The 72089-nt window shown below is 39.1% G+C and overlaps 3 protein-coding genes and 1 non-coding gene across 5 annotated transcripts; 2 read left to right on the top strand and 2 right to left on the bottom strand.

Annotated features, from left to right (window-relative positions):
• Positions 1-6322: 6322 nt before the first annotated feature.
• LOC147524515 (small nucleolar RNA R71) lies at positions 6323-6431 on the top strand. Its single transcript, XR_015206075.1, has one exon. It is a non-coding gene; the product is annotated as a small nucleolar RNA R71 (small nucleolar RNA).
• Positions 6432-19541: 13110 nt separating this feature from the next.
• Positions 19542-34653, bottom strand: ITPK1 (Inositol 1,3,4-trisphosphate 5/6-kinase family protein). Of its 2 annotated transcripts, none has more exons than XM_086603607.1 (2): positions 33231-34653; positions 19542-20022 (listed from the first exon to the last, which is right to left on the bottom strand). In XM_086603607.1, exon 1 carries the CDS (start codon positions 34511-34513, stop codon positions 33449-33451), a length of 1065 nt encoding a protein of 354 aa, XP_086459733.1. In that variant the 5' UTR covers positions 34514-34653; the 3' UTR covers positions 19542-20022; positions 33231-33448. The 2 variants fall into 2 exon arrangements, with proteins under 2 accessions (XP_086459733.1, XP_086459739.1); XM_086603613.1 differs by lacking the exon at positions 19542-20022 and adding an exon at positions 29239-29746.
• An 876-nt stretch (positions 34654-35529) lies between these two features.
• On the bottom strand, positions 35530-43027 carry LOC147524513 (putative membrane protein At4g09580). The gene is made up of 4 exons (XM_086603621.1): positions 42333-43027; positions 36851-37121; positions 36544-36714; positions 35530-36001 (listed from the first exon to the last, which is right to left on the bottom strand). Exons 1-4 carry the CDS (start codon positions 42554-42556, stop codon positions 35873-35875), a joined length of 795 nt encoding a protein of 264 aa, XP_086459747.1. The 5' UTR covers positions 42557-43027; the 3' UTR covers positions 35530-35872.
• Positions 43028-67525: 24498 nt separating this feature from the next.
• On the top strand, positions 67526-68098 carry LOC147524512 (uncharacterized). Its single transcript, XM_086575247.1, has one exon. It carries the CDS (start codon positions 67526-67528, stop codon positions 68096-68098), a length of 573 nt encoding a protein of 190 aa, XP_086431373.1.
• The last annotated feature ends 3991 nt before the right edge of the window (positions 68099-72089 follow it).

The following is a 72089-nucleotide window of genomic DNA, read 5'->3' as shown; positions in this document are numbered from 1 at the left end:
TCCCATTAGGTTTGGCACTTATGGAGACAAATATGACATTTTTGCCCTAGGCCTTTAACTGTAATTCCCAGTGACTCCTTTTTGACTTGTTTGACTTCTTTTCCCTCCAAATTTCACATTTAGGTTCTTTGATCTGCAAAAACTCAAATTGCATTATATTAGAATATTTCAATATAAAATGGATACTAACATACACATAATTGGGGTTATAAATCATTACTTTTGAGCACTTATCACAACCCCCAACTAGCATTTTGCTAGTCTCTTAGCAAATATGTGGTATACTAGAGAAGTGTTCAAAGCTAACAATACTAATTAAATAATAAACTAACTCACTTTCGCAGGCATCGCGGTTGCATTTACCATATGCAACAAGGCCTTAAACCTGTAAGTTGCCCTTAAAGGACGAGTTATAGCCTCGTGAGGGTTTTAAGTTGATATACCCACAAAATCAAAAGGTTACTACTTATCACACCCATGATCATAAAATATTAGGCTAAGGTTCTATTCATAAAGATAGAAAAGACTGACTAATCATCCTAACTAGAGCTTATTCATTTTTAACCATTTTGATTTCTTTCTCTTTTCCAAGCAACGTAATTTCTACCTCACTTTTGGATTAGTATTTTGACTTCAAATCTCACCATTTCATACACTCACAAGAAAATCTCTCTCAGATAAGTTTTCGATTTTACCTCCATATACAGGGAAATGAGTAAAAAGTAGAGCATCCCACATATTTAGTCAGAAAGACGAAAATTTTCAAATATATAAATTAAGTCTCATGAAAAGAATGTCAATCACATTTGAAGTGTCGGGTCCTTCACTTTAGCATCCTTTCACCTATTCTATACTTCATATCATACTTTAGTGATAACTCTGGGTATTAAAACAGGACTTAGGACAGGTTAACAAGAAAAAGGTAAAAAGGATTCAAAAATTTCTGAGAATATACTAAAGACTTTGTGCTTTTGACCTTCTTGGAAATTTTCTTCACTTGTAGACTGCAACACTTGAACTCTATCATTACTTTTGCTCAATTATTTATATTTCTTTTTTTTTTTTTTTTTTTTTTTTTTTTTTTTCTTTTTCTTTTTCTTTGAGCAAAAGGAATGATTTTCTTCATTTGACTTTGGTAAAATTTCCTTCAAAATCTTCTTCGTTCTAGCTTTCTCTTTAGTTCTTTAGAAATCCTCAGAAATATGGATAAGGCTAATAATATGGGATATACTCCTTATCTGGAGTTGGGTTTAAGATGATTGGTTTAAGAATAAAAGGTTTAATATATAAGGCTCAAAAGTGGTTAATATGATAATCCTACTAGGTGGGATAAAGGCTGATTGGTTCACTACTTGACTTATCAAGAGTATGATATTCGCTTTGAATAGACTACAAGACCTAATGGCTATCTCCCCAGTTGATGCCACCTCGTGATTGACCAAATCAAGAATAAATGAGACTACACAACGAATTTAAGCACAAAAAAATGGTTGAGTCAACTTGGACTCAGATTTACATAAAGACTCTCCAAGGAATTAAAATTGAAAGGCTCAAGTCTCACAGGTCAAGTCTCTGTACTAATCCTCTAGTTTGGTAGAAGTTTAAGTTGCTCTTTCATTTGAAATTCCTCTAGTGGTGTATTATATGAACTTACTTTAGACTAAGACTTTTATTAGTGAGATCTACTTCTAGTAATAGAAACTTAGTCTAAAAGTCTTACTAATCCTGGTCATGAGTTATAATTTCCTATTTCATTAGCCAGTTTAAACGATAAAAATATACTTTTCACCTAGAATCACCATAATTCACATATAAACTTTCCAAATATTGTAATTAAAATATTGCAAAATTTTAATTTTCACCCCCCTAACTAAATTAGGCATTGTCCTCAATGACTAAATAAAATAACTGAAAGCTTACCATAATTTAAATGATTAGAGAAGGAGGGATATTACCTTAAATGTGTGCAAAATTACATCAACTAAAATCTGTAGAATTTATATTCTTAACAAAACAAATAAGAGTGATAATTCATAAGGATCAATAATTACTACAACAACTAAATATTTGTCATGTGCTCAATCCGTAGAGTTATACGTCTCCAAAAAGGTGGAGAAAAGGTGCTAGAGTGGAATGAGTCATATGTACAAATGACACGACTGAAAAATAAAAATAAAAATTAAACAATAAATAATAATATTAATAATAATAATAATAAGTTAAATCAATAGTTTTATTGTTGCACGAAATACAAGATTTGTCTCTGCCTAAAAATAAAAGAGATAAAACCATAATAGACAATCAAGTACATGAGTGATCAAAAATAGTTATTAAGAAAATGCAGAACTATGAGCTGAGTCCAAATTTTTCTACCATAAAATCAGTTATGATAATAAGCTCAGATTCATTATCCCAATACAACTCCATTTTCCGAGGCCACTCGCCTTCTCATAATCAATTCGACAATCATAAAAACATCAAACAATATATCTTCGGGACATTTGTCACCCTTAGAATACAAAGAGGCAGTCCCAACCCGATTTTCACATTCTTGTTTAAAAATCCGTTCATGGCATTGTTATCAAACAATTCTCCATATGAGAGTTACGCCTTTGAATTTTTTCGTTCGGTCATCATGTCCAACTGTTTGCCAACTTGTCCTTGAGCTTATTATATATTGGCCAAACTTAAGAAAAGAACCAATACAGCACACCGAATCAGTGAAGGATGGTGAATCAGTCATTAAAGTTCAAAACTGGATCACAAAAGAGCGAACAAGTCCTTAAGGTTCAGGAACTTCATTCTCTCAAAATCCTCTCAAGCCTAAACAAATACCCATACTTCATCACATTATCGCCCTTTATTTCCTACAGTCTCCCGCCATACAACATTAAAAAGATAGAAACCCAAATTCAAATAGAGAATTTTGACAACCCGTAACCGAAGCTGAGCAGTGTATCTAGCAAAAATTTGAGCTGTTAATCGGAAAAGCAGGATGTCCAAAATACTGTTTGGAATTGTGGAATTCCAAAATATAGAATTAGAAACAATTGGGAACTGACCGGCGGTCAATCTTGCCAGTTAGCAAGTGCTGATAATGATAACTAGAGGTTGCAGCGCCTATTAATGGGTAGGGGTGAAGTGGTGATAATGATGAGGGAGTGGTGGATGCTATGTTATGAGGATAACTCATTGTGATAACGATGAGGGAGCTGTGAATGCAGTTGGAAGAAGGAGTGGTGGGTGCGGCTGGAAGAAGAAGAAGATCGGTCTTTTTTTTTGTTTGATTAGGCTTTTTTATAGTATTCAGGCCCATTTAATTGGATTGATACTTAGAGTAGGATTTGGTTCCGAAATACAAAAGTATTCTACCTCACTTGACCGAAACAGAGAGGAATTTCACCTCACTAGTTCACGCAGTGATACAGATGCATCGCATAACACTTCTAGGCTCAAATAAATTGAATTCTTATTCATAAAAAAAAAATCATATTCATAAACTATTGATAATATAAGAAAAAAAACAACTAAGCCCATGACAGCAGGAAATAAACTTATTACTACTACTTCTACCCTCTTTCTAATACTATACCATAACAACTAAAAACTAATCAATTCTCCATACTCTTGATGTTTAAAGCTCCTCCCCGAACCTTTTGTGTTGATGGGATAGAGAATACAGAGATGTAGAAAGTGTTGATGTAGTGAACGCAGGAGACGCTACAAAATATAGCTTTATAGGAAAACTTTTCAGAAGTGTTCCACGTCTCTACTAGTCATAATGTCATTGAAGCTGAAGCTTCTCGACACATTTGGGGCAGATTTCAACTCCTATCTTAACTCGAATTCCAAAATCTATCGCACTCTCCCTCTTTTGCTTTGCATGAATTGGGTTAGTTTTCCTGATTATATTGGAACTTCCCTAGTCCTCTATCATTGTTTGAATTGGATTTGGAGAAAGCTACTCATAGTTGGAATGGAAATATAAAAAGCTCAAGAATTCGTTGAGTTTTTTACTTTATACCTTCAACACAGGTTCAGGTACGCATTTATTTTCTCAGTTCGATTTCCTTGTCATGAGCTACTGATTAAACTATCTATTTAAACTACTTGGGTTTCCTCCCATAAGCACTACGTTTAATGTCGCCAGCCGACACAGAGGGGGGAAACTTAAGGTTACCCCCCTAACTAGCTTAGGAAATTAATTTTATAAATTTGTAGGTCTTTTATAGTCAGATTCCCTAGACTTAAACTTGTTTGTAATCAGATTTTTGCTCTTTTTATCTTCCTTCTTTTCCATGCGTGACCTATACATTTTAGTAGAGAGCGAGCCATCTTAATTAAATCTTTGATAAATCTACGATTAAAAGTAGCTTGACATAAAGATGCTCGAATGTCTTCTATTTTTGTATGAGGTTGACCAGTGTCTAACAATGTATTAATATGGTGTATAATATTATCCTTGTTATAATTCATGCCTAATTGTGAGACACATGATAAAAATGGATCTTTGTGGTGAGTGTTTCTAAAACTTTTATTAGCTATTGTGTGTACTATACATAGATCATCCATCTTTTCCATATCATCGTCAGGGTTTCTAAATAGTGTAAATATGTTTACATCTACTCTCATATTCCCGAAAGTGATAGACATGTTCCCATTCCTACAATTTATTAGAGCTTCTGCTGTTGCTAAGAATGGTCTACCCAAAATGATAGGAATTTGGTTTCTATTTGTAGGTAAAGTGTCAAGAACTATAAAATCAACGGGGTAATAAAAATCAGAGACCTTGATAATCACATCCTCTATTACCCCTTGTGGAATCTTAATAGACCTATCTGCTAATTGTAGTCTAACATTTGTTGGTTTCAAGTCCTTTAACCCTAGTTGTTTATAAACTGAGTAAGGTAACAAATTCACACTAGCACCTAAATCCAATAATGCTTGATCAGTGTAGTCCTCTCCTATTATACACGTAATTGTAGGACTACCGGGGTCCTTATGTTTTACTACGGCTTTGTTATGTAGAAAGGATGAACAACTTTGTGCAATAAAAGCGTCCTTAGGAATATTTGTTTTCTTCTTTACTAGGTCTTTTATAAATTTTGCATATGAAGGTATTTATTTAATTGCACTTAAAAAAGGAATATTGATATGTAGACTTTTAAAAATATTCATGATCTCATTATATTGTGCTTCCTTTTTGTTATCTTTTAACCTAGAGGGGAATGGTGCGGGTGGAATTTTTTCGGTTACCTGCTCTTTGGTTTTTTTAGTTTCAACTGTCTTTTCCTTATCTTTTGTTATAACAACTTCATCAGAATCAGGTATGTCAACTTTGTTATCTACTTTCTTTCCTGACCTAAGGGTAGATATTGAGTTAAGCTGCCTCGTGGGTCTTGGATGAAGGGGTGGTTTCAACTTGATAAACATTTCTACCTTTAGGGTTTTGTTCAGGTTAACTTGGTAGAGTTCCCTTGGAGTGCAATGCGCTAGACTAGCTAGTATTTGATTGAATTGTTGGCTCATCTGTTGAGTTATTTGTTGAGCCATAATATTAATTTTTGGTCAATTCTTTTGAATTCATTCTCGGTTTTGGTGGTTAAAGCTTTCATGGTTTCATCTATGGTGTTGGGTTGGGTTTGGTAATTAGCCATAGGATCAATAGCTAATTCTCTGTTCATGTTTGTTTGTTGTTGTTGTTGTTGTTGTTGTTGTGGATAATACTGTGGAGAAGGTACTACTGTGCCTCTATTATTCATGTATTGTTGCCTATTGTTCCCTTGATAACCACGAAAACCATATTGGTTTCTTTGTGGAGACATGTTCATCTCCATTGATAATTATTTCGTGGATCTTGGTTATAGTTATTACTAAAGTTATGGGCAACAAATCTTGGACAAATTAGTGTATCATGGTGCGTGGCTTAAAACAACTTTCACAAAATTGATTGGCACTCATTGCTTGTTGAGGTTGATTATTCATTAGAGGGTTTGAAGTAAATGAATCAAATTTCTTGTTTAAGTTTTCGATTCCTGTGGTTAAACTAGCAATGACACCTTCAAGTTTCTCATTGAGTTCGTTTTTAACCTCATACATACCTGGTTTACTAAAACTCATCCCCCATCTACCCGTGCCATGTCCTCATGGTCACTACTATAGGCCCAATCCTTAGAACTCTCGAGAGGAAAAGTTTTGCAAAAAGTGTAGGGTTTTCGGGGAGTAAGACTAGTAAATCTTCCTCCATTCATTGATTCAATTAACCGGACGGTTCATAGGTGAAAGACCTTTTATAAAGTAATGTACGATATTAAGTATGTCAAAACCATGATGTGGACAATGGACAAGTAAATCATTAAATCTATCCCATGTTATATGGAACTCTTCATTAGGTTTTCCTTTGAAGGTTGAAATAGCCAATTGCATGGCTTCAGTTTTACGTAAAGGGTAATATTGTTTCATAAACTTTTGTGATAGTTGCTCCCAAGTAGTTATAGAATTAGAGGGTAGGGATCTATACCAACGTAGTGTGGCATCCTCAAAAGTCAAAGGGAACAACCTTAATCTAGTCTCTTTAGGGGAGAGATGAGGTGCTTTAAAAATACTTAATATGCTCAAGAACTTACTCAGATGATTATACGGTTCTTCATTTGTTTTGCCATAGTATCTTGGCAACATATTAAGAATGGTGGGCTTAATATCATAGTTATTGTTATTGTCGGGTATCACTATGCAGTTCGGTGGTTGAACCACGATAGGTTGAAACAAGGTGCTAAGAGTTCTTTGATCAACCATGGCGGCTAATAGTACTCTCTCTGGTGTATCCTCTAAATCTACTAGTGGTGCATGTGTGTGTTTCAGATTCATACTCAGATCTTGAGTTCGATGGTGTGGTCTCCTCCAAAAACAGAATTGGAAGATTGTTACAAGAATTAGCTCTTTTGATTAAACGTTTACGAGGTGAATCACGAAACTAAGTTTTCATGCACTAGATAATAAAGCTATATAAAATAATCTAATATGCACTTAATTAACTAAATTATATTATTAAACTATATGATGCTAACTATTAATGCTAATTATGAAACAGCTAACAGGGGATTCACGGTGGAAGAGAAGCACTTACTGTTACAGCAAGCAAAACAAGCCCAAAAATTTTGAAATTTTTATAGAAGCTACCTGATACATCCAGAGAGTAGCCTGTAAAATTTCAGAGCAATCAGAGTTTGTTAAGTCCCTCTTCTGTACTGTTTAATCCTGCAGAGTCCAATGAAGAAGTTTTCTGCACACACTGTAAACAATCGATTGAATAAATAAGTAAAAGAGAACTAAAAATCACGAAATTTTTACTAGAGTCTCCTGCCGTGTCAGGGATGATCCTGTAAAAAGGTTGGATTATTTAGAGTTTTACAGATACTTCTTCTCGACTGTTCTTCCAGAGACCTTGGTCCTGAAAAGCTGTAGAAACACACTGAAAACAAGCAACTAGCTAAGTGGTCAAAACAAGTCAAACAATACTCAAATTTTTACTGCAAGCTCCTGACAAATCGAGGTTCCTCCTGTAAAAAATTTAAAAGTTTTGATAATGTACAAATAACTCTGCTCGACTGTTTTTACAGATGCTTGCGTCCTGAAAACTGAAAACGGGGTACTGCAAAGACGATGTTAGTTACCCAGGTAAGGCAAGTACTAAAAATTCGAAAAAAAATTCAATAAATTACCGATACTGTACAGATCAACTCTGTAAAATTTCAGAATTTTTTGAAATTTATAAATACGTTTTCTGTGTTGTTCTTTTATGTTAAACAAACACTAAACTTTATGAAAATACTTTCTACTATGCAAATCTAATTGAATTATGCTAAATTAATATAATTATGCTAAATATGCAATTTAAACTATATGAATTCCTAAATTAAAGTAAACTAAATTAAATATTATATCACCTAATCAATTTAGAGCGGGCAGCGGCACCATTGAAAAAGCACGCAACACGTTATTATTTATGTCGTTGTTTGTGTTACGTATCTTTTGCAAATCTTACTTAGCCTATTAAATATTGATTAGTATAGTGGTTAGGAAGGTATCAATCCTACTCTAAATAACTAAGTGATGATAATAGGAATTCCTAATCTAAGTTACTCTAATGGATGCAAGTAAAAGATGTGGCTAAGTAATAATTAATATATGGTTGATTTGATTTGAGATTTAAACTATGCATAAAATAAACTAATTTAAATATATGAATATGAATCAAGAGAGAGAATATCTTGGGAGAGATGAATCCACCAAAATCATAGAATTAGTCTAATAGATCTACCTATCATGTTTAATATAAATCACCAATAGAAACTCACCATACCTACAAACCTTATGCTCATAACCATGATGATAATATGTGGCTTTCAATGTGCTTTCTATCTTTCCATCAAATACTTCTTCAATCTCCAATGATATCTTCTATCTAACCAAATTGTGCTTTAAGTGGCATTCAATATACAACTCTAGGTGCCATGGAAAATCCACATGTGGCATTAACCATACAACTAATTGAGGTGCTATAAAGAATCCAATCATCACACTAGAACACTAAAAACTAAAAGAAAAGAATCTAGAAGAATCTAGGGTTTGTGTTATTTGGCTCTACACAATCATGAATTACTCTAAGACCTCCTAACCTCCACAGGAGCGTTAGATCAATGGACGAATAAGAAGAAACTCAATGAGGGATTTAAACTAAAATATGATAGAAGAAGAACTAAACTAAAACATACAAAAAAGGCTTCATCTCCCCTCCCAAGAGAAGGGAGATTAGCCCCTCATACTATGCTATGAACACAATATGAAAAGGAATAATCTTTATAGCTATTAATGGTGAAAAGGTCTGAACTTTCTTCTCTCTTAATTCTAGATCTAAGATGCAAACACTAAATTTCCTAGATGATGTAAACTGAGGTTTTTGTGCCTTATATATTGGCTTACATGCTCGTCTAGATAGAAATCCAAATTCTATATTTATTTGGTGTCAAACTCTCTGTAATCTTTCTAGAAGCAATCCTGGAAAAGTTAAATTCGGTTGGACCAATGTTGGACGTGTCCCACTTTTCCCTGCAGGCTATTTCCCAAGGTGCAACTTCTGACAGCTTTCAGTTTCCTAATTCTTGTGAAACTCTGACTTCTTTTCCATGTTGTTCTCATCTTCCTATGAAGTTGAAATTAAGGCTTTGAGATCAGATTGAAGACTCTTCTAACTCAATTATTATCCTCTTTTCGAGTCCCATTAGGTTTGTCACTTATGGAGACAAATATAACGTTTTTGCCCTAGGCCTTTAACTGTAATTCCCAGTGACTCCTTTTTTACTTGTTTGACCTCTTTTCCCTCCATATTTCACATTTAGGTTCTTTGACCTGCAAAAACTCAAATTGCATTATATTAGAATATTTAAATATAAAATGGAGACTAACATACACATAATTGGGGTTATAAATCATTACTTTTGAGCACTTATCAAAATACACCGGTGGCCCAAACTGATACAAAAAAGAAAGGTCATGGCCCAATTTGCTCAAAAAAAAAGTTCTTGGCCCAAATTGATAAAACCAGCAAAGTTCATGCTACAAAATGTCCATTTTTTCTAAAATAACTAAGGGAAAGTATAGATCCCTTACATACGAAGATTCTGAGCCAATAGATTATTCATTAGAGAAACTGGAGGTGCGGCGCGGGTCTGACAGGCGCGGGCGCAGAAAAGACTCGGGCGCGTGGTTGGCAGGTGCGGGCACGAAACAAACATGGGCGCGTGGCTGGCAGGCGCGGTGCGGGTTGATTTGCACCGTTTTGGCTCGTTTTTCTCCAGCAGTCTCCAGTGAACCGTCTCGTGCTATTCTCAAGGTCCGTTTGCTCAAAAGTGTATTAGAATTACACGAAAAAGAATCATCAGTAACGAAATAAAAGAAAAACTTGAAAAACTTGAAATTAAAATTTATAAGAAGAGTTCAAAGAGTGATTTCTTTCTCCATCTTCCTCCTTGTGCTTAGATCCATGACGGCGGTGCCATTTGAAGAGTTGAGAATAGTGGTGTGTTGGGTTTTGTTGTTCATCTTAAATCCTTTGTTTGGAGGAATGGTTGAAAAATCTATTTCTAAACTTTCTAGTCTTTCTTTTCTTTCTTGTTCTTGATGTTTTAATGGTGAAAACACTAATTATTTATCTTGAATGGGTTGAAGTCTTAAATAAACTATTGATTCAGTAGAAAACGATGTATGAAAATGGTTTTGATGAATATCTTGCTCACAAAGTTATACTCATTTGAACTTGTCAAATGAGTATGACTAGTGTTTTGGGGTTGAATAGAAGATTAGAAAAGTAATAAAAACTTTGTATTGATGACAAGATTGAAAACTTATATTTACGATAATAAGAACTTGATTTAACAACTAAAACTTCAAGAACATAAAAATGGAAAACAAGTAAATAACAAATTACACTATTAATTTAAAACATATTATCTACTCCTAATGACCAAAGATTAATTCTATGGTATGAAAAATAAAGCTACAAACCAATTGGTTTGGATCTTAAATACATTAGATAACTAATTCTCTACATCTCTTTGGTTTATATAGGACACCAATTAGATATTTGCCCCTTCTTGAGGATAAGATTAAGCTTTGTGGGCTTTTGACTTAAGCTCATCTAATTGAATTCTTGATTTGGCTTTAGGTCCTTAAGTCTTCAGTTTTTGGCTTTGAGTCCTTCAGAGTTGACTTAGACCGTTGACTTTTCCTTGGACTTTCCATAGCATCTTGAATCCTTATAAGAAGCGTCAATAATGTATATTTAGGTACTAGAATGCATCCTTTATGATAAATGGCATGTAACCTACAAAAGGTAGTAAAAGCCATAAGTTGTATGTTCATTGAGTATAAGAAAGGCATAATTGCAACCATGTAAAGGGAATAAAACGCACATTTGGGGACTGATCAACTATAGGTTGTGTAGTGATTACATTGAAAAAAAAATGAAATTGGTTAGTGATAAAGAAAAAATGGGGGAATTTCTCAAATGATTTCTACAAGTATACTTACAGTAGGCCAATCATATGAATTAGGCAGTGGCCTCACACCATGTTCATAAGCTCTTCTATATGCTTCCACAGTCAAGAAGTCATTACACATGTTGCATACCATCATTTCAAGTAAGACAAAAGATCAATAGAAAAAGACATGGACAAGAAAGCAATTATAGAGTTACCTGGCCAAGTTCAATCTTCTATAAGATATGATACACACAACATGGACGCAAGGAAATCATGTATGTTACCACCTCTCACATTCACAAGTGTGTTCAGGTATGTTAATTCAGGGAAGAATTAAAGAGCATTCAAAAGTTGCTACAAGGTAATCTACTTGATGCAATTTTATGCAACAGGGAGAAAGAGGCAAGAACTAGACTCTGTTTACATGGAGGAGGTAGACCACAAACAAAGGCTTGAATGTGAAAGGATGCAATATGGAGATATGTGTAATGCATATTTACATAATGCAATCAAAGAAAAGAAGAATAGGAACTATATATGGGCTCTGGAGGATCTTCATGGCAATAGACTTCAAGGGCAGCAACATATTTCTCAAGTAATAATAGATTACTACCAAAAACTACTATGAGGCATCAGTGAAGCACAGTGTGAAGACTATGTCCTAGATAAACTGGAAGTGAGAATTATGGTGGATAGGGATGCTTCAGTAAAGCTTACTGAGCAAGTAACAGAAGATGAGATACATGAGGCATTATTTTCAATGCAAGATAATAAATTAAATCCCCTGGATCAGATGGATTTTATGTTTTCTTCTTCAAGAAAACATGGCGAATTGTGGGAGAGGAGTTCATAAAGGATGTACAGTCAGTCTTCATTAACAGAATGATACCTGGGGGTGTGAACTCAACATTTCTATGTTTAATCCTAAAGAAGAACAAACTAACTAGAGTTGATGAGATCAATTGCATGCTGCAATGTAGTCTATAAATGCATATCGAAAGTCATTAGTAGCTGAATGAAGCCTCTCATACTTGCATTAACAGAGTTGAATCAATCAGCATTTGTTACTGGAAGATCCATTCAGGACAACATACTTCTTGCACATGAACTTTTTAGGGGGTACAAAAAAGAAAGCATGGTGCTCCTAGGTGCTCTATTAAGATTGATATTCAAAAAGCTTATGATTAATCAGTGGATTGGGGAGCCATGGAAACTATTTTGAAAAGGTTCAGATTTCCTAACCTTTTTGTAAAATGGATTAAGATGTGTTTCACAACACCAAGTTTTTCCATATTGGTTAATGGTTTACCACTAAGGCTATTTTAAGAGCAGAAAAGGACTAAGACAGAGAGATCCTTTATCTCCCTATATGTTTGTCTTTATGATAGAGATTTTAGGGGGTTTACTGAAATAGATAGTGACAAGGAAAGAACTTGAGTACCATTCTAGATGCAAGAGAGTTAAACTAACACACTTGAGCTTTGTAGATGATGTGATGATATTTTGTAAAGGTGAAGGTGTTTCTATATATGGTGTGAAGGAGGCTCTCTCTTCTTTTTCCACTCTCACTAGCCTCAAACTAAATGTGAGTAAAACCACTCTCCTCACTGGGAGTCTCAGCTCATCTTCTAGTACTACACTAGCAGATATACTTGGAATGGAGTTAATCACACCCCTTATCAAATATTTGGGTCTACCTCTCACTGCCTCAAGACTAGGCATCAAATTAAGACTGCTTACCTCCAGTGGAATTGGTTACAACAAGGATTTCAAACTGGAAGAAAACCTTTTTGACACTTGTAGGTAGGCTTCAATTGGTACAATATGTGCTGTCATCTTTTCATAACTATTGGGCAAAGACTTTCATTTTGCCAAAAGGAGTTCTGAAAAAAAATCTCTAAGCTCACAAATAGATTTATATGGGTTGATACAAGCATGGAAAAGAGGGTGCACTGATAAGCACCCAAAACTGTAATATTAAACCCCGAGAGACATAGCATTTTGGTCGATTATGTGTTTAATAATCATGTAATAATTATATTTTTGTACTATTGCAGGTTTCCGCAATTAAAATGAATATAATGATAAAACATGCATCGAAGTACAGGAATACTGGAATATTTGAAATTTCCCACTCAACCCCCGTGAAGCCCAACAAAGCCTGACTAAAGCCGAAGTTTCCAAAAGAACAAAACTAGTGCAGAACGGGTCCACATATAAAGAAGCAGCAAACTTCCGAAGCTCAAATCAGATAAATCTAGATGCCGGCGTTGGCTAGTGAAGCCGCCAAGGACCGGGGAATCGGGAATATTTGAAGTTTCCCACTCAACCCCCATGAAGCCCAATGAGCGACTAGAGCGAAGTTTCCAAAAGAACAAAACCAGTCAGAGCGGGTCCACATATAAAGAAGCAACAAACTTCCCGAAGCTCAAATCGAATAAATCTAGATGCCGACGTTGGCTAGTGAAGCTGCCATAGCGACTGGCGGGCTGATTTAACTTCGGGCGCAAGGAGGGAAAAAGTCGTAAAACGCCAAAATCGGGCGGCGACCAACTGGACACACTAAGTGGACCCACTCTGCGGGCCCAGAAGGCATGACGAGTCAGCATAGGCAGGTGGCAAAGGATGGTTTCAATTTAGTGCCACCTTGCAATGAGGAAGACACGTACCAATTCAATGTTTGAATTGAATTGGGCTAAAATACAAAACCAAACATAAAAGGACAAAACAAATGATAATAAAACAAAACTTTATAAAAACCGAAGTTTTGATCCTAACAAACTGAATTGGGCTAAAAAACAAACCTGATTCGATATTAAGATTTCACGTGAAGGGTCCCCAGCCTATATATATGTGAGGGGGGTCTTCATATATCTTCCTTCAGCATATTAATGCTTTAGCTACGCCTAGTTAGATTTTCTTCTTCAGTACTTACATTCTGCCATTTCCATTTCAAAGAGGCTTAAATCATCGTAAGTTATTTTTACCTTAATAATATGATCATTTCTTTTCTAGTTTAATTTACGTCCTGCATTTATTTACTTAATGTATACGACAAGTTTTATTATTCCTTCTATGACCATGAGCTAATCCCCGGGGAGGGTTATGCTGCTCGTGTGAAAGTCCGGATTGACTCGTTACTATTCTAGAATCACTACTTAGGAATTAGGCATAGAATTGACATCCGGTCCCAAAATGGTCGAGGCGTACAAAGTTGGATCAGCGATGCTCCAAGACAGTCTCGCGCAAAGACTTCTACGGTGTCGAATGACTCTCCAATTCGTCCGGTGATGTGAAATCGAGCCGAGCTGAAATAATATACCGAGATGAGGTATTATTGAAACTCCTTATGCTAGTGAAATCGACCTAGAGATGTGGGCATGCACTAGGGATCAATACTCGACGTCGTCTCCAAAACGAGACGAACTAGAGATGTAGTGATTTGGTAATAAAAACTGTTGAAAAATGATTCTTGCATGAGCATGATTAACTCTCTCCCTGTTTCTCTAATTTTGTTTACCTACATTTAATCGCCGAAGTAATTTACATTACCGTTAATTTAATTAAAACCAACTAAAAAGAAACCTAAAAATCCTACTCACTAAAAGTTGTAATTTCCAGTTGTGAACCTATCCGAGCCCTAAGGTTTGGACGATCCCATACTCGACCTATCCTACCAAACCCACGTGAGTAAGGTAACTTGACTAAAACGTACGACTATACGGACGTTGGAATTTGGACTTTGGACTTGGGTCTTTGGACTTCGGACTTTGGACTGTGGACCTCGGACTTAAGAAAATAAGTAATTGAAAACCAATAAACGTGTATAAAGAGCGTTTTATCATGCACAAAACTAGTCATAGTATTATAAGATTCAACAAGTGTGAAGGGGGTTTAAACCTAGCGGATCCAAAGATATAGAATGTTGTTGCTTACTATGGTTTAATCTACAAGATTGCAAGTAAGGAAGAATCTCTATGGACCAAATGGGTTTGGGAATACCAATTGAGAGGTAAAAACTTTTGGACACTGAAGATTCCTTTAGACTACTCATGGGTGTGGAGTTGTATTCTTAAACATAGAAGAGAGGCAGTCAAATTCACTAAGTACATTATAATAAATGGGGAACAGACAAGACTTTGGCATCACCCTTGGTGCTCACAGCACCTACTGAATGAGAATACAGAAGCAAGGCAAGCATTTCAACTACCAGATGATGCAACAGTGTCAGTAATGAGAGTGGAACTCAAGAGTGGTGAATCTACAAGATAGTGAACTCAAGACAGCAATTCTAAACATTGATATTCAAGATATGGTGCAGCAAGATTTCACTGTGTAGGCAAAAATTGCTACAGGAAAATTCTCCACAAAATCTACATATATGAGCCTCAAGAAGGTGAGAAAGAAGGTTAAATGGTATCAACTTCTATGGGGAAAACTTACAATACCTAAGCACTCCTTCATTGCTTGGCAGCTATTCAGTGGCAGTATTTCAACTCAAGACAGGCTTATGAAAAAGAACATTCTACATTACTCCAAATGCATTTTTTGTATACAGGCAAGGGAGAACTCTCACCACCTCTTTTTTGATTGCCCATATGCAACAGAAGTTTGGTCAGAGTTGAAGAGAAATATAGGATTAAATCATAGGGTGTTAGAGTCAAATCAAGAATGGTATGCAATCTGCAATCTTAAAGAGGACAAGAAGCAATTTTACTGAAGTTGAAACTATTAAAGCAATGGCATGTGTTGCGGTTTATAGCATCTAGAATGAGAGGAACAACAGAAGATTCAAAAGGAAACAACACACAACTTTACATGTTGCACAAGACATCTTGAAGAAAATGAAAATCTACCTACAACAAGTGCTCAAGAATGTTATAGATTAAACTGAGGCAAGTAGATTGGTCAACAAACTGGGGTTACAGACAGAATGGCTTCCCAAAATTGTGAGCCAATGTGTATAGCAGAAACCGAGTGCATTCATGCTTAACCCTGATGCAACTCTACAAGTAGTGTGCTGGTTATAGTGGGGTGATTATAGATAAAAATGGTGAAGTCCTTCTTACATACAATGGCATCTCTAAATACAGATCAATACTATTCCAGGAACTTATGGGAATTGTGGAAGGACTCAAGGCAGCATAAATGATAGGCATATGCCACTTGGAGATCAACTCAGACTCTAAGAAGGCAGTCAACATATTAAAGAATCTCGAACTAACTCCTTGGTTATGTCTGAATGTAATGGAGAATATCAGAAAACATTCGATGGGTTTTCAGAAGATTGAGTTCCAACACATTTTCAGGGAAACAAATAGATCAGCTGACTTTATGGCCAAGTCTTGTGGCATGAAAGATCATAGAACAAACTACAACATTGGCCCTTTTGTGGAAAGACAATCTGTAATACTTGCAGAAGATGCAAATGGAATTGTATACAATAAATTATGATATTAATATAGGTTGAGGTCAGCCTAACCTCTAAACATTTCAAAAATAAAAATAAAAATGTCCACTTGTGGTTTGAACTCAAATCAAGCAACTCACTGTCATTTGCACTACTCCATATGTAAAATTGTGTATACTTCTTCATCTTGACATAAATCATTCTCACCCTGGGTACAACATCTCTAGTTTTCCATATAACTACATTCAGTTTCCTCTTCCTCATCAAAGTCATCATTAAAATTGAAAACTCATCAACAAATACACATATAGGCTTGTCCCTCAAATTCAAAATCCATTAATTGAAACTTTCTAAGAAGCTATTGGTTATGTTCTCACAAGTTATGTGAGTAGGGAAATGGGACCTAGAAAAAGAATTTAGGTATTTCCCCATTAACTAATTATATGCTTAATCTTTTTCATTTTTCAACTTATCCAACTACTCTTGACATTCATGAAGTTTGTATGCCCTAGCAGCTCCCCAACATATTTCCTCAAGATATTTAGATCCTTTAAACTTATTCTTGAAATTCTTGTACAAGTGCCTAAAGCAAAATCTGTGCCTAGAGTATAGAAATATTTCAGCTATAACCTCTTTCAACCCCTTTTGTTGGTCAGACATAAAAGTGGGCCTTCTTTCATGTTCCTCAATATGAGGTTGTATCTGTGTGAGAAAATCATTCCAACGCTACCACTTTCACCTCTACATAAGTACACTGCAACTGGAAACAACCCATTGTTGCTATCTAGTGTTATTATATATGCTCAAACAAACACCTCCATATTTGCCTTTCAAGAAACAACCATCAAGGCCAAGTATATGCATGCATCAATTCACAAAACCATCCAATAAGCTACCCTTGAAAGCAATACAAATCCCCTTAAAAGGACCATCATCTAAGTCAATGGCACAAGTTGCAACACTGCCAATATTCTTAGCCAAAACAGCTAAGCAACAACTTGTCCATGCATATAACTAGCTTCATAATTACCATTCACCTTCTCAAGAATTTTGTGTCTCCAGCATGCCATCCAACAAAGTAGGATATAAAAACACCAAACTTCTTCCTAATTATTCTCACAGTATTTCTAGCCTTATAAGATTGATGAAGCATCTCCACTTCTTCCCCAAGTTCATCAGCAACAAAATTTGAATCACACAATGAGTTATCAAATTCTTCAGTCCCTTCACAACTTTCACCATGCTCTAAATTAAAGGTGCTCAACTTGCAAGTAAAGTCATCACCTGTCCTACCAGTAGGTATATAAGCATAGAAGAACCATGTGCACAAAGTACCCTTGCACTTTGTTTTTATTCTATCACTATCACTCTGTGAAAGACTATACTCAAACTGGTTAAGTATTGCATATTTTCTTAAGTATTTCCTACAAGTTTGTATAATTAGTCAGGCCATCCCCTCCTTGGGCTCTTCAACTTGGGTAGTGAGCAAAGGTTGTGGCCCTTCGTCATCTCCGTACATATCTTGTGTCTGTGTTTCATACTCTTCATAGTTAGGTGGGTATACATCTTCTCCATTAGATGATCCTTCACTCTTGTACTCCACTTAAATATTATCTATGGGGTCATTTTCTTCTGACAATGGTTCCTCTTGAAATTGAGGCAAAAGATCCAACTCTTCTTCAGATAAGTAGTCAACTCTCTTCCTTTTTCTCTTGTTTGGACATTATTCTTCTTGTATATTGGGTTGTAGTGTGGGAGATGGTGGTGGAGCTTGTGATGGAGGGGGAGATGGTGGCAGAGATTGTGATGGAGGGGGATGGTGGTGGTTATTGTTGTTGTTGAGATATTATATTTGGTGGCACACACTTTTTAAACCTCCTTACTTTTCAAGGTTCAAAGGTAAGAGGAGTGCACAACACCTCCTGTACTTCATTACATTCAGATGCAACAATGTACCCTTCTCCATCCCCAAACTGGTTAAACTTTGGAGGAACAATCTTAAACTCCACAAATAAGTATAAGTAACCACTCTCATTAATATTAAAAATCATTTATAAACTCCTTACAGTCACAATCATCTTCTAAATCTAGTCGAGCTCTATTCACACAGAACATTGGGTCATCACCAATCTCAACTTCATAACCATATAGGTTATGAACATTCTTCCTGATCAAACACAATAATGTGAACAAGAAGTACATGACCCCATTAACATCATTGAGTTCATATGAACTTCCACCAATGTAATCATTACCAGACCATTTTCCACCATGGTTTACCCTTATTTTCTTATCAGGCCATCCTAATTCACCTTCAAGCCCCTCACTAACCAACCAACAACAACAACAACAACAAATCATTCAAATATATCAAAAACCAACAACTATATATTATAGGCCTAAAATATGCTTACATTTTTATCCAATGTAGAAAATTATATAAATGCACAAATCATAATGGCACAACCCCTAATTTCAAACTAAAATCATTCAAAGAAAATAGGGAGAGAGAATAGATGAGCTTATAATGTTTTCTCCAAACTTATAATTGTTGGACCAATTTTCTCTTCAACTGGAGAATATTCATTCAAACCACCAGAAGTTATTTCTTCAACATTTTGTGCTAGAGAGATTTAAGTTTCAACGACTTCGAAAACTTATGGGTGTGTTTCAGTTTCGATGGCTTCAAAATCGCAATCGTCGTCACTTTCAACAACAATGTAGAGCTTATTTTTCATTGGTCTACCTCTCTGTCTTTCCGCCGTTGCTTCTTGTTTTTTTATTACAAGCCATTATCGAAGAATTATGGGACAAGAAAATTGGATTTTTGAGACCTAGGGTTTTTCTCCCACCAAAATCAGCCGAGAGAGAGAGAGAGAAATAAAACTGGTTTCGGGTTATTTTGTTTGGGCATCAACGAAGAGAGAGAAATTAGAATGAATGCATCTGGACCGTCAACTGGTGTCAGATGATCAACGGTTAATCTTAGAGCTAATGTGGACTTCTCTTGCCACGTTGGCATGGCCTGATATTGGGTTTAAGGTTAGAATGGTCTTGAAAACTATTTCTACTGTTAGCGGCCTGACGAAATGTAAGAAAAGGGGGTATCTTTCTTTTCTTTTTTCGCTGCAAACATATAATATATTGGATCAACTAGGAGTAGGTACAAGGTTCATATCTACAATACAAGCAAGTAGAGAGCCCATGTCATGGTTATGGAGAGCCCATTATGCCAATTCATAGGCTTCCACATTATCCACTCTACTGACCCATTTAAAGTTACAAGAAAGCATACTCCTAACTTTCCTCAAAATGTTATCACTGACAGGTTTTAGACACCAATCAACACAAATTTCCTCTTCAGGGGATTGTAAGGTCTTGATCACATTCTTACAGTCTCCTTTTATCAAAATATGGTCATAAGCCTTACTCTGTGCTAGCCTTATTGCCACTTCGACCGCGACTAGTTCTGCTTCTTCAGGGTCCTTTGCCTTGAATCTTCTATAGGCAGCTCCTACTGGATCTCCATTGTTGTCCCAGGAAATCACTGCAGCTCTAGCTAACCCTTCATCCCTGTTAAAAGCAACATCACAATGAATTATTATACAGTCATTATGAATGACAGGGAACTGAGAGAGAAATATTGCATGGTTAGGAGAGTTAGTGGGTTGTAACACCCTTTCCCCCTCCACTGAACTGTAAGCTTGAAGGCATCTTTGCCAAATCATGTTAGTTCCCCTTAGCAAACTTCCTCTGTCAGCTCTTTTCCCATCAAATTTAATGCCATGTCTTAGGTCCCATACTCCTTGTAAGAGAATGCATGTATAAAGGCATTTCTCAACTAGTCCTTAGTCAAGGCTCTTGCTGCCCATCAAAAATTCATCCAGCCAATTTGTTACATCATACATATAGTTATGATTAGTTCTGATGCCCAAAATTGAGATCAGCCAAGTTATTCTCATCTAATGACAATTGAAGAAAAGGTGTAGAGGATTCTCTTCTACCTCATAGAACAGAGGACAAAGACAATCTCTCCCACCTATTCTTTGACTAATCAAGTCCCATGTAGGTAAGGCACTTATGTAAAGTTTTCAAAGAAACAATTGGGTTCTGGCACTAACATATGCTTTCCAAATGTTTTTCACAGTTGTAGCATTGTAAGAGGAAGCTTGGACTTGCCACTCATCAACATGTAACATGTGGTAAGCTAATCTGACAGTGAACTTGTCATTCTTAGTTTGGCTCAAAGTAATGAGGTCATTACTAGCACCATTAGGTCTAATAGACAACATTTTAATGGTACTGCTGATAATGGTAGGGAACAAGCTATCAACCTTACTATTATTCCACCCAGATTTATCCTCTAACATGAGATCTGATACCCTCAAGGTATCTAGATCCATAGAGAAAGGAACATGATCTAGTAGAGTAATAGCCTTATATGAACTATTGGGAATGGTGAGAACACATCTGTGTTATATTAACCATGGCTTATGTCCCCTATAGGTAAGGCACCTATGTAAAGTTTTCAAAGAAACAATTGGGTTCTGGCACTAGCATATGTTTTCCAAATATTTTTCACAGTTGTAGCATTGTAAGAGGAAGCTTGGACTTGCCACTCATCAACATGTAACATGTGGTAGGCTAATCTGACAGTGAACTTGTCATTCTTAGTTTGGTTCAAAGTAATGAGGTCATTACTAGCACCATCAAGTCTAATAGACAACATTTTAATGGTACTGCTGATAATGGTAGGGAACAAGCTATCAACCTTACTATTATTTCACCTAGATTTATCCTCTAATATGAGATCTGATACCCTTAAGGTATCTAGATCCATATAGAAAGGAACATGATCTAGTAGAGTAATGGGGTTGATATAACACAGATGTGTTCTCACCATTCCCAATAGTCCATATAAGCCACTTGGACATAGCAGAAAAAGCCTTATGTACTCCTTTCCAAAAGAAAGAAGCCTAATGGGGGGTTCTTTGAAATCAAACTAGTGATGTCCATAAACAACTTTAAAGGATTTAGTTCATAAAGAATGTGAACCAAAAGTAGCTTTCCATGCAAGCTTAGCCAACATAGCTACATCCATATCCTCAGCCTTCCTAAAACCAAGGCTTCCATAAGATTTTGGTTTGCATATGTTATCCCACCCAAGGGTGTGGAAGTTTTTGCTCTCAATTGTACCATGCCACCAGAAGTCCCTACAAGCTTTGTCCATCTCATCACAAGTTAAGATAGGTAACTTGTAAGATGACACAGCATAAATAGGTGTGGCTTGTAAGATTGACTTCACAAGAGTAGTTCTCTCAGCTTAGGAAAGAAGCTTCGCTCTCCAGCCCTTGATTTTCCCATGAACTTTGTCCACCAAGTAGTCAAAGTCTTTAGTTTATTTTTTTGGATATCATGATAGGAACACCTAGGTATTTCTCATTTGTATTAAATAGTTTCATCTTCTAGAATCTTTTAAGAATCATTTTATGTCTGTGATGGACATTTTTGCTACAGAACAAGCTTGACTTGTCAAAATTAATATTTTGACCAGAGATATTACAATAATCCTGCAAGATATGTTTCAACAACTTGCCACTTTCTTTCAGACTAGCCTTGGCAAAGATGATGAGATCATCAACATACAAGAGATGAGACATAGAAGTAGAGCTCCTTTTCAACTTCATCTCATGTACCTCTCCCTCCTGTTCTGCTTTGCCAATCATTTTGGAAAGACCTTCAAAGGCAAGAATGAAAAGGTAGGGAGATAGAGGGTCTCCTTGTCTGAGCCCTCTCTAAGGAGTGATTTTTTTTAAAAGATATCCATTCAACAAAACTCTGAAGGAAACAGTGGATAGGCATTAGGAGAGCAGCCTTCTCCACTTGTTACTAAAGCCCAATCTTTCAAAAAATTATCCACCAATGATCATTCCACCCTATCATAGGCTTTTGCCATGTCCATCTTAAGAGCAATGAACCCAGATTTGGTTTTCATATGTTTCATATGATGGAAAATCTCAGCAGCAAGACCAATATTATCATCAATGCTCCTACCTTTGATAAAAGCCCCTTAAAAAGGAGGCACTGTCTTGTTTATGTGTTGTTTGAGTCTGTTGGCTAAGATTTTGGATATAATCTTGTAGCTGAAGTTGCATAAGCTAATGGGCCTGAATTTGGACATGTGATCAGGATTGGATATTTTGGGAATAAGGGCTATGAAGGTTTCATTCATACTAGGATGCAAGGAGCTAACTCTGAGAAGGTTTCCACAAAGTTTGAGATACTATGAGCTACCACATCCCAACAGTCATGATAGAAACATCCCTAGAACCCATTAGGTCTAGGGGCTTTAAAAGCACCCATCTTCTTGACCACCCTCCATATAGTATCTCTAGATGGAATGGCAGTAAGAATATCATTTTCTCTGTCAGTGATACAAGTTTCAAAGAGGTTTAAGATCTCCAAATTTTTCACAAGGTCCTTAGAAGTGAAAAGCTCTTCAAAATACTCATTTATGGATAAACCCACATCTTTCTTACCAAATTTCAAGCCACCATGGTTATCCTTAATCTTGTCAATAGAGTTCTTCCTTCTCATATATAAGGTAGACATATGAAAGAACTTGGTATTTCTACCATCTTCTTTGATGTAGTGGATACTGGACTTTTGTTTCCAAAGATCCTCTTCCTTTTCATACTAGCCCAGAAGCTCAGCTTTCAAGGCAGTTGCCTTGATCAAGTTATTAGGGGTAAGATATCTGGTAACCTTGTCCAGAGCTTTTTGCGTACTCTTTATCTTAGTAAAAACATTACCAAAAATATATTTATTCCATTTTTTCAGAGCAGCTATAGTATTTTTTTTGTTTATTTATGATATTGAAATCAGGGAGCTCATGACAGACAACATTCCAAGCATTATCAATAATAGGCTTACAAGAGGGGTCCTTGAGCCACATGTTAAAGAAACAAAAAGGTTTAACCACATGCTCATGATTAACTTTGAAATTAATGAATAAAGAAAGGTGATCAGAAGTAGTATTTACTAAGTTATTAACAGAGATGTTAGGAAACATAGTTAACCAGTCTGGAGAGGCTAAAGCTCGATCTAGTCTCTCCAAGATGTTATCATGCAACTTCATATTATTATTCCATGTGAATTTAGGAGCTTTGTATCCAAGGTCCACTAGCGCAAGATCATTAATCAAGTTATTAAACTTTAGCATGCTCTTACTAAAAAGAGATCTTCTCCAATTTTCTCATCTAAAGAAGTAATAGCATTAAAGTCTCCCAACAACAACCAGGGGCCATAAATAAAAAGGGTAATCTCACGTAATTCAGTCAAAACTCTATGTCTAAGATGAGCACAAGGTTCCCCCATACACAAAAGAAAAAAAACCAAGAAGTTTCTGAATGAAAATTAATTAATTTACCTGTAATTTGATTAGTTGTAGCTTCAATGATTTCTAGGTCTATGCCATCCTTCTAGAGTATAGCCCACGAAGACCTACCGCAGGTCCACTAGCACAAGATCATTAATCAAGTTATTAAACTTTAGCATGCTCTTACTAAAAGAGATCTTCCCCAATTTTCTCATCTAAAGAAGTAATAGCATTAAAGTCCCCCAGCAACAACCAGGGGCCATGAATAAAAAGGGCAATCTCACGTAATTCAGTCCAAACTCTATGTCTAAGATGAGCACAAGGTTCCCCATACACAAAAGAAAAAGAAAACCAAGAAGTTTCTGAATGAAAATTAATTAATTTACCTGTAATTTGATTAGTTGTAGCTTCAATGATTTCTAGGTCTACGCCATCCTTCCAGAGTATAGCCAAGCCTCCACGAAGACCCACCGCAGGGACTGAGAAACAACCATCAAACTTTATTCTCTTACTAATAGTCCTAATACTACTATCCTGTACTTTAGTTTCAGAAAGGCAAATCATATCCGCTTCATGTTGTCGGATGAGGTCCGTTAGATTCCGAATTGTCGCGATGGTTCCCAATCTGCGACAATTCCATGACATCATTGATGAAGAGGTGGTTGTATTGGGACAACCACCGCGAACCCTATCTTGTTCTTCTTATTTGATCCAGACTCTACACCCACCAACTCCATCCTATCCTTATCTTGTCCAATCATTGAAATATATTCCTTTTTTTCACTATCATTCCATGCATCTTCTTTTGCTTCTGAAATATACATAATAAAGCTCGATTGTGTACTATGTCTCTCATCCTTGTTCACACTACTGGGGGATTCCATGTCATCATCCCAGTCATATATAGCCATCTTGAAACTTCTCTGTTATCTTCCATGACTTGTACCTTCACCAGGCTGTACCTCCACTGCTTGAGTTATTGGGGCAGCTTCACATATGAAGTTATCTGATGCACAGTCTTCCCATATCTCCGGTTCGTCTTCTTCCTCCCCCTGATGCAACAAGGGACTTGGCTCCTTCCGAATTTTACCCGCTTCAAGCTCTTCACTATCCCCAAGGTCTTCGTCTGTTCCACTTTCTTCATCGCTAGTAGCAAGTTGAAAACCATAACTTTCTTGACTTTGGTTTCATTCAAAGAGCCTATCCCTCCTGTGAAGGCCAGACTTTTGAAATTCTTATCAGTCTTCCCATAATCTATCACCGTCACTTTTTCATCTTCAGTTAACTTTTCCTTTCTAACCCAACCTTCAAGTAGAGTTTTCCTGACTAGTGGTTCATTTCTGATCTTATTTTTTCTTCTTATGTTCCTTCTCTTCCACCTCTTGTTTCCTTAACTGGTACACCATCTCCTAGCGGATATGGGCATTGGAGATCTTTCACTTCATTCCTTTTAACCATGATGCTCAGGATTTCGTGATCGAGATTGAAGAAGGTTAAAAATTTCCTTTTTTCTACCGCTGGTACGAGAGCCTCAGTTGGAGCAACAAGCATAGGGAAATGATATGAGAGAAGAGAGTTTTGAATGTAGAGCTTTTGCCTCGGGACAAAGGAGTCGTTCACATCCACCAATGCCATATCTTGCAGTCTAGAAAGACTGTTTTGCCCATAGGTTGACTGATTATTAACCCAGGAGTTGAAAAGGCTTCGGAAGGAGGTATGGGTCTTATGGATCTTATGTTTTGGTGAGGGGCCCTGGTAAGTCGACCTTGTTAAATAACAGGTTAGAAGTGTTAGGTCTCAAAAGCCCATGGTCCAAATAAAGCAGTATAACTTGGGTTCCCATTACTATCTCAGCTCTTGGATCAGGTTCCTTACCAACCGGTACCAAGTCCAACATCATGTGGTCTGTACCCGTTTGACTTGTCCTAGGTTGGAGCTCTTTTGTCTGTTGTTGAGAGCCTTCACCCCACTGTCCCCACCCAACCAAGATATCTCGACAGTAAACCGAACACCCCACTATCCCCACCAGCCAAGATATCTCGTCAGTAAACCGAACATCCCACTGTCCCCACCCAGCCAAGCCATGAATCTGAATCCATATATTTACTGACGAGAAATTGTAACCTTCGAGAGGGGTGTTCGGTTTCCAGGCCCTGATGGATAATATAACTGAACTGCCCATGGACCATTATCGAGAAGAAACTGGAGATCTGTCGCATTCTCGAAGGCAATTTTCATGATCCCTTTAGCAAAAAATTGAAATCTTGTTTCATACCTCAAACCCCATTGATGTCTCAGAGCCTGCATTATATCTTCTCTGTCTATCCAATTGGGAGTAAACACCTTCCCAAAAGCTACTAGATTCCAGTTCTCATTAGAAGAGTTTACTTGCTTCCCCATAGTTATTTTAACCGTGGGAGAGGAAATAGAGAGAATTAAATCTTGTTCCATGGTAGTTAGTAAGAAGGGATCTAGTACTCCTTCCATCCACTTGTAAATCAAAGGCAAGAACCAGAAAGGAAAATCAGAACTTTAAACAGAGCATCCCGAAGAGACAAAGGTGAAAAAAAAAAGCTAAGAGGGAGAGAGTGGGAGCGGTGAGAAAATTGAGGGAGCTAGGGTTAACACACAAAACATGCAATTAACTCTACGCAGAGCTTGGTTTTTTTGTTTAATGGAGGCACGAATGGTCACGGATAGAATTAGCTGAAGAGGGGGTATCTTATTAAATGATCTTAAAAGTAGGGGGTGTATGATGATATCTGCTCAGAAGAGCATTGTGTAGCCTTAAAGCTTTATATGCCGTATATTTCACACAAACGTAGCAGCTATAGGATACCTAGATACATGCTATGATAAGCCTCGGAGCAACGGATTACCCAAACGCGAATATGCGCCATCTTGTGTGACCAAAACATGTGCACAATAACAACTGGTTCCAAGTTGTCGGCAATTAACCACTCCCAACCCAGTTGACTTTGACCATGGTTGATTACGTTTGACATGAGTTGACCAAGTTTGACTAGAAGCCAACCTTGACAAGGATTAACTAAAATGCCTTGGAGACTAGGGTTCACCGTGAGCAGCCTGAGAGCCCTGACTTGGCTTGACTAGAGGTTTGTCCCCTTTGCCCCATTTTGCTTGGTCAAATCCATGGGTTAACCAGAAGTCCAGGTTACCCCATTTCTAGTATCATGGGCCAAAAAGTCCTAGAGAACAGTCCAGGCCCTGTACGCCCCAGTTATTGGTGGTCAGGCCTGCTACCCAGGCTCAAGGTCATCCTGGAGAAACTATGTTCGAAGTTGATCAACGAAAACTCTAGTGGACATCCATTTGGGAAATCCGAAATCATAAGCTCACTTAACCAAGGAGCACCCTTGGATCCCTTGTTCGCAAGGGAAGTTTATAACTAGAATAATTTTGTTTGCAAAGGTTGAGAACGAGTCTTCTACTTTCTTGCAAAGAACACATGAAGGTAATTGTGGTCATATCAGTCCACTTAGATATTTTATGGTACATTGGTACTTATAGATGCATTTTCTAGGTGGCCACATGTTTACCTATTCAAAATATTGAACGACTTTTTGCTCAACAGAGGATGCACAAGCCCTAGCTGATGAGTGTGACTAGTTCAACCCGCTATCAAGTTTCTTGGTTTGCCTCTCTTTGCTACCAGATTTGGGACTAGAGATTGTCGCCCACTGGTTGAAAAGATTACAGAGAATTTCTAATTGCAAGAACGTTTGTTCTTAGTTCTTTTCACATTGGAATGGCACCCAAGACCAGGGCCCAAAATATCGCCGAGATATCCGATATCTCGCCGATATATCTCGGAAAATTGGTACACCGATATCGATTTTTCCGAGATATATCCACCGAATATTGAACCCCTTTTTTCCAGATATAGAATTTCCGATATGAAAGTTTATATGCGATAAGATAATCGATATATATCGGTTGACTTTTTGACCAATTGTTAATAATTTAATATTGAAATTTTTGAAATATCCTATATATCCGAGACATATCGGCGAGATATCCGAGATATCCGAGATATATCGGTGAGATATCCGATATTTTAGAAACTTTGGACTGGTCACCAAAAGAACCGAGATATCCGATATATCCGATATATCTCGGTTTTTAGGTACACCGATATATTAACCGATATCGAAATTTTGGGCCTTGCCCAAGACTATTTTGGAGTCTGTTAGCATAACCATGCAACAAACTATTGTGGTCTGGTTATTCTGGTCCTTCTCCACAAAGGATAATCCATAAGCCCAGTCATCGAGTGCTTGGATAAGGACGAGGGTGGACGAGGATATGGGACTCTGCGGCATACTATGGTCTAGTCTTCAAGTTGGTGCTCTTTGGCTATATGGGTTTGAATACATAGTATCATAAATAAACATTTTTGAACTCCTAAGGACTACTCATGGGTTTGGAGAGGCATCGTAAAGCAAAGAGAAACAGCTATGAAGCATTCAAGACATATGATTGTCACTGGGAATGGTACTTCCATTTAGACCCTTGGTGTAGTCACACAAATTCTATATAGGACACTGAAGCAAGGAGTTTACTGCAGCTACATGATGAAGGTCAGTGAGCTTATAGAAAATGGCGGATGGAAGTATGGAACAGCATCATACATTACCTCCAAGTTAGTTAAATCAAAACAAATACATTACTGACAAAATTGTATTGACATGAAATTCACTTCCAGGTCTGCTAAGCTAGTGCAGGGCTCTAATGTGATTTCTAAACGTTCACTCTGAGCATGGCAACTTCTATCTGGTAGCATGACTAATCAAGACAGGTTGGTGAATAAGGGTATCATTGAGCATTCATGTTGTAGCCTAGGTGGACAAAGTCGGAAGAATTCAACACATTTTATAATTTTGACTGTCTATACTCCAAACTATAGTACAAAATATCAGGATATGGGTATTTATCGATACTCAATTTCTAGATATGTATCGTGGATATATCCCTCTCTTTGGGGATATTTGACATTGTTTCACATACAAATATCGTAGATATATACAAAATATCAATAAATATCGTAGATATTGTGGATATTTTTTTTATATATCATGATACATTATTTATATTTATTTGAAATATAATAGTAAATATTAAATAAAATTGTTATATATACAAAATATCACTAAATATCTCTAAATATCGCAAAATATCTCCAAATATCACAAATATTATAAATATCGTCAAAATATTGCCAATATTTGCAATCATATATATCTCTAAACATGTCGTGATATTTATATATCTTTCTCTGAAATCTGGATAGATATCTCCAAATATCGCGATATATCAGGATATTTTGGGCTCCAAACTATCCAAAGTGGTATGCAAGGTGTTAAGTCAAAACCGGATATGGACAGTAAGTCAGTAACATAGCCAACTCAATTGGTGAATGACCACATATACTTAAAACATGTAAGAGCAACTCTGCTGAAAAGCACGCATAGAGTCTATGCAACTATCAATGCCGTTTCTCAGGAAAGAAACACGAAAATATTTCAAGGGTTTAGGCCACCTCAACTGGTTATGGTAAAGCTACTTAAAGATATGAAGAGCTACATTCTCAGTTTTGTTAAGTGCTGGACTGGGTAAGCACTAGGGTACTTGGTATTCAAATGGGTTACAAAGCTAACTACCTACCCTTGTGGTATTGGACTTCCGGCTTAATGGAAGGAACAAAGTAGAACTTCAGGGACATTGTTATGCATTGGTACGACATCATTGCTGAAGCAAGGCGATCTGGGGACTAGTCGATCAGCGGAGTAGTTGGGATGTACATTTCCTTTACTTCTTTGGTTACTTGTATTTCAGTCCTCGCAGTGCTTGGTAGTGCCTCTCTCTCGTCTGCCTCATCGGCTGGCATTATTTGTATCTCTGATCATTTTAATAAAAGTAAGTTATCTACCAAAAAACAAAGCTAAACTACCTAGCCTTGGTAAATGGCTATGTCCTGAGAATGGTAAGGTAAAGCTTAATACAGATGGGGGTGTCAATGAAACCAACAATGGTTTTGGTGGTGCAGCTAGTAATCATAGGATGGGGGAGGCTTGTTTGCCTATGGTGGGAACCACGTACCCTGCCAGGTCAGTTCTCTTGCAGGAGTTGAAGGCCATAGAGCAGGTTTATAAGTTATAACAATGTATCCACCTTAATCTGAAGAATGTTCATGCATATTCATACTCTACTCTTGCAGTGCAGATTGTGAATGGTATTGCTTAACCACAGAGGTGCCTACTGGGATCAAAGTTGCAGAGTTTGAGCAATGTACCTTCAGCCATTGTTACAGGGAAACAAATCATGCTGCAGACTACCATGCCCAGATGATTGTTGGGGAGGCTTCTTAAAACCTCTAGATAGTGTTGTAGACAACATCGTACTGAGGACGCTCAGGGGGTAATCTATCTAACATCTTACATTTGCCAGTCAAGATCACTGAAGAACTCGTAATCTATGAAGGCATTTTGACGTTTAACCAGTACAATCCGCTTGAAGAAGCGCAGTCCTAACTATCACTTTTCCAACGTAATGTTATGCACAGTAGCAACGCAGCTCATATTTCTGCACAAATCTTAGCAAAATACACAGACTTGTAATACTTTGGACATACACATAAACAACACTTATAAAGCTCCAAAACGCTCAAATAGCACTGCAAATGAGAGACTTTCAGTAGTTGGAACACCTCAAGAAACATTACCTCTTATCAGTCCTAAGGCTGAGTCCAATAGCGCATCCACCCTCTATCTCCATTCCACCAAAAAATAGTGTTTTGAGGATGGGTAGTCAATTTTGGTGTCCAATGGTTCGGACCATTCTACGCCACTTCAAGTGGCGCCGTTTGGGTTGGTGGGGACACAACAATTTTGGTCATAATTAGTTTCTGACTTGGTGGGGACACAAAACAATTGACTCCATTCCACACCACTTCGCCCTGTTTGGGTTTTTACAAACCACGCCATTTCAAGTGGCGTGGAATGCACTCTCTATTCCTCAATAACACTCTCTATATATGGAGAGTTATATTGAGATAGCGGGGAAAAACCACCACCACTTCCTCCGCTTTTGAGGGAATGGGGAGTCATTGCACCTAGCCTAAAGGAAAACTAATTTTCAAATCCACAATCCAACAACGAAACAGCATAAAACACATGAAAACAATGAGAATGTCCACAAATGTCATGTACAATAATATAGACTGCAAGTCACCGAGTTCATTCCAAAACCAAAAATCACAAGAAAATGCATCATATGATATTTGGACATGAGCTAAATGACCCAAGCACATTACAGTCTAATGTCAGGCATCACGAAAATTCCTTACGGATATGAGATATCCATGTTGTGCTAGACATTTTTACTTACACACTTTATTTTGTTCATTAGACACACAAGGGATATAACTGTGCGAAGCAAAGAGGAGTTAAGGGAAATAGCTCCTCCAAAGAGCAGTCAAAGGCTTGTCTTGCTCATCGCCTAGGCTCTGGGCTCATTCACCCTTAGCGCCTAGAGTTGGGAAGGCCCATCACCAAGCCCCTACGCTCTCCTTCAGCACCTAGTGAGGATCTTGCGCCTTTAGCAAGATACAGTATAAGAGGGGAAAACAACAAACAAACTGAAGATGGCAACGTTTTGATTGCTAGAGTTGTACACGAGGTTTTCCATATTGTAAACCGACTATTTTCCTATATAAAAATTGTGAGAGTAGGCCAAAACTAATTAAGCCGTACTCTCTTTTCTCCCAAAACTTCTTTTTCGTTAGCTATAGTAAAATTTTTACTTTAATGACATGGTTTTCAGGCAAGGAGTTATTTAGGACATAAACTACAACTTTGAGCTTCCCAACTTCCAAATAAGTGAAATAACTGACAAATACCTACAACCCGTTCGACCTAAGGTTGTTTTGACCAATTTCAATATCAGCAAGTGAAGTTCATAGGCGGCTTCAACGAAGTTGACTATTAACTCCATTCTCACACCCAATGCAACCAATACAAAGTTCATGCACCTCTTTTGAAAACACATTTCAGACTTAAATTTGTCTCTCTTTCTATTCCTTGGTAACCAGTGATACTGGAAAGCTTTCTCTCATATTTGTCACAGTCCAGCAGGAGCTTCGAACTACCAGCTCTATGGTTCTCACAGGAACACTTTTCTAACTATTCCACCTTTCATCTATAAATAAATTGTGAAGAATACAAAGGTATGGACCTTGATTTGTAAAAGCTTATTCGTGGTGATTTGAAGCAGTCAAGTGGGACTTAATGTGGACGAAACTTCACAATACATCAATGTAACATCCAAGTTCCTTGGACACAAACAGATGATATACACATTTATCATCCAGAGGACACGATGTTGACTGCCACGCTTTGTTTTAAAGTTGGCCAAATTTCCCCAAGCTCCAGCACCACGTAAGGCACTCTGTTCTAAAGTTTAATAACGGCTCGTAAAATGACTGTAATGGCCTTAAATTACCTTAAGCCTTAAATTTATACACTTCCCTTATTGCTAGAGCTCCTCTAAAAGGATTTCATATTGTAATTGGCATCTTTTGCCCAATTCAGTTAGATAATGTTATATTTCCTACTAAAGATCTTGACTAAAAAGAAAGAAATTGTAGACTACACTAGATGCTATAATCATTAATCAGTACTATACGCTTGAAGAAACTCAGCTCATACATTCCTTCACAATTCCTAGCACTAGGTAGATCAAGACTTTTTTATTTATACCACAGAATAAGACTTATTAAGACCATACACGTAGACATCATATAAAAATATCCCCAAAAACGTTCTGAACAAGTGTAACACCTCAAAAAAATCACAATTATGGAAGACACAATGAACCCACATTCTTTTGGCGAACTGATTAGACACATTGTGGAAGAAAGAATGTGGATTGACTCAGAAGTAACAACAATAACAAAACATTGTACATTTGGTGCAAGAAGCAGGGAGTAAAACTTGTCTGAAAAGGAATGATTATTCGCTACAGAAAATATAAACCTAGGCTACGGAATTCCACAGTGAACATTGAGGATACCATGTATGATAATTAGGTGCAAACAAAGGATATAATTCTGGCAAAGCAAACAAACAAGTCAAGGATAGCAGTTTTCCAAATTGAATTGCATTAAATATGTCGCTTTACATCTATCCAAAGCAATATTAGAGAAAATCACAATTAACTTTAGGTCTATCAAATGCAAACAAGATATTAAGAAATTTCACAGGATAAACAGCAAATGAACTGAAGATGGCAATATTAAGCTCAATAACATGATTTGCAAGCAAGAGGCACAGGCCATCAAATACATCATTGAACTTTCTAAAATTTCAAAGTATTTGAAAAATACCTATCAACCAGCCAGATGATGAATATACAAGATCAAAATGAGAAACCAAGCATCGTCTTCCCGGGCCAAATTCCCAAACTACTTATTCAGCCATAGCCAATTGCAATCTAAAGATGAGCTATGTTTTTTTTTTTATCAATCTCAGTATCAGCGAGTGAAGTGCATTTGTACCTTCAACGAGCTTGACCACATAAACTCCATTCTTGCATCTCACATTTCTAAGATACTAGTTGAACCGTGATCTCTTTCTCATCCCTGCTAACCGGCAGCACCACTTCCAGCTTTTTCTCATCTTTGTCACAGTCAACTAGTAGCTCAGAACCACCACCAGCAGCCCCTACAGTCATCTGCTCCTCTTCTTTCTGCTTTTGAAAAAGCTCACAAAAGAAATCCGTCAAAACAGTTTCATAAGACGGCATCTTAGCATACCCAGGGAAGTAATTAATATCAATAACCAAATAATGATTCCCAACTCTAACATCCCTAATAACATCAAAATTAAACAGATTCAACCTCATAGCCCTCCTCAACTCCCTAGCAATCCCATTAATAAAACTCAACGGCGGCATCTCAGCTTCATCCACATTCCTAGCCTCATAATCCTCAATCCTCTCCTGACTAGTCAAATTGGATATCTGACTAAACGACAACGACCCTTCTAAACTCCCTAACTTCTCCTCGGAAACATCCGGTAACGACTTCCTCTTAACACATTTCACATAATCCCCAACAACATATACCTTAAAAATAACACCCCCATGATTAACAAACTCTTGTAAAACAATAGGTGGCTTAAGTTTATTAAACCCATCCCTATTAAAAACCAAAGACATCTTATGTGACTTAGCACTACCATCAGCCACTAACGGTTTCGCAATTACTGGAAACACCAATTCTTGCATTACAAGAGCCGGATCCAACAATTCATGGACCACAATCTGTTTTGGTATACCAAATGTTTCGTTTTCTTGATCCACGTTTAATTCAGACACGACTTGTAACATGGAAATACGGTTGTGTAAACGGTCGATAGCGTCAGGTTGGTCGATGATTAAAACGTTTGGGTTTTGAATTGAATACTTTTCTAATTGTTTTCTCCAATCATTATTGGTTGGGAGTTTGTGGAGGATACAATTAAATGGACCTTGATCTGATATGGGTTTGTCTATGTCGATTTTAATGAAATCTAGTCCTTTTTTTTGTGCTAGGTTTAGGAGTGAATCTTGTACAAAAGATTGTTGTTTCTTCGGTGCTAATGCGTAACCTATGCTAAATCGTGACATGTTTATGTGACCCAACACATTCAAGCTAATAAGCAGAGCTATGACACAAAATTTCAAAATCTCATCACAAGAGAAACAATCAAATTTTTTTTTTTTTTACTAGGGCTTTTCTTTTTCTAATAAAGGGGTAAAAAAGAAGTAATGAATTTGGGGTAGCTCGTTTTTATAGAAGAGATTGGATTCAGTAGGGTTAAAAGAAACGGAACCCGGGTGGCCTCCTGCCACGTGCGGAAAATGGACAGATGGCGGTCAATTAAGGCCACGTGGAAGTTAGTTTGACTTTTGGTACTGTACACTTGCACAGACGCAGAGTCTTCTTGGGAATGTGATTCCTGATTATCGGGAAAAAGAATGTAATTCATGAATAAGGAATTAAGGATGCTGCTTTTTACGTAGTCGCAACCGAGTTAAAGTTGCATTATTACGCGCAAACAGAAAACAGAGAATGTAGCTGGGGCATGTGCGAATAATGTTGTTGATTGCTATTTGCTGCAAGTGGATTAATGTAGGGTCCTTTTTTTTGTTTTTCTTTCTTGGGCCAAGTACTTTAACGCAAATGATTGAGGTTTTCCATCCTTTTCAGCTATTGTTGTACTTGAGAGAGAGAGACTGTTATTCTAATTCGGATGCTGGAATCTGGATGATGCTTTTCACCTTTGGGTTTGAGACCTATTAGTCTATTAGAATTGGAGTATCAGGAAATCTATGCTTGTCTTCTCAAATAAAATTATTTGTGATACTGTTAACATAAAGTTTGACGGGGCTTTTGTTAGGATGGAGGGAAAGGGTGCTGCTGCTGCTGATGGTTTCATAATGGAGGAGATAGTGGTGGGGACTGGAGTCAGGAGATTCCAACGAATATTCTTGATAACATCCTAGCTCCGGTCAACCCAAGTTGACTTTTTTTTTTGTGTACTTAAGAGAGATCCTAATTTCCCCAGGGGAAAATCCTAATTGGCTCATCTAGTGGGGTAATACTAGTTAACCCTAAAAAAAAATAATAACAAAATAAATAATTAGACGTAAAGACGTATGAGCCTCAACATTGTATCTTTTCCATATTCATACAGAGTATGTCAGTATGTGATCTACTAACTAGATATTCATATTAACAAGGAAGGGTCAACATAACATACGTTCTTTAACCCTGACATACTTCTTAACACCAAAGAGTTTCTCCTTTTCTATAGATGGTAATGCACATAACACGAGGATAAGAAAACCTGCTGACATAGAACACAACCTTGATGATCAGCCCCAAGCCTCGTCCAGCTGCACAATGCTTATTGATGCTGGAAAGCTGTATAGACCATCTCCCCAACTGGTTGACAATAAGCTCCAGGTGAACCAAGGGAATCTTCAATCATCTTTTCTCTTGCTCATCAATGTAGGGGTAACTGAGACTACCCCAATAAGGAAAAGAGTGGCTATTGCCTGGAAATCATAAAGGTCGCCTATTGATCGCAGATCTCCAAGGGCTATACCAGCCTGCAAAAGATAGAAAAGATGTCTAGGAATCTCATTATTCTATTGGAAAAATCCCAAGAACGCCTTGCTTTTCAAAAGCATTTCCATAATCAGCCTATATACAGTGTAAATTGGCAATTAAGCTTAAATATTATATAAGTATTTGCATCTAAAGAAGCTTTTATAATCTTGTTCTGTAGACAGACAGTATAAAGTCACAGAAGTTTTTGTAACAAATATAAGACAGAAAGTACAGAGTTGTAAGTGCAAACTCAATTATTAATCAATAATAGGTTGAACGTTTTTGCAAATATTTTTGTAAAGATAGGCTTTTCATAAATTCCCCTTGTTTTGCTAATCCTTCTTTTCAATAAAGATTATCATGATGCCCACTAGCATAATTTTTGACAACACCTTCTCACTTAAAATACACAATAAGAAAAAACTCGCAGTTGTAGGTAAAGGTATTAGCAAACTTCTTGTGCATCAACCATATTCTCATTCAATTAGTTGTTTATCAAGCCAGTGAAAATACTCAGGAGTTAAAGATGGTAAAATTATACCCTAACTGTGAGATAGGCAGCTGGAATGAGCCCTATGAAGGTAGCCAGGAAGAATATATGGTAAGGCACATCAACTATTGGTGAAGCCAAATTAATGAATGTGTTGGGCAACGTTGGTGTTACTCTTAGGAAAAGCATGTAGTTTAGCAGCCCCTTTCTTCTTTTTGCCACCTGAGAAAGTAAGAATAACAAGCAGAAGACTGTGTCAGAAATTTCATATCTTTTTTTCTTTTTCATTATTATTCTGTTTCTTTTTCATATGTATCTCAGCACAAAACCACATTAACCATTAACGCAAAATAATCACCTGCGTTTGAAAGAAACTCATTTTGTCTGGCCAGAGAGCAAAAACCAAAGGTCTCCCTATCAGTTTTGATAGGAAATAGCATGAAGAAGCACCAGCAGTAGCAGTAAAAACCACCAGTGCAACGCCTTTGAAGACACCAAAAAGAGCTCCCGCAAGCAATGACATGAAAACAGTTCCAGGAATCATGAATGTCTGCATGAAAATGTAGACTAAGCAGTAGCCAACCAAGACTTGTATGGTGTAGTCACTTGTATAATCCTCAAGGTGATCTCTGCAAAAATAAAAAATAAAATATAACAATTGTTTAGACATCATCATAAAGTTTGCAAAGTAACTAAACAGAAATGCCAGGGAACATTACGTCAAATAAAACTGAAAAAGCAAATCTTATGTCATTATGTGTAATATGAATTCCATATTATCAAACTCAGATCACTATTATTGGTTAGTCTCGACTATGCTCTATGTACAAGCACAAATACTTATTACAAAGCAACTTGGTTATTGTATATCTCCTACAAGGGGAAGTGGAAAAGGATGGTGGAAACGCCTACCTACAGGAGAACTGCTTTTGGGTTTTCGAAACACCTTCTACCCCATCTGGATAGGAGACACACTTCATTCTAGTCATCAAGTTAGCTAACGAATAATATCCGAATTCCGGACATTCTCCAATCGTATAGTGACAGATTTAGGACTAGACATGAGTTGTACCTCCTGTAATCTTGTAGGAAGGAGATTCTAAAGTGCATAAGCTTGCTATTCAAGAGGTCCCAAGACCTCACAAGTTTTCGAATGACGTCAAACAAAAGAGTTGGGCATTTCTATTCGCCTTGTCTGTTGGTGGCAAGTCCAAAATTTGGACACTTATACAACTAATCAAAGCAAATACGGACAAATTTCAGGTAACCACAATCTATTTTTCTAGCACCAGGCATAATGCAACATCCACATATCAAACATATGAGAAGCGCACATGCTGCTGTTCTACTGCCAACTGTGCACAATTGGATGATATTTGAGCAAACTCTTCCATGTACCTGACATAATCAACCTTTTCCTTGTTTCTGCATGCCCAGTGCCATCTTCAGCAAGTCCTTTGTTATGTTCCTGACCCCATAAGAAAGGACTACTCCCATCTGTTCTAAATTTTTATAAATTTTGCTCCAAATGACAAACGCACTTTAAGTGGCGGTTCCTTCCAAGCAACTCAGAGACAACTCTAAGCCTCTATGCATGCTGACATTGTGGTCCAGCACAAAGAAAATCTCCATCTAACAATGGCTATAAAGCATCTTTAAAACTCAAGGCAGAAGGCCTCCTGTGAGGCTTGAGGCAGGCCTCAGAGGGTACGAGGCGTCAGACTCAATTGTAAAATTAAATTGCAATAGCAAAAACTTAAATCAATAAAATTAAGAAACGACGTCAAATATGAACTATATTACTTAAAGAGGCACACTAATTATAAAGGCTACAAAAGCTAACATTCTGAGTTACACTGTCGAGCAGCATATAACAAAGCTTGGAAAATGTCAGAGATAAACCCTAAAGGAACAGCAAAGAAAATTGAGGGCATAACATGATGTAATAGCCGTCCTTAGTAGGATGTGTCTATATATATTTTCTTTTGTTTTAAATAGCCATGTTAGTCCGTTAAATTTAAGACCAAATGGAGTGGTTTAGGGTTTCTATTTCTTAGGGTTCAAGGAGGTACGATTATCACATACTTTGTTAGTAGCCTCAATTGTTTGTTAGTTGTTTTTTGAGAAAAATTATTATTTGGATAATTTAGCTTTTGGCCCCACTTTTAATGGGAAAATTAGCATTTGGCCCTCCTCTAATTTGAAATTAGCATTTGGCCCCACTTATGTCAGTTGACTTGGTCAAGGGAGATGTTGACTGTGAGTTGACTCCTCATGCATTTGTAATGGCAGATATACCCTAACGTGCATATGTAAACTACTAAGTAAATAGATATTTTCAAATATGATATAAATTGTCACAGTTAAACTACTATGTAAATATAAATAACTTGTTCTATTTCAAAACATTTCCATGAAAATATACATTTTCGTATGTAGATATAAACTGGGTTATTTAGTTTTTGGTCCCACTTTTAATGGGGAAATTAGTGTTTGGCCCTCCTATGAAGGGTAAACATGCCATTTAGGTAAACAAAAATAGTGGCGTTAAAGTTTACCGAGTCAACTAACAGAAGTGGGGCCAAATGCTAATTTCCCAATTAAAATTAAAAGCTAAATAACCCAAAAAAACCCTTATTATTTTAGAGGTTTTTCGTATTTTAAAAGGATGTTGAGTTATTTTTAAATAAATGTTTGATAGTTTGTGAGTTTATTGAATATTGAATACCGATTGAAGCTTCCACCAATCAATTACAAAATAATGCCTTATATACTTGAGAAGTAACATCTCCACATCAAAATGCTAGGCAATAATAACATTAACTTGTAGGAAAAGCATATTAGCAAGCAATAAAAGTTCCCAATTCTAACTTAAGAAAAATAGTTGATAACAATAAGATAAGCAAGATACATAGCACAAACCTAGTACAAACTTAGGTGAAAGGAAAATAACGTAAAATGGGGACTATTAACAAATTTGAATGAATTAGTTTGTGTAAAAAAAACCACAAAAGAAGGTTTCACTGAGGTTTACGCCTCTTAATCTTTAACGAAATGAAAAAGAAGCTCAAGCTTTAATAAGCCCATACGTGTTGGTATCAAGGCATGCGCTCATTAGTGTGAGGTAAGCCTCAACAACTGGCATCGAGGCTATAGCCCAGGAAGCTTTAAGGCCAGCATCGAGGCATAAGCCTCGGTTTTTTTTTTAAATTCTGCCCTCTAATAGTTTCCTATGCAAGTTGTGATAGGACGGAAACTGGTACCAGTTCACAAAAGTCTCCTCATGCACAACAACGAGTAGATGGTCTTATAACCAATTTGACTTGTATTTACTATAGCAAAGTGCTTGATGGATCTGACATTGTTTCTAACCTATATGCACACTACTTAAGTTTTGTAAAAGGGAAACCACAGATATTTGTGACTTTGTTTTTTCTTTTCTGATCAGCAACCACAGATATTTGTGACTTTGTTTTTTCTTTTCTGATCGACAACCACAGAAATTTGTGATTGGCCATGTCTAGCCGCAAGCACATAACTTCCAAAAGAGATATGTAATGACTTGTACTGCTGAATGAGGCAAAAGCTGTAAAGGCATGCTTGGGGTAGGGATCATATTGTTAGGGCTATCCGCTATAGTGAACATAGCCAATTTAGTTAATCACATATTATCGGCATTGTTTGCTGAATGATCATTTCATTTTTTTGTCTTTCTTTATTCAAACACAATTAGTGGTGTTCACTATTGTAGTTGATTGAGATGAATAAGGTCAGGTTATAAAAATTTTATAGATCAAACATGTGAAGAATCACATGGGGAGATTTGGTCATGACTATTTTACCTAAAACAAATTACAATTTGGGGGCAGAAGTGCCGAACTTGACACTTCACTTGCAAGCAACTAATCGACTTCGTGGACCCCAAGGGTTAAGATGGCTTGTATGCTTAGATAGTTTGTAATATGTGCTAAATCCTGGACATATATATTATTGTAATATCTAGTTGGGGATTCTTGAAGAGATTTCAATATATAAAATGTTAGATCAAGTGTGAACTCCAAGGGTTAAGATGGCTTGTATGCCTTCAGTAAGGCAAGGGGGAACCTATATGGTTCATAACTTCATATGTGAGGGAGACGTTGGTTATCGCTGAGAGACACCATTAATCATTTGAAAATGAAGAAATGCTTTGCTGATCTATGCTAGTTCAACCATAAACACGTGTCTGTCTCCTGTAAGGCACCTCTCAAGTAAAGTATGAATAGACAAACATCTCTTGTTGATTATGGTTGTGTCTAACGGTTTATAACTGTTGGTTTGGTTGCATTTGAAAAAAGATGTTTAAACACTTGAGGAACAATGTTTCACTCATAACCACTGTGAAACATCAAAGTGCCTTTCCAAGCATTTGCTAACAGGACAACTTTGACCATATGCATGCATTGACTCTCAACGCCACAAAGACGACATCAATCTCAGAAAAAATATTGAGTTGTTTCTTGTTATCTTGTTCCCCTTCTTCTGCTCTCGTATATTTCTTTCTAGAGCGATTTATGGAGATCTTTAGTATTGCCAACTGCAAATCTCTAGGCTTTGTTGTGTCTTGGAGGTAATTTTCCTAGAAACCTTATAGCAAACTCTTTTCAGTGGAGGCAATTAACACCTTAAGGAAAACGTATCCACGTGCCTCCAAGGCATATTTCTGATTAGCCTGATTCTTCCATAACACTGTCATCTGTGATAAGACATTTATGTTCACTGATGATATCTTAATTACTTGAGATGTTGGTTCTAGGTCTATATAGTAATGTAGTTACGTGAATGACACGGAAACAGATCTTAGTCCGTGAGCGGAACGAACTCAAGTGTTTAGGCGAGGGGGTAAAAGAGAAAGTGACTGTCCAAACCCCTCATTCATTCTCTTCTTCTTTTCTCATTTTCTCACATATTACCATCTCCCTCTTCTTTGCTCATGTCGTCTAACAGATCGATCTCTTCAATCATGTTTGGATCTTCGATTGTTCAACACGATTAAGTACTAATACATCATTTGTTTTAATTTAATGGTCAAATCTGTTTTTGTAGTTTTGAATCGTGTACTCCTCTTCCTCTTCTTCTTTTCCGAATGATACCAAACACCACTACTCCGCTCACGCTCCACTGCTGGTGCAGTTTTTTTTTTAAGGTAAGCTAGGGTTAGGCAGACCCTCACCTGTATTGATTTAAGTTCTTCTTACATAGATATGACCTCCTATATCCTCATTTACAAAATTCTGTAAAACATGATCTAAAGGAGGTATAAAATGTACTAAAGAACTACTAACATCATGTTCGAGACTAGCAAGATAATCTGCTACTCTATTCACTTCTCGGAAACCATGTGAGAAAGAAATGAAATTGAACTCTGTCTTCTTTGAGTCAATTGCAGCTAGCACTTCCAAACAATACCAAGGTGGTTTCTCAATCTTATTGATTGCATTGATGGCTCTCTTGGAATCAGATTCCACTTCAACTAGTTTGTATCCTTCATCGAAGCATAGTCAAAGACAGATATGTATGGCTTTAAGCTCTTGAAAAATCACTGATTGTAGACCCCCCACATCCATTATATATACATTAAAAGTTCACCCCTAAGGACAGTAACTATTCCCTACACTTGAGAGCCTTCACTCCTTTATATGTTTATACCGATATTATACAATGGAAATACTGTAAAGTAATCCACATTTTAACATTTAATAATGTCTACATTATAGAGATATAAAGCTACATTCTAATTTACACAATTACACAAAACTTATCTTGAAATTAATCTAATAAAAAAAAAAAAAAAAGGTTACCTGAGAATTTGAAGATCTTCAAGAGTCCTGGGCAACTTAAGAAAGCTATAATCAGAAGCTGGCATAGTAAGATAAACACAGGCCAGCCCCAAAACAAAACTAACAACAACACATAAAGCCACAGTCACTTCCCAAAAACTCAACGGAAACTTATTATTATTATTATTAGTGGGACCCACATAGGTTCTACTACTATCAACATCGATTTCCGCCCTCTTCCCCATTCTTGTGTTTTTTTCAAAGTCTCAAAAAAATATCAGAGAGAGGAGAGGGATAGAAATCGGATTGGAAAGTTGGCAATTATTGAAGAGAATGATTAGTAATGGGTTTTCTATTTGTGTAGAGTCTGGGGTCTATGGTTGCTGCATGTGAAAGTCAGGATATTCGCTAGCGTTGCAGAATCTATTATTGAAGGAGCAGCACGTTTTTGTACATCGGGAACTGAAGACAAAACTGTTGGTAGACCGTATACGCGAACTCAACGGGTGGACACGTTTGTTTTCGTACGTTTGGAGTTATGGCGAAATTAAAATTGAATTGGAGTTTGTTTTGAGTTACCCCCAACCCCCACACTCACACATAATAATTTAATTCGTAAGGCAGCGCCCCCTCCGATTCTGACTCCCCGTCAGTGAAACTGTCATTTGACTTCGTTTGACCGTGGTCAATACTTCTGGTAAAAAGTGAAAACGCATGAAGAAAATGACGCCTGACCGTTGATCAAAAAGGGCATTATTAGCTGTGATTATGACCGTTATAGAGATTCTTCTTCAATCACATAAATAAATCAGACCTTCTACTTCCATACTACAAAAGTACAAATTACAACTCCCCCACCTTATTCTTCAGTCACATAAATAAATTCAAGAAATGGGCCTCAGCCCCCTAGTTTAGATCCCGCGGGATTTGAGTTCCAGACTTCTGGTATCATCACCCAAAAGTTTTACCGATTTTGCTAGTCGGCACCTGCATAAAACCTCCCTATTTCTTATGCTTCATGACATAAGCTCCCTATTTTGCTCCCTATTTTTGAGATTATACAAAAATCACGATCACTTTCTTATATGTTAATCTCTTTCTATTCCTCTTTTACCTTTTGGAGAAAAAAAAACTCGTTTTCATTCCTTAGTTTCTCTCTTTTAATTAATTTCTATCTCATTCAATCATTTAAACGAAAAAGAACACTAATTTAACTTTGATAATACACAATTCAATATTGAAATTAGAAGAACAAGTTTCGGCGACGAAGAAATTAGGTTTGATGAAAAAGAAACATTTTTCAACAATGAAGAAATCAAGTTTAACAATGAAGAAACATGGTTTCATGATGAATAAACAAGATTCTACCATGAAAAATCACTCTCTTTCTCATTTGGATCGATTGTTGTGAATCTTTGTTTTTGTTTTATTGATTTTTATTTCTTCTTCCTAATTTGAATAAATTGGGTTCCCGTGACTATGCAAATTTGTTTTCACATAGAAATTTAAGTATGCAAATTTATTTTTACATATTGAATTTTTTTCAGCAGATCCCGTGACTATGTAAATATAGTTTTACATAATCGTTTTAGTATACAAATTTATTTTTACATAATGATCTTTATGTGCGAGTGTGAGTCTGTGACTATGTAAATTTGTTTTTACATGGATATTTCAGTATGTAAATTTATGTTTATATAGTGATTTCTCTGCATATCTCATGATTATGTAAATTTGTTTTTATATAATCGTTTTAGTATACAAATTTATTTTTACATAATGATTTTTATGTGTGGGTGTGAGTCAGTGACTATGCAAATTTGTTTTTACATGGAAATTTCAGTATGCAAATTTATGTTTACATAGTGATTTCTCTGCATATCTCATATGACTATGTAAATTTGTTTTTACGTGGAAATTTCAGTATGCAAATTTATTTGTACATAGTAGTTTTTCTCTACAAATTTATTTTTACATACTGATTTTCTATAAAAATTTAATTTTTACATATTGATTTTAACATTCAATCTTTAGTATTTGGATTTCTCTTTTCGAGCAGGAAATCAACAATGTCAATATTTAATCTAATATATTATGAGAACATATTTAGAAATTGAATTTTCATTATTTTCACCCTGTTTTCAATCTTCGAAATTGTCGTTCGAATATGAATCTACAACCTTCTTTAATTCTTCAATTCCACCCTAAAATCGATATTAAATTCTTAGAATTTGGGATTGTGGGGAAGACAATACCATTTGAGATGGTGCTGAGTTTTTTGGGAAGTTTTCTCTCGTTTATTTCTCTTTCTGCGAAGTCCATAAAGAGAGATCGAGAAAGCTGGCCCAGGTTGTTTTAATTACATGGGTATTTTGGTAAGTTTCGGATGTAATTTTATTTTTGAAAAAATCCGGGGGTTTTTTTGGTTTAGTCTGTAGGAAGGGGTTTTTTATGTAGCCAGTTGAAGATAGAGAGAGATTAAACGCAAAACCTGTAAATAAATTAGACATTATATTTTCATGGTAACTCCAAATTACAACTCTCACCTTCTTCTTCAATCATATAAATAATTTAGACATTCTATTTCCATGGCAACTCCAAATTACAACTCCCACCTTTTCCTTCAAATAATAGGAATTCCCCATTTTAAGCATTAAGAACACATTCTACCACCATTATTGGCTAGTTCTAGTGAAAGTGAACGATGAAACCCAAGTACAAATCATGACATTTTCAGGCAAAATGAATGTAATATCATGTATTTAAACCATGTTATGCTTTCAAATTTAAGATTTTGTGTAATTTTGGGTAAAAATGGGGTAATTCATTAAGTTTGAAGGTTTTGCATTGGCGGGGGGAAGGCTTTACTTTAATTATTAAAATTGGGGATATCACAATTGTTTGTTGACTTTGTATTTTACTGCTCAGGTTGAACGTCAGATGTGTGATCAACTTGGACACTCGACTATTAAGTGTGAATTATTGTATACTCTTTTTTGCAAGCAACCTACTTGTCACGAGTTTCGAATGTTGGGCATCTCACAGACAACAACTAATCCACTGAGAAAGTATCTAAAGTGCCAGCTAGCAACAATTATTTCCAAGTTATTTACAATGGCTAGATGAAGCTATTTATGGAAAGCTATCTGGGATTGGACCAAACTCATCTACCATTGCATGTTTTGAATGTGGTGAAACTGGTAATTCGAAGAGATAATGCCCTTAGGTAGACTGCAAATGCAAGACAAATGACTCTAGAGGGAGGAAGACACTTAAGACAACAAATAGTGGGTTGAATCTAGGGAAGAAGTACTTGAAGTGTTATGCATGTGGGAGCTTTGAATGGCTTAATGATGCATTAAGAAAGGAAACAAAGACAACCACTTTGATTGTGGAACCAACTATTACTTTGAAAATGACTTTGTAAGAATTTTCAAAGCTTAATATATAAGAATTTCGCAACAATTCATGAATTTGAGTTTCTAACATGTATGCCAAATATTTGAGATTTACATATCATTCCATACGTAAAAGCAAAACATAGTTCACATGTTCAAAACGCACACAAAAAAAGAGACTAGAAGTATACTAACGAACTTGTTCTAAAGTACGTCATTGTTTACTAACGAACTAACCTACTAAAATAAGCATAGTACATGTTCAAATGGTCCCACCCTCCTCTGTTGCTTTTTTGTTGGTGACTTGAAATAGAGTCTGGCTTGAAATGGAGTCTTTCTTCTGAACTCCTCTTTGGTGCAGATGCACATTTGTAAGGGGAATTTTCCGTCATTGGATAAATGACACATGTATGGGAAATGACTCAGGCCTATGGATGTCCAGAATGAGACGAAGACCATCAGATCAGTTATGTGAATAAGTGATCTCGTGTTAAGCATGAGTGTTTAGTAAACATGTGTCAGGCATGTGACTGATCGCTTCTAAGCATAGCAATTCTCCAAGTCATCAGGAATAGACAGGGACAGTTCCTAAACGGAAGGAAACTGAAGAGGGCGATTTTTTTATGATAAGGAAGGAATCATGAAGGCATATCTTTAGGGGTTACTTTTTAGATATAATCTTCCCATGTATGATGGGACATTATGATCAACAAAGAAACCTACCTCTCATAAAATATGGTCTAGATTCAAACTTCCATATGGAGAGAATTCCTAATAGAAAGCCAGAGTCCAAAGATGGAAGGGAAGTCCCCAGTGGTGAGGACAACCCTAACCCTAGGACTCTCAAAGCTCTTCCTATATAAACCATAGGGATTCACTTTTAAGAACTACACAAGATAGGGCTTGATTCTCCGAAATAAACAAGGAGATATGTAGGTAGCCACCAGGCGGTTCAACCCTGAACTCACAATCATCTCATCCCTTCTCTACCAAATAAAGGCTTCTAGATCACAAAGCACAGAGGAGGATCAGAGGATACTTGGAAATTCCCCTACAACATTCATGTGTTTGTGTTTCTGGTGCTACAATATGATGGGGAACTTCAACTTGAGTTTCAACTGGTGTACTAAGTTGTTTCTTATTCCTTGGTTTCTTCTTGTTTAGTGCACTAGCTTGAGTTTCTTCATGTGCTTATGGGACCACACGCAGCGTTGCTATTAGAGAAGAAAAGCACGAGCTACTTGACGAGGGTGAGAATGTCGGTCATCGTGATGCGAACAATCCCCTCTAAGGACCTGTGACCAACACCAACGGACCAGCTGCTCCCGGTGCAAGCCCCAGGAACAACGCTTAAGAGGAACGTCAAAATGGTGGGAATGTTGTCCTCACCAACCTAGAATCTGTTTAGACGAGCCAGGTAGTACAGGCTCTAGAACAACAAAGAAGCAACTTTGAGTGAGAATTACAACTGTTGAGGCATTTGTATCAATCTGATATAGGAAAGGAGCCACTCATCGATCTCGATGATGATGACCTTCCAGAAGGCGGTCGTGCTAGGAACCCAAGGTGTAGGGATACAGTTCGACATGAGCCATCTGAGTCAGAATATAATAACTCAGATGAGGACTCGGATACAGCATCAGAACCAGAGTCAACCAACCAGGATCGTGATGTTGACCCTCGGCACCGAAAAAGAGCTCGGGGCAAGAAGCTTTCTACCAAAGAAAGTGCGTGGGAAACTGAGAAGAATGACTTGATCTGCCAGATGCATCGGATGACAGGCAAGGGGAGAAAATGCAAGACTCCCTTGTCCAATCCGCCATAATGGGGGGAGGCAGATCTCTTTTCGCATCGCGAGTGATGAGGGAGCCATATCCCCGTGGTTATAGACAACTGAAGTTCAATGTCTTTAATGGCAAGTCAGATTCGGTATATCACGTATTCAAATATCGTGCCACGATAGGACAATATGAAAGGTATGACCATGTCATATGTCAAGAGTTCAAAGACTCCCTGTCTAGATCTACGCTCCAGTGGTACCACAGACTACCTAAGCGGTAGATCAGGTCCTCAGAAGAATTGTTTAGGACCTTCATAGATAGGTATTCATGCAACAAGCATCAACCAAAGCAGATCGATGCACTGTTTAACATCAAGAAAAAGGACGGAGAGGCATTGAGGTCCTACATGCAATGGTTCATGGAAATTTCAATCCAAATAGAGTCTAGTGATTAACAGACTGCTATAATAGCTTTCAAACAAGGGTTGGATGAAAACAACGCTTTATTCGGATCTCTCTCCAGGAAACCACCCTGAGATTTAGAGGAACTCCTAGACCGGGTTGAAACTCATGTGGGGTGGGAGGAGGATGTCCTAAATAGACGACAGGAAGCAAATAAGACTAATCGGACAGTTCCTGGGGTCCTTTGGGAAGGGAATGGGAACTCTTCCCCTTAAAAACTAAAGAAAGACCGTCATCGTGGTCGCCAAAGGGCTGAATCCCCATCAAAGGGACGAATGCCAAGAGGGTAGTACCAGAATGTAGCTAGTAGTGCAGATAGAAAACCACAAAAGAAGCCTCGTATGGAAAGAGCTGAAGAAGCTCTTCCATCGATGGACATAAACTTTGTCCCTCTGAACAAAATGCCAGATTAGGTCCTGGACTCGATCAAGAACCAGAGTTACCTCAAATGGCCAGCTCCGCTCAAGCCAGGCTCCCTGGGTACCAGAGACCAGAGGACCAACTACAAGTTCCATAAGAGTAAGGGTCACAGCACTAGAGCATGCAGGACCATGAAAAAAAAACTATAGGATCTAATTGAAAGGGGGTATTTGAAGCAGTTCGTAGCACATGAATAGGCGAACACTGTACAACCCGAGGAGATCAACACGTCAGTTCAAGATCCCCCCAAGAACTGGACCATTCAATGGTCGTCTCTAGATAAACATGATTTCAGGAAAGGCAAGCAAACGGAGTGGGCAGGTCACAGAAAAAGGTGCGCAATACCAAATGAGCATCGCAAAGCAAATGAGGATCATGAACAGCGAATTGACTAGTGCTCGAGTTCCAAGCACTTAGGCGCAGGGGGCACTCAGTTTTAGCCTGAGATGGGCACGGGTTGCGCTCCTCACTAAATTGAGTAACAGGAGGTTCAATCGCAGGGTGCGCTCCATGCAGCTTAAGTGCTGAAGTGAAGAAGAAAATAGGGAAAATTGGGAGTGAAATGTGAGAGATGAAAGTGATATATGTGGGTTTTGTGTGGAGAATGAAGGAAGTTTATATAGGGTTTGAGTTTCCAAAACGAATTAGCAAGTTGCCAAAAAGCTTTAAGACAATTGCTGGAAACAAAATATTTCCAAAACCGAAAACAGAAACAACCCATATTTTTTATTCCAAAACAAACCTAATATCATTTAGGTTGAATTTAAGATAGTAACTGCTTAACTCATTGAAATTTCATCTTACCACAAAATCTAATCATAGCCATACCAATATCGGCAGCATTCCCAACAATCATCGCAAAATTATATAATAAATTGTGGATCATATAAAACCTATGCTAAAAGAAATAATACCACCCCCAAACAATTCGGGAAGGTGGGATTAACATAAAAATCAACGCATAATTTGCAAATAACCACATTAAATAAAAATTCAAATTCAAATTAAAATTAACTACCGAATTCAAATTTAGCTACTGTATTCAACCGCTTAACATCCAAACTAATAAAAATAATAAAACAACTAAATAACATCAAAACAACAAATTTTTCTAAACAACTAGCCACGTGAAGAAGATGGAGATTGGGACTGGGATGATGATGAGGCCTGAGATGAAGAAGGGCCCGAGCCATCCGTCCTTTAGCGACGACGCTCATGCCTCTCAGACTCATCTGAAACAAAACCCCCCAGGGGTGGCATGCGTCGTAGAATCTCTACTCAGAATAGGCGTTGTGCTTCCATCTCTGCCTTCATCTATGTATAATGAGCATTTAGACGTTGAACGAAAGTCTCCATGTTACACAAGAGATCCTCCTGACCCTTGTTGAGCATTTCAAAACTCGTCTGAAAGTTCTTTTGTTTATTTGAATTATAATTTGCCTATCCCGTACATCTTCACAAATACCATAAACGCAACGCAAGCCAGTATGCAGCACTGACATGCGTTCTAAATCAGAAGTACACCTCTCCAAGGCATCTTCATCCAAACATGTCATATCCTCCATTTCCTCATCTGAATCAACCACCCTATCCTCCGGCAACTTCCAAGTCTTTTGGATACACTCCATATAAATAATTGCATTTGAATGCAATTTTAGCATAATACGAACAAATTTTGTATTAGCTCTAAAAGACAGCATGATCTTAGTGATTAATACCGGAAAGGGCGCGACACTCTTTCCAACGACTCTAATCATAGTTAAAATAAACTCGAGGATGCAGAATTTATACCTCTTCTCCTGCAATATCTAAAGAATGTGAAGACAGTTCAGACTGATGTCACTGACCTTCTCTTTTCTCGTGACATTCCTACCAATCCACTGACCTACAACCAGTTGGTTGGTTCGCAGAGATGACTGTCGAACACAATGAGAATTCGAATTATACTAACCCTCCATGACAGTGTCTTTCATCAATGTAGGAACTCCCGTATACTGGGATTCCTGCAAAGTGGCTTCGAGGTGGCGTTCAGGCGTAATGCCTAAAATCTCAACCAATAACTCTCTAGATACTTCTCTCCTAGTCCCAGCCACCTTCACAAAAATTTCTGACCCTCCAACTCTCTCTTCTTATAGAATTGTTTGACCAAATTGGAGTGGTAAAAATCATCTGTCGAGTACCACAACCTATTCCAATTCCTCCTAATCATCTCGTCATGAAAAAACGGCGTAAAGCGGGCGGCAGTAAAAGCTTGTTCCGCCAAAATTCTTCGTCTGAGAGCCATTGAAGTTTTGAAACGATTTGTGGGTTTGAATAAGGTGGAGGAGTCGAGTTTGAAGCAAACTCACTAAATAGTTGGGAGGAGGCGCGGTGGTGGCGATGGTGGTTCAAATTTTTGTGAATTTTGTTATGTTTTGGTGGTGCAAAATGATGGAAATGGTGGGAAGATGTTGTGGAGTGATTTGGAGTGGGTTTAACTTTTTTGGCGTGGTGAAGTTTTTTTTTTTTTTAGCTAGGGTTTAAACTTTGGTAATGGCGGAAGTGAGAAGAAAACTTGCGATCTATTTTTGGCTTGAGGAAGGAGACGCATGTGCCACATACGTGTGTGCGGTATTTAGGCCCAAGCCCAATTCGTTTTCCGAATTTTTCTAATTATTTGCGCAACTTCAAACTAAAATTTCCGATTTGTTACCGGTCCAATTTTTGCGAATGAGATATAAAAACGATCAGGAGAGAATTTCCAATCCAATGATCCATAAAACACTTTATTCTAACCGTGGGTGACATATAAGAAGATGGAAACTACCTGGAAGCGTGCGTGTCGTAAGTTATGCGAACGAATGAAATCTAAATTCATAGATAATGTCAACCCGAATCAAAAAACGGCATAAGCAACACAAATGGAAAGTTTACCAATCACGGATAGAAAACCAACACCCCACCCCCAAACAAATTTTTGGCAACGAAGATTAGAAAATTTGTTTTAAACGTGGGTCTTTTAAAGTCAGATTCCTGAGACATCCTAGATTACTATTTTTATGGTTTTGATATTTTTTTACTTTTTATGAATAAGATTTAATATAAGAAAAACAATAAAGTAATAAATGCATAATTCACACCATAGAGAAACATGACTCAAAAACTGAGAAAACATGCAGGAGCAGAAAACGTGAATTATGTTAATCGTAGACTTAGGATCCAGTACTTACAGCGACACACTCCATAGGGAGGGCTCAGTTTTACCTGAATGGTGCACTTACCAATATATGAAAGTGAAAGAAAATACACCAAACATCAAAATGAGTCGTTTATAGTCAGATACTGAAGACTATATTTAAAACATATGTATATAATGAACATGCAGTTTACTATATATCAACAACCTAAAGAGTTGTGGATCTGTCCATAAATAAATAACATGGAATGAACCCCCAAACAGAATCAAGCACCAAGATTTTCTACGACACAACTTAGTGAAATAAAAACGAAGTCTGATAGATCTAGAACGTAACCGAGCATCCACCTTCTTCTTCATCTTTAAACGAGGGGGTGTCCTAGTGAATGATCTTGAGAAACTAGATGTTTATGGAAGATATATTGGGTATGGATAAGTTTTAGAAGTAAGGAATGGAAGAAATGAGATTGTGGGTTTATCACAAAACTCATTCATGGTGTAGGTGGGAATTGTCTTAATTCTGAAAATGAAGGTGTCAATTGCTTTTCCCTTGGGAGTTATTTTCATATTAGGAAGATTTAGAAAATCATTAAGCACAGAAGAAACAAGAGGGTCAAGCGCAAACTCAAGGTTCCTTTGAAAAGGTGGAGGGTGGGGAACATTAATGGGAGGTGAATGAGTAACAGGATGATATGAGGTAGGTAAATGGTTCCTGTAGACCTATTTGTTTATATAAATAATAAGAGAGTAAGTTAACACTCGCCCCTAGGTCTAATAAAGCAGTGGTTGTGTGAGTATCCCCTAAGGTGCATTTAGAGATCTAACTGTGGTCCTTGTACTTAACAATTCCATTGTGTTGATTAAAGTGGAAACCTGCTCAGCGGTTAAAAGGCGTCTTTAGGAATATTTGTCTTACGCCTAGTAGTGCACAACTCTTTGAGAAACGTAGCATGGTGAGATAACTTTTTAATTGCTTCAAGAAAAGGTAAGTTTATCGTTAGATTTTTAAAAACTTCCCTGATCTCGTCAAAATTTGTATCCTTGTTTAACACAGCTAATCTCTGAGGAAACGGTGGTTTCTCTCTATATTTAGCATATGGATCAACAGGATGTTTAACCTTAGCTTTTTGTTTCTTAGGTTGCGGTTTAACTGGTACCTCTACAGGAGTAGGATCTCCAGTTTCTATTTCGGTATCTAGTTCTATATCCGGTGTAGGGACTACTGGTGGGGTAACTATAGGCATAGTTAAGGCGTTATCAACCACTCTGCCAGAACGGAGAGTGGTGATGGCATTTAGCTCACCTACGTTTGTATTTTCAGTACTAGTATTACCCTTTACCTCAAAGGTTGTGTTTGTTGTTTTAGGATTAGGTATCGCTTGACTTGGAAACACACCTTTGGGTTGTACTTTCTCTTGTGCTAACTGCTGTAAGGAAAGTTGGATGGCTTGTAATATCTGTTGTTGGGTTTGCATAAAGGCGTCAAAACGATCCGGTTGTGGAGGAGTGTTAGATATAGGTTGTGTGACAGGAACTATGTCACGTTGATTATTAATGGGTGGATTTTGATAGTTATTATTTACCAAAACGATACCTTTATTAGCATTATAATTATTATTGTTATAATTATTGTAATTACCCAGACCTTGTCCTTGCCTCGGTGGAGCTTGGTTGTAATTGTTTGTTGGCCTAACATTTTGGTTATTAAACCTTGGAGGTTGTTGATTATTTAGCCAACCGAAGTTGGGGTTTTGTCACCAAGGTGCGTTAGGTTCGCTATTAATGGAACAAACATTATCTTGTTGTGATTGTTGTTGTTCATAGGCGAGAGGACAATAGGAGTCAAGATGCTCTGGACTCAAACATAAATTATATGGATTAGAGTTGACATTCATGATAGGGATAGGCTTTTGTTGAACAGAAATAGTCTCTACCTTTTTAGTGAGAGATTCATTTAAATTTTTAAGCTCAGGATCAGGTTTCATCTCAAACATACTGGCAGCCTTAAGTTGTAGAAGAACTAGCGGAACAGGAGATATCTTCACTACCCACCTACCCCCCCCCCCCTCAGTTATTATTACGCTTTGTTTGATCTTCTAAAAATTTATAAGCCTCTGAGGCTCCTTTACTGAGAAAACTACCTCCATTCATTATGTCAAGCACCTCTTTGTGGTGGTGCAGCAGTCCCTTGAAAAAGGCACGAACTGAAGTGTCTTTCGCGAGGTTATGGTGTGGACACTCTATAAGAAGATCGGTGAAATGATTCCAATCCTCTGAAAATGATTCATGAGTATTATGTTAAAAGAAATAAATCTTGGAAAGTATTTCATCTGTCTTTAGTGGTGGGTAAAAATGTTCCATACATAGTTGAACAAGTTTGGCCCATGAGTCCACAGAATTAGGCACTTGGGCAGTTAACCAAGACGCCGCCATATCGGCTAAAGTGAAAGGAAACACCCTCAGTTTAATTTGTTCAGCACCAACTGTAGGATGGTGGAATGTAGTAAGGACTTGGTCAATCCTACGCATGTGCTGATAAGGTTTTTCATGGTTTAACCATGAAAAATGGGTAACAAATTAAATATATTTGGGGGGATTCAGAAATCTCCCACTGGGTCTGATAGAACGATGCAAGATTTTGGGCTATCGTTCAAGGCTTTGTAAAAGTCAGAGAGAGGAGACTCTCTTTCTTCAGCCATTATTTCAGGTGTGGTGTGATATACTAGATAGGTGTGTGTGTTGACGTTCACGATAGATTACGTTAGTCGTTTTTTCTCTACCTGACCTTAATCTCATGCAAGGCTAAGTCCAATATTGAAGAAACACGACAACAATCAAAACAACCCTGGTATGCTAGTATAAGAACTCCTCTGACAGAAGATTCGAGGAGTGGAAGAAAGAAGTACCTGAATTCCTCCTTGCTTCGCTTATGAATAACGTCTTGTTTACGCTAGCTCAGTTTATTTAACAAGTTAGAAACACTGAATAACTTGAAGAAATGGAAGTTTGTAATAACCAGTGAAAATAGGGCGGTTCAAGAAGAGGGCGCGGGTCGCGCTCAGAATTAGCCTAGGTAGGGCGCGGGTTTCGCTCAGGTGAAACTCAAGTTCCAGGTGCTTCAGCGCAGGGGGCGTTCGAACTTTGCCTTGGTAGGGCGCGGATCGTGCTCAAGTCCAATTCGAGTTCCATGTGCTTCAGCCAGGGGCGAATTTGGTCTTGGTAGAGCAGGTCAGCTCTAGTCCAAGTCGAAGTTCCAGCGCTTTTAGCTTAGGGCTTCGAAGTTAGCCTTGTAAGGGCGCGGGGGGTGCTCAGGCTTGTTCTTTGAAAATTTTTAGTTCTGAACCAAACAATCACTATTAGAAACAAACAAGGGTGGGTGGGTTTAATGGGACTTTGCGAAAACTAATAATACTAACGAAAACAATACTAAAGGGAACTAAGATGGTAGCGGCGCCATTTGATAAACGTAAAATGCTAGTTTTACCTATGAATAAGTAACGAGAGTAAAACGAAAGTAAAACTAAAGCTTTTTTCTACTAAGGGTTTTATCAAAGTTTTTTACTCTCGATGCTATCGCAATAGAGTTGGAGTAGAAGATTCGTTCCACTCCTAGTTCTTTAGAATTAGTGTTTTCAACAACTATCGGTCCTACCAAAGTTAATGAGAGTATGATGGGAAATTATACTACGTACGATGCAAATTATGCTAACAAAATACGATAATTCAACTACGAAATGCTAAATTGATACTATGATAAGGAATTAGGGGGGATTGATTCAACCTTAACTCGACTTAATTAACTAACGAAGATTCATCGTAATCCGAATTGCAATGCTTTCGCATAGCAATTGGTTCTTCTTAATCCCTAGTTGTTCATGGTAATCTCTACCAACTAACATCTAGCATGTGAAGCAATCAAACCCATTCTCATGGTGAACTAATTACTTTCTAGATTGGAATGGAAAATTACGACTATTCTATGCTAACAACAATCATGCTTTCATCAAGGCTTCCTCAAACCCCTCTAATGGAGGTTTAGCCTAGAGTCATTAAACTATCATTTTCAATTGAATTTAAGCAAGACATGATATAAAGATTCTAAATTTGCTTAATTGAACTAAATGGAATCTAATCATGCAAGATTGAATTGAAATAGTAATAAGTGATAATTAAATCTATGAGTTGAAACTAAAATAATTTAATGGAAATAAATCTAGATTATGAAGAACTAACTAACTTTATTGATCTAATGAATAAAATAACAATACTGATTCAACTACTGAATTTAAAACAAGATAATAAAAATTAATTAATTAATGGAGTCTAAATCTAGATCTAAACCTATTTGCTAATGGCTACCGACAAACTAGAATGCTTAAGAGCTAAGTCTTGTGTGTTGAAATGGAGGAGACCAGATCCACATTTTCGTGCATGGGCTGAGGAGCCATGTTTTGGGCCGGAAAATCGAGCTCAAAACCCAATCTCTTCAATCCACAAAGCCTTTTTCAGCTGGATTTAACTTCAGTAGATTTTTCATCCACTTCTGCTTTTCTGATTGGGTCAAGGTTTAGACAATTAGAAAGTTCTTTCCGAGCCGGTCGTTTTGACATAAGGTAGGCCCAATTCCGAGGTCTGAGTCCAAAGATATAGCCTTCAGAAGTTCTGCTGACTTTTGTGCACTGTTTCTGCCCGCGTTGACTTTGACTTTTCAGCTTTTACCGGGCTTTTTAAATGCTTTTTCGCCTTGAATCTTGGCCTTTAATCACAGAACTTCTTAGCAACCAACCCTTGCTCCTTTAGCTTGCCAAAGTGACACATTTCTGCACATAATTGACTCCAATGCCTGAAATACATAAAAGCACGTAATCAGCATTAACTCTTATTTATTACTCGCATAATTGGTCTAAAAGTATTATTGTTAAGGGTTTAAAACTACAGTTTTGGGCTCTTATCATACGCCAATTTGACTTGGAACAAGAGATAGTGTTCTTGAGAGCCTAAACTGTATGCCATTTCCTGGAGCTCCCAAAACATCAAACATAGGGGTTATTTGGAAGATTTGGGTTGGATCCAGATCCTAGCACCCAATCATTGACCTGGAACTATATCGGCATGATGGCGCTGAGGAAGACTCCCCCATTGTTGTTCTGGCGATACCCTATTTATTTTCTAAATAAATAGGACCTGTCGTTATTAGACACAGTGTTATGCTCAAGGCACCAAGTTACTTTCGCAAAGACATATGTCTCTATTGGGATCGAACTTTCAGTTACAATTAACTTGAATGGCTTCCATGATATCCTGATCAGATTCTGATCATGCCTCATTTTAATCTATTTAGCCTATTAGGGTCACCTATTATTGTTCCAAATGAACTTTGGGGGCATTAGGGGTAAAATATGCATAGTAGTACATGTCATATAACATAAAACGCTTCTAATGTATGCATAAAATAGAAGAGCTGCAGAGCTCAGTAAGTAAATAGTATGCATGCATAAAATGGAAGAGTTGCAGAACTTAGTAAGTAAATAGTATGTGAACTACATAGCTCAATATTACAGACCCATAGAATAATTGTTTAAAAATAATTGTTTTATCATCAACTGAAAGGCTAAGTCTTTACTGAGCCTATTGAGCAGACGTGGAATCAAACTTCGGTTTACCATCAGTGATTGCTGATACACCATCGTCAAGAACTTTTGGTTCACTCTCAAGAACAGACTGTATGGTTGGATTATCTTGAATGGTTGAAGGCTGAACAGAACATTCACCTGAAACTGACACTAGCAAAAAAAGAAGTTGAACGGGAGGCATGTCATCATCGGTGTCTTCTTCAGAAGATGAAGAGGCGTCAGGCATAAGTTCATCCTGAATAGCTGAGATACTGGTGCTTAGATCAGGAAATAAGATGAAAGGATTGGTCACCTGCCCCTGATTATCCAACTGAGAAACATACCCAGTAGCCTCAATAACCTCCTCAAGCTTAGCTTGTTTGGCTGCATTGAAGGACTCTTTAGAAACATCAAGCACCCTCAGAGCAAAACGAATGGAATTTTCAGCTGACCTCTTCTTCACCTCCTTCACCATTTGGGAATAGAACTCAGAGGTCTCTGCTAAGAGGTCATCAGCCTTCTTATCAGAGAGAAGACGTTTCTTTTTTAGAGCCTTCTCGTAGCCCGACATGACATCATTTACATGAGTAATATCTTGGCCAAGGGTTCTCATCTTGGTGTTCCTACGGTGAAGTTCCTCTTGGACTTGGTCATGATGTGCTTGCAGGGTGGTGAAATGGGAATGCAGTTCCAAGAACTTCACTTTCCAAGAGGCAGCGTCAGCAGCTCCCTTTTGGGCTTTTTCCAGATAGCTCTGGAGGTTGGAGATAGTGTCTCTCATATTCTTGAAACGGGTATCAGATTTCTTCTCTTTCGTCAAGAGCTGATCAACCCGGATCTGCAGCTCCTCAGTTCTTTTCTCAGCAGCCTTTTTCGCCCAGACCAGCTCACCAGCAGCCATGTCATCAATGGTTGTACCGGCTGAGGCCGCAAAGATTGGTTCTTTCATGGCCAAAAAGTTATTCACTAATTGGAAAAGGATATAAAGTATGTAAGTGACACAATGAGATAACCAGAATGTTGAACAGAGAGGAAAGTCTTACCTTGGCAAGGTGAACAGCAGATCAATGAAAGGACAGGTCCAGACTCCCAACCTTGTTTGCTTTAGCTTTGTCAATAGGAAGTTGCACAGCTTCTAAAACTCCAAGTGTGGTATCAACATCATTAACAGAGTGTTTGTTAGTAATAGGTAGTTCATCAGTTCGGCCCCAACGCCTCATCTCCACGATCATCTCCCTTTCAGGGGAATCTGGAGATTGTGGCGAGAAGGGAATGTCATTGCTTGCCCTCCTCCCATCACCGAATCGAGGAGGAGGAAGAGCAACAGTTACAACAGTTGTCTCGGCAATGCCCTTCCCCTTACGATTATCAGGGAGGGAAGGGTCAACAGTCAGAGGTAGCCAGCTTGTTCAGAACATATAGGAAGATTTGGAACTAGTAGGGATACAACTACTTTCTCAAAAGACTTACCAGAATGGGGCATACTATCGGGAACCTTGAAAAGTGTTTCTTCATTCACAGTGAGAAGATGAAATTTCATTTTCTTTCCAGATGGGGCAACATCAGAAGCAGGAGCAGGGTCAGCTCTCTTCAATCTAGAACGGTTGGATGCACATACTTCCCTTTTAAAATTGCTTGCCGCCAGTAGTTCATGAGGCAGTTCAGGGCCCCTCCCACCAGTGATCACACAATTATCACTGACCCTAGGCTCCTGAACTGAGCCCAATGTCACAGCATCATCGGAGGCAGTCAAAGAGCTCTTCTCCTTGTGGTTTCCTCTTCTTCTAGTACTTAAAGAGGATTCATCCTGAACTGAAGGAGGAAGAAGTCCAGCATCCTGATCCACAGGAGGAGGAACTACTATGTGCCCAGAATTCACAGTGTTTATCCCAAAAGGGGAAAAGCCGGGGGCAAGTTAGAGCAAATCTTTAGCAAACATGTTGAAATATTCAAAAAGACCAGTGGGATCAGGAACTATCACCCAAGTCATCCTTTGTTCCTTGGGGATCTTCTTGATGAAGTCCACTGTAGCAACATCAGTTCCCGTTAGTTGATTCCAAGGGGAAGAGTCATCTAAGGAAAGATAGCAAAGAAACTCAGTAGAAAGACTCTTATAGTGATTGCAAAATTCATAAGAAAATAGACTTACTGGTTGGAGCGTGAGTGTGTTTTCTAGGAACAGGAATTCCCACAGGCTCACCATCAACATCAGAAAGACGAACGTCCCACCCATCACCCAACACACAAAGGTGATGATCAGCCCAGCCTTCGTCACTTTGCTTCCCCTCGAAAAAGACAATCGGAGAGTTTTTGTCTCTGTTCATGAGATAATAGTAAGATTGGTCTCGAATACGCCGGACCTCATAAAAGTATCCAAACACCCAACGATTCAGAACAAATCTATGCCTCTTAGCTAATATGGCAGAGTACATGACAGTTCTGTAGAACAAAGGTGTTGCTTGACCAAGAGCAAGATTGAAGTGAATCAGGCACTCTCTTAATAATGGGTGGAGGGGAAGAGTGAGTTCGGCCCTGAGTTGACCAATGGTAATGAGCGCCACTTCCTTATAGGCCAACTCATCAGACAGCCTCCCCCACTCCAGACCAATATCATTAGGGATCTGGAATTTATCTCGGATTAGTTCTAGGGAGGAAAGATCTCCGAAGTTTACAAGTGACCAGTTGGGATTTATGATCAGAAAAGTGAGAAAGTTTCAAGTTTTGGTTAAACCCTAAACGGGAGATCAAAAGGTTTCATATACAGGAAAAAAAATAGTGAAAGAGATAATAAGGTTCTCTCACCAGATCCTTTATATACTGATAAGATGGACGGTTACTATTAGCCCAAGCATTGCGTCTTTTCGCGATGGAACTGCCATCATTACCTTTTTTGGGAAACGGCGTGTCTGTCCGAGTCATTTTTAGATCCTTAATTAGTTAATTGCATAAGTAGTTCCAATAACTGTTTATGAAAAAGATTCTTGCACTAAAAGTAGTGTCGCTTCAAGTGCCCACGTGCTAGATGGCACGACAGGGGGCATCTGTAAAGGGGATTTCCTGTCATTGGATAAATGACACATGTATGGAAAATGACTCAGGCCTATGGATGTCCAGAATGAGATGAAGACCATTGGATCAGTTATGTGAATAAGTGATCTCGTGTTAAGCACGAGTGTTTAGTAAACATGTGTCAGGCACGTGACTGATCGCCTCTAAGCATAACAATTCTCCAAGTCATCAGGAACTGACAGAGACAGTTCCTAAACAGAAGGAAACTGAAGAGGGCGATCTTTGATGATAAGGAAGGAATCATGAAGGCATATCTTTAAGGGTTACCTTTTAGATATAATCTTCCCATGTACGATGGGACATTATGATCAACAGGGAAACCTATCTCTCATAAGATATAGTTTAGATTCAAACTTCCATACGAAAAGGATTCCTAATAGGAAGGAAAAGTTCAAAGATGGAAGGGAACTCACAAGCAGTGAAGACAGCCTTAACCCTAGGACTTTCAAAGCTCTTCCTATATAAACTATATGGATTCACTCTTAGGAACTACGCAATATAGGGTTTGATTCTCCAAAATAAAGAAGGAGATACGTAGGTGCCCGCCAGGCGGTTCAATCCTGATAACTCACAATCATCTCATCCTTTCTCTACCAAGTAAAGGCTTCTAGATCACAAGGCACAGAGGAGGATCAGGGGATACTCGAAAATTCCCCTACAACATTCATGTGTTTGTGTTTCTGGTGCTGCAATATGATGGGGAACTTCAACTTAAGTTTCAACTGGTGTACTAAGTTGTTTCTTATTCCATGGTTTCTTCTTGTTTGGTGCACTAGCTTGAGTTTCTTCATGTGCTTGTGGGACCTATGTTGCTGATTGAACTAGTGTTGTTTTGGCACTAAGTTTTTCTTGTTCTGGGCAAGTCCTGATGTTGTGGTTTGAGGAGTGGCATTTGCTACATCTTTTTATTTGTTTGGGTTTTGCTGGAGGTTATGAATTATTTTGTCCCTCGCCTGTTTGTGAAGCATTTTGACCATCACCTGCTTGTGTTTGTTCATCTGCGTCTTTTCTTCTATTTTTCTTTGGCCTTCCTGGTTGTATTTTCAGTGACGGTTGGAGAACTTGAGTAATTGGTTTCCCCCAGTCTTTGTCATTAGGTATCAGAAGAACAACCATACTATATGTCTTCATATATGCCCTCACTGTTAAGTATTCATTACAATAGCTGCACATCAAAAATTAAAGTATTGATTACTAAGACAATCGAAGACCATATAATAACATGACATATACCCATAAAAGTAAGTAAGAAGATGCATGGAAAACTCACTTGGCATATTTCAACTTCCTATGTTCAATGATGCAAACAACGTGCATACAAGGTATTCCAGTGAGTTATCACAGCTTACACTCACATTCATGTGCATCTACGTTCACTAACCATTTGCTTCCATGTGATCCAAGCACAGTAAACATGTGGTCTGCTGTAGATTTGTAATTATACTCCTCAATATATATTTTTTGTTTCCCATGCATTGCCTTCACCCTAGGAACGATATCATTAATGTCCATCTCCATCTACATTGCCTTGACTCTTCCTTTTCTCATAAGAGTCATCAACATCAAATTCCATTCCTCGATAAAAGAGACTTGTTGCAGGGATGTTGAGTTTTACGAATGAGAGCAGAGGGGATGAGGCCATTTGTGGATGTGTTGTTGAGTTCTACTTAATGAGAGCAGTAGGGCAGACACTTCCACCTAACATAATGTTGAGTTTTAAGAGGGAGAGCGGAGGGGAAGAGACTCTTCGTGGAGATGTTGAGTTTAACGAATAAGAGCGGAATGGATGAGACCCTTCACGAATATGTTGTTAAGTTATACAAATGAGAGCAAAGTCAATGAGACTAGGGGTGCAGACAGATAAGTTCGGATCCAAATCCGAATCCATCGGATGTATGATAATACTATTCGAATCCGAATCCGTTATCCGATTCGGATATCGGATAATATTGTATAGGGCGTATTCATGACACGTGGGGTTATAGGTGGCAAGTGGGTCGTATGCCGAATAGCGAAGAAGAAACCTAGTGTAACAGATCGTGTCCGCGGCAATACAATTGCCGAGAGCTACCCTATGACGGCAGAGAAGGAGTGGGAGCGACAGATCAAGCCCGCGAAACAGAGATATATCGCGGAACCTAGTAAGGCATAAGATTCAGTGAAGTATCGGGGGCCTAAATGGATGTGGATTAAGGAAAAAGGTAGGAGGAGCACAGTAGCCAGACATGATACTTAGAGAGACGGTTGGACAATGGGGCGGCGTGGGACACGGAAAAGATCATGGAGAGCGGTTAAAGAAGATGGAGCGGTTGGAGAAAGAGAGCGGTTATGGGATATATATAGAGCAACATCAGTGAGAGGAAAGGGAAGAAAGAACAGAAAAAAGAGAGAGAGAGTAAGAGAGAGATACTGTGATCTCAGTGGTTGTAAAATTTGATCATACATTTTGGCGCCATCTGTGGGGAACTTGTAGGAGAAAATGGCCACTATAGCAAAAAGAGGTGTAGGAAGACCTAAGAAAGGAGCAGTTAGAGAAGACGTTGAGGAAGTTGAGTCTTTGGGTTGGAAGGGGTAGGAGTGGAAGAATTATCAGATGTGGCGGCTGACACCACCAGACTTCTGCAGGAAGAGGTAATTAGGCTGAGAAATGAAAATGACGAGTTGAGGAAGGACAGGGAGACTACCCAGAGGGAAACAGAGCTGGGGGATCCTAGGGGCAGTGAAGTAGAGGGGGAGAATGTGGAGTACCCACACCGGACGTCGAACCAACGACGGGTATCACCTTGGAGGTAGTTCAGGCCATGATCGAGAAAGATAGGGAAGTGAATCGTGTGGCAGAAAAAGTGAACCAGAGTGCGGCTCAGAAAGAGGTAGCGAGCCTCAGTAAAAATCCATTGGCAGATTCAATATGGAATTCCGAAGTACCTAAGAGGTTCTCCTAGCCCAAATTTGAACGGTACGATGGGAAAGGAGACCCAACTGATCATTTGCACCATTTTCGGCAGCAAATGCCGTTATGGCAGGAGAGTAAGTATGATGGGCTCCGGCCAGATGATGTTCCCAAATTGACCTTAAGGGAGGCTCGACCGGTATTACAGGTTGGCCAGCGGAGCATCAAAGTGTTTGAAGAATTGGGCGCGATTTATCAACCACTTCATTCACCGAAAGAGAAGGGGAATCGACATCGCGCTTTATTCAATATTAAACAAAGGTCCAGTAATCATTAAGGGAGTTTCTATGTAGGTTCAAGGAAGAGGCTAAGAGTGGAAAATTTGGAGGAGCATACGGGCGGTCATAGCTTTCCAAAGACGGATTGAGATCGAGAACGAGGGTCCATGAGTCGGTTTCTAAAATCGAAATTACTACTTTGCACGCACTATACCCGAAAGTAGAAAAATACATACGGTATGAGGATATAATGCAGAGAACGGCAAAGGAACAGAAGAAATCGGGAAAGGCAGTGCAAGAGGTTGAGAGAGAAGATCAAAAGGGTAAAAGAAAGATAGAGGACAAGGAGAGGGGATCTTACAAAGGAGAGAGCCGAGGTCCGGAGAGGACAGGAGACCGGGGTAGGAGGGACATACGAGAAAGGAAGTCGTACCGTGAGTTAGAACAGACGCCTCTTAGCAGACCTTTAGAGGAAATCTTGCCTCTAATCAAGGGGAACCAGTATTATGAGGGGCCGCGAAGTATCCCGAGGGAGATAGAAGGGAAACCATTTTGCGAGTATCATCAAGTCAAAAACCATGCTACAAATGAGTGTTACGCCTTGAAATGGCTAGTAGAAAGGATGATAGAAAAGGGAATGCTCAGAGAGTTTGTTGCAGAAGTTCACCAGGCTGAGAGAGTGCCAGCCCCGGCTAGAATCTTGGGTACCATCAATGTCATTTTCAGTGGAGAGACGCTGGGTAGGAATACACACAGGGATAAGATGAGAAGGGCAGCAAGTCTACGATAGGTGTGTGAGGTGGTGAGCATACCGCGGTTAGTCAGTGGCGCCACGATGATAGACGGGAGCATAATGTTCACCCCGAAGGATTTAGAGTCGGTAATTTCGCCGCATGAGGATGCCTTGGTAATTACCATAGCGATGGGAAATTACCTGGTTCGAAGGGTGTTGATAGACTGCGGCAGTTCAGTGGATTTGTTATTTAAAGGGGCCATGGAGGAGATGAACATCGACAGAAACCAGTTGAAAGCTCCGCAAACCAATCTGTATGGGTTCAACGGTAGCATGACAGAGCCCGTTGGGGAGTTAACGCTCCCTGTGACAGCAGGACCAGCGACTGTATTCACTAGGTTCATGGTGGTGGACACTGGATCGCAATACAATGCGATTTTAGGGAGGAAATGGATTCATGAAATGAAGGCCATTCCATCGACGTATTACCAGGTGATCCGCTTTCCCACGAAGGGGGGAACATATGAAATCAAGGGGGATCAAGTGGCCGCGCAGAGTATACAGCAGGTAACTGCGAAGAGCTTGGTCCGCGGAACCGAAGGAGTGGGGGCGTCTCATGAGCAAGGAGTGGCGTAGCAATTACAGGAAGTGGTAGAGACAATCAGATCCGAGCCGCCATTGGGTCCGAAAACGTTGGATGCGGTTGAAGTAGTTAACCTGGGGGTAGGAGACGATGAGAAATTTACATCTGTAGGAACAAACTTGCAAGGAGAATGGAAAAATAAACTCGTGCAGTTCTTAACTGAAAATTCAGACGTGTTTGTGTGGGTGATAGAGGATATAACGGGTTTGGATCCAGAGTTTGCATGTCATCATCTGCACATGAATGAGGGTGCTAAGCCAGTTCGCCAAAAGATGAGAGGCATACGTCCGAAGTACGCGGACGCGATTCGTGAGGAGGTTATTCGACTGAAAGGGGCGGGGATAATAAGGGAGGTAGAATACACGGAATGGTTGTCCAACGTGGTCGCGGTTACGAAAAAAGAATGGCAAAGTCAGAATGTGCGTGGACTTTACGGACGTGAACAAGGAGTGTCGAAAGATTGTTACCCTATGCCGTGGGTGGATGAACTAGTGGGTAGAACGGCCGGATTCAAGGTGTTCTCTTTCATGGACGCCTCCATGGGATATAATCAGATCGCCATGTACGGCCCGGATCAGGAAAAGAGCACGTTCGTGGTAGAGGGGGGCACTTACTGTTACACCAGGATGCCCTTCGGGTTAAAAAATGCTGGGGCGACATTTCAACGAGTAGGAGAAAAAATGTTCCAAGGGAAGATTCGGAAGGGGATGGAGATATATATTGATGATATGGTGGAAAAGAGCATGTCAGAAGACGAACACTTGGAAGATCTTCAGGAAACTTTTCGCATACTACGAAGGCACTAGCTGAAGCTTAACCCTGAGAAGTGTACCTTTGGAGTAGCGTCTGGGAAGTTTTTGGGTTACATAGTAACACACCGTGGTATAGAAGCAAATCCAGAACAAATTAGATCACTGATATAAATGTCGTCCCTGCAAAATGTGAAGGAGGTACAAAGTTTAGCGGGAAGAGTCGCGGCACTAAATCGGTTTATTTCTAAATCATCGGACAAATGTCGACCGCAGATCGACCGGGTTGAGGAAAACACGGGACTTCCAATGGACCGCAGAATCGCGAGAACCTTCCGGGGAGTTGAAGAGTTATTTAGGTAAAGCACCACTTTTGTCGCGGCCGGAACAAGGGGAAAAACTGTAATTGTATCTGGGGGTTTCACCCCGCGGTGAGCTCGGTATTGGTGCGAATCGTTGAAAAGATAGAAAAACCCGTTTACTTTCAGAGTAAGACCATCTTTGGGCCGCGAGAAACCCATACAAAGATAATCAAGAAATACGCTTTGGCACTGGTATTCTCATCACTGAAATTGAAATCTTATTTCGAAGCTCATTCCGTGGTGGTGATAACGAACCTGCCTCTCAAGCAGGCGTTGAGGGCGGAGAAGTCAGGAAGAATGCTGAAGTGGGAAGTAATACTCGGTTACACTGAAAAATGATGCATCGAACCGCGGAAAAGGCACAAGCGATGGCGGAGGTGTTAGCAGAATTCCCAGCTGAGGACCCAACGTGGGGAGAAGAAATGGTCATGGATCGCGAAGGAGAGCTTAACCACGACCCATTGGATCCATGGGATGCGTGGAATGGTTGGAGAGTTTTCGCGGATGGATCGGCTACAGATACAGGGAACGAAATAGGCGTCGTCCTGGTGACTCTTGAGAACAATAGGCTGGAATTGTCGATGAAACTGGGATTTGCGGCTTCCAACAATGAGTCTGAGTACGAAGCAGTGATAGCAGGTTTGGGTATGGCCCAAGATTTAGGAGTGAGCGAACTGTCTGTTTACTCGGATTCTAACCTGGTGGTGTGTCAAGTGAATGGAGGATTCATGGCTCGCTGCCCAAGGATGGCGAGATACTTGGAAGTCTTGCAGAGAAAAGCACGTAAGTTCAAGAATATTAAGTTTGCTCATTTGAACCGCGGTGAAAATAGACATGCCGATGCATTGGCATATGTCGCCGCATTCGATACTACGGGAGGACGCGAGGGAAGATCTATTGAAGTAAAGGGTGTTGAGCAAGCCTAGTACCCGCGGAAGAGGAAGATGTCGCCTTTGTCACGATATGGAGTCGGTTGGATAACACCCATCAAAGCTTTCTTGATGGGAGTGGAGATAGAAAACAAACGGGGAAAAAGCGAGAATGGAGCAATTGAGCGGAGATACACTTTACCGATGGGGATCTGTATAGAGAAGTTTTGGCCCGGACCAATGCTAAAATGCATAGGGCGCTGCAGATTCAAGAAGTTCCGGGCCGAGGTGCATGAAGGCGTGTGGGGAAGTCATTTGCGGGGCCGCGACCACACACCGATTGATCTCACAGGGGTATTTTTGGCCACATATGAAAAGGGATGCAGTAGGATATGCAAAAGGGTGTGAAAATGTCAGAAATTTGCACCGCTGATACATGCTCCAGCTGAGCCATTGCACAGTGTGTTTAGTCCGTGGCCATTTACCATGTGGGCGATGGATATAGTAGGGCCCCTACCAACGGCAAGCGGCAAGAGGAGATTTATGTTGGCAGCAACCGATTATTTTACAAAGTGGGTGGAAGGAGTGGCACTGCAACAAGTCAAGGAAGAAAATGTGAACAAATTTCTGTGGGAAAATATAATTTGTAGGTTTGGATTGCCCACATCTGATCATCGCGGATAATGGAACCCAATTTCTGGGGGAAAGGCACGAAAGTTCTTGGGAGGCATTTTAAGGTGAAGCGGGGGTTCTCCGCCCCATACAATCGAGGGAATGGACGAGGTAGAGGCTTCGAACAAAATCATAATGGATATTCTTAAGAAGAAGCTGGAGGAGCGGAAGGGAGCATGGGCTGACCAGTTGCATCATGTGCTATGGGCTTACCGCACAACACCGCGAACATCTACAAATGAATCACCATTCACAATGGCGTATGGAGTAGAAGCCGTGATTCCGGTGGAAATGATAGAGAAATCAACAAGAACCAGCGCAATGGAGTCAGGCAAAAATGAGGGGATTCTGACCACGGAGTTGAACTTCATAGAGGAAAAAAGAGAATTGGCGCGCATTCGTCTGGAAGAATATCATCGGAAGCTACAGAGACAGTATGATAAAAAGATGAAGCCGCGAACTTTCAATGTATGGGATCAGGTGCTGCGACGGGTTACGCCGGCCACCAGGAAGGAGAACGACGGCAAACTGGGGCCTAATTGGGAGGGACCATATGTCGTGACGGAAAAGGGAACTTCTGGGACTTATAGGCTACGGACTTCAGCAGGGAAAAAGATTGATAAACCGTGGAATGTAAGAATGTTGAAAATTTACCGTAGTGAAAGCCTTGTTTAGTTTACTAGTAAGATGTGTGAGTCGGAATGTAATCTTTGGTACATTATATTTTCATCCATGAATAAAGAAGTCCTTCCTCTTGTATCGTTGGTATGGAAAGCGAAGGAAGTTTGACATCATTACTCTAAATCAAGTTGGGGGCAATTCGAGTTGCCCTCCGGGCTTCACAGCCATTTTTGAGAAAGTGGGGGGAGGAGCCCTTCGCGGACTACATGTCGAACCAAGCAGCGGGGGGCAGGCGGGTTGCCCCTCCAGCTTGCCCCACAGCCGTCCGGAGAAAGTGGGGGGAGGAGCCGCCCGCGGACTACAAGTCCGAATCAACTTGGGGGCAAGTTGGAGTTGCCCCTCCGGGCTTACAACCGTTTGAGAAAGCGAGGGGGAGGAGCCCGCCGTGGACTATATGTCCCGAATCAACTTGGGGCAAGGCTGAAGGTTGCCTCCGGGCCTCCAAAACCATTTGAAAGCGGGGGGGGGGGGAGGGGAGCCGCCTTCCCGGACTACAAGTCCGAACCAACTTGGGGGCAAGCTGAGTTGCCCCTCGGGGCTTCACCGGCCGTTTCGGGGGAGGCCGGGGGAGCCTTCGCAGGGACTACAAGTCCGAATCTACGCAGGAGGCAAGCCGAAGTTGCCCTCCGGGCTTCCAAGCGGCCGTTTGAGAAAGCGGGGGAGGAATTTTGCGGACTACACGTCCGAATAGACTGGGGGCAAGCTGAGTTGCCCCTATAGGCTTCACAGCCGCTAGAGAAACAAGGGGGAAGAAACCCTTTGCGGACTATCGTCCAAATCAACAAGATTGTACGAATAAGTGTCCCATCGAGTGTCACGGCTTAATACTTACACTCATATGGGGCACCTCGCAAATTTTGAGTACAACTCAATTGAGAATAAAATATATACAATGGTAAAGAGAAGAACTCTAGACTGCAAAGTGATTAACATTGAAGACCTGCTGGCCATTCCCAGAAACCAGGTGAAATAGATGGTACATTCAAACACTGTCAAAGTGGGAATCACAAAATCTCAAAAGTACAAGGAAGTACATTTTATGTACAAAACATCAATAAGAATTCCTAGAAATTACTGAGGCCCTTCGCCCACATTCTGGTGAGCAGGCACTGATTCCACCTCACCGACAGAAGGAGGGGGAATATCCACGATCATGGGGCGGGCTTCACGTAAGTGCGGCTTGGTTGTACATGGGACCGAGAAAGGAGCTGAAGTCGATGCAACGGTTGGAGGGCGCGCTATTGGAGGATCTACACTCTGAACAGGAAGGAGGTGACCAGCCGCGGAGAGTTCCTCGAGCTGATGTTTAAGCTCGCGGCTAATCTTCTTCTCCGCAAGGCTACGAAAACGGTCTGCGGCATCTTGAACAGCTTTATCTACGGCGACCTGAGTGGCAACCTTAGCTGCCTCTTTCTGGCTCTCCAGTTTGGATGAAACACCTGAAACATAGTCACGGTGCTGCTCTTGAGGACTTTGGCGCCTTTTGGGCCTTCATGGCCACAATACGAAAAGCATCTTGATCTTTTTCCAACGCAGCATATTTGGCCTTCCAGCCGTCAGGTCCTTCAATCTCCTGCTTCATGGTCACCACGACGAGTCGGTGTTGGTGAGACCTTGATCATATAACCAATATCCAAGCTCGGTGAAAAGGGTAACGGGTTATCAAAGTGTTAAAAGACTAAGAAGATGCAAAGACGAGAATAGTACCTTTTCCCCAACCATGGTATATGGATGTTCTATGAGATGCAAAGCTGCGGAATCACCGTATGCTTGATCTTTGGGCAGATGAGAACCGAAGAAAGAGATCAGCGACGGAGGGATTGTCGGGGCGAGTCGGCGTATAGTTGCCAGCGATCTCTAGCCCTCGAACTCGAGGTCGCCATATATCGAACGCGCAGTAATCACTGACCCAGATGGCTGGGAATTTATAGAGGGACGGCGTCTGCGAGGTGGAGGAGGCGGCAAGGCAGCGAGACAAAGAAGAAGGGGTTGGCGGGCTGCAGTCCCTAGCCTTAACAGGGAGGGCTCTTAGCGGTAACTTCGGGTTCATCCCCCTCGGAGTCACTATCCCACAATTTGAGGTTAGAAGAGGCCATGGCAGCTTCTTGAACTGGGGAGGAAGGTTGATCTAAGTCGTCTTCCCAATCCGCTACAGCAAAGTAGGAAGAGGGGGCGGTATATGGAGCAGGGGGATGGGCCTTGGGACTTGAGCGGCAAAACGTTGGGCTACGGCTCTGGAATGCGATATCTTGTTAGTATACTTAAAAGATTTGTAGGGCTTTCTCTTTGGGCGAGGAGAAGGTTTGGGGAGTCTCTCTTTGGGAGGGGCTGGGCGATAAAGTGGACCTTGATACGGACCAATATTTTTCAACGAAGGATCAAGGAGAAGAGGATGGCCCTTTTTGGATCTATGACGAGGGACTTCACTCGTTCACTTCCCAAGTCGCGGAGTTTTTGAAAAAATAGTGAGTAGACACCGTTGTAAAAGTTTGGATCGCGAATCTGGTCTCCAACCTGTGATACAAAAGAAAGACAAGTTAAAAGTAAAGTTAGGAGCGAGCACGCTTAATAAAAAGTTTGGCACCACCAAAGAAAACCGAGATGCCTTAGAGAAACGTCGGAGGGAAGATCGCGGACGAGAAAACTACGGACACATATAACGGATAATGATGCCACACTTTATCGAGGTAGTAAGGTGGAGGATAAAGGACTTATTCTGCGGGCCGGTACGAAGAAAGACTGATATCCTACACTACCAAATTTGGTACTCTTCTTTATATAGTAGTGAAGCTATCATATCGCTCAGAGTTGGATTTTGGGAGAATGGGTTTTGTTGTAATGATCTGCGGCATATAAGATCGCCTAAAAGTTACCAATGCCTTGGCGGGGGATGTTGAAGTGGTTACATGCGCCGACATCAAGGAGGAGTTAAGGAAATCCTAAATCCGGCCATTATCGATAAAGCCCGGTTGCAATGAGACAAACCAGGACCGCGGTGGGACTAGATGCGGGGAAATGGGAGGCGCGGTGCGTGCTCAAGGATCACGTTGGCGGGGATGCCATAAGCAGCTTTAACTGCGTCTAAGTTGGGCCTACAGCGGTAGGATGGGGGGAGAGGCAGAGTGGCTTTCCTTCCTGAGGTGGAAGGTTCCGCGACAGGGCTAGCAGAGCCCGAAGCCGCGGAGTCAGATATGTCCACGGTGTGACCGCTAGATCTGGGAGCGGAGGACTCCGATCCATCAGGTCGGGTAGTTGAGGAACTCGCCGATTCGGACTCAGACATGACAAAATTAAACAACGGAGAAGCCCTAAACCAGAAGAATAGGCTATGAAAAAAATAGGCTATGGAGGAAGAGAAATCGGAACAATGACAAGAACTAAGGGGTGGAAGACAAACCTGAGGAGCAAAGCGGCAAATAGCAACGAAAGGGAAGTTCGAATCTTGCCAAATCAAAGACCCACTGAAGATGAAGAACAGGAAGAAACGGGAAGAACCGGAAGAAGAGGAAAATGAAAAGGTTAGAGACGAGTTTAGGGGTTTTGAAGGAAGAGAGAGGTTTGGGCGGGATATTGATCGACAAGGGCAAAAGAGTTATTTCATTTGGGAAAAGAACCAAGAAACAAAGGGACACATGGGGCCTTGAAGAATGGAAAAGTAGGCTCGAGGTCGCGTCGCCCGAAATAGCAGGCTCGATGCACATCTTGGATCGGACATCGAGATATAATGATAAGCGACGCGTGCCATGGGTGCGATACCCGCATGTAAAAAGAAAGGGGAGATTTTTTTCGGTCTAAGTAGTTTATCCGCGGACTTAAAACGATATCGCGAGAACATCAAACGGGACCCGAGAGGGGCATCACAGATAGGGCGTATTCATGACACATGGGGTTATAGGTGGCAAGTGGGTGAATTATGCGAATAGCGAAGAAGAAACCTAGTGTAACGGATCGTAATCATGACAATACAATTGCGAGAGCTACCCTA

Source organism: Coptis chinensis, chromosome 1 (assembly GCF_015680905.1).
Source record: "Coptis chinensis isolate HL-2020 chromosome 1, ASM1568090v1, whole genome shotgun sequence".
NCBI lineage: Eukaryota > Viridiplantae > Streptophyta > Magnoliopsida > Ranunculales > Ranunculaceae > Coptis > Coptis chinensis.
Note: the sequence above shows the minus strand (reverse complement) of the source record. Positions and strands in the feature narration are given on the sequence as shown.

Coding starts and splice junctions, on each gene's coding strand:
- ITPK1 (XM_086603607.1), bottom strand. CDS start 34,513: ATGTCACGATTTAGCATAGGTTACGCATTAGCACCGAAGAAACAACAA.
- LOC147524513 (XM_086603621.1), bottom strand. CDS start 42,556: ATGGGGAAGAGGGCGGAAATCGATGTTGATAGTAGTAGAACCTATGTG. Junction 36,715..36,850: donor TGAGTTTCTTTCAAACGCAG/GTGATTATTTTG, acceptor TTACTTTCTCAG/GTGGCAAAAAGAAGAAAGGG. Junction 36,002..36,543: donor CTGCCTATCTCACAGTTAGG/GTATAATTTTAC, acceptor TATCTTTTGCAG/GCTGGTATAGCCCTTGGAGA.
- LOC147524512 (XM_086575247.1), top strand. CDS start 67,526: ATGGACGAGGTAGAGGCTTCGAACAAAATCATAATGGATATTCTTAAG.